Below are 72,089 nucleotides of genomic sequence, written 5' to 3' on the forward strand. Positions count from 1 at the left end.
CTGATCAAAAATATCAATATAAGAGGTTCTAGCAGTGTGGTTATTTAATTAAAATGTGTGTGGAGGGGGGTGTATTTGTTGTGGGTGTTGCTCTATGTTTTTGTGTTTCGTTTTTATGGTGAATATTATTTTGGATATTATTTTGTTAAATGTTATATTCTGCTGTCCTTAATAATAATAATTTAAAAAGAACATTATAACATTATAACATAGATCAGAACATAACTCAGCAGTGTTCTCAAAATTTGTGCAGCACACTAGAACTTATTGATCCCCAGAACATCTAATTTGTCTGAGCCAGATGACGGTAAGTATTTTATCTTTATTAACGCATTAATCCATCTTTCCACTGTCAGGCCTTTAGAGAGTGTAATTAACAACAGTGAGATAATTATACCAGTATTGATTAAAAACCAAAAATGTGCAGTTTCAAAAATGTCTGAGCTCATCCACAAGAGAAATAAAGCAGGTGATGTAATCCAATACTCCACATTGTATTTGCGATGCATAAAAATGTCTGCCAACCAACGGGCACTTGACCTTTGACCCAGACTGATTCACTGGGAATGAATGTCTATCCTCAGGACCGACTTGTATTTTCGGCGAAGAGAAAAGTTATTAAAATGTGAAAATGACAAATGCAGTCTTATTTGCGGTGCCACTCAAGAGTCGTGCAGGGAATCGTGTGAGGGACTGTCTCTGCTCATCGTCAGTCTACAGGTAGGTGACACTGTGTGGTATCAGTTAGAAGTCTATACATGTTTGGAGAAAAGCAGTTTTTACACAATGTATGTTTATTACCTTTACTAAACCTTACCTTATTTGAACTACCATGCATTCACTTTACATCCAATTACTTCTCCAATTACTAACAGATATGTTTTAATTCATTAGTTAATCACTGGATGTATATAGTGCCTTTAAAGATACCCAAAGCTCTTTATACTGCATTATTCATTCTGGTTACATACTATTGTCACCACAGCTGCCCTGGAACAGACTGATGGAAGCGAGGCTGCCAGTCTGCACCATTGGCTTCTCTGACCACCATCTTCACTCATGTACAGATCACTTTCATCCAAGGCAATGTGGGTAAAGTGTCTTGTCTAAGGACACAACTACAGTTTTTTAAAAAACATTTTAAGCCATCTTACAACGCTGTTACCTCTTCCAAAACATACCAGGAGTTGTGTTTTGTTTCATTCACACATGTTTGAGTAATGTTTTATTATTAGTCTGTCTACATCTCCACAGCTCAAAATGCTCTGTTCCACCTTGTGATGTCATGAAGCAGTAGTTTTCAATTTCACAGCTAACTTTTATCTTTAGACATGGGCAATTCCAGGGCTGAAATTATCCAAATGATTCTAGTTACGGTGTATGACATTTAAAAGCACAATGGAGCCACTATTACCACATGACATCACAAGGTGGCATGATTGTTTTCATTTGGAAGAAGAACACAGATTAAATATGCAGGGTTTGTGTGTTAAACACGTGTGAATGAAACAAAACATAACATTTTTGATGCAGATACAACATTAGAACATAGATGGAAAAAATAGTGTAATATGGGCCCTTTAACACAACCTTTTTAACACAACAGACAAGAGTCAAGCCTTTTTTCGCTTGTTAAAATAAGCTTAATGAATTCTCCCACTGTCACCACTCTGTTCTGGGGGCTCCATTTCCCATTCTACTTGAGAGCAGTGGACATCAAATAGTGCGCTGGGCCCCGGTGAAGCATTAGGGGGCTTGTTCTTTCCTAATAGGCCGTTGACCTTCGCCGTTCCCTCCTCCAGCCCTGTGCTCTTCTGATGCAAATTTCACGTCATCAAACATCTCACTGATCAAAGGTCAAGCCTCCTTTGTGTAGGGGCTTGATATCAAAATTTCTATTTCATCTCCAGCTGTCGGGAGCGGTTAGAGCGGAGGAGCGAGCGAGTTAGTGAGGGCGAGATGTGGAGAGGTAATGAGAGGGATGGTCTGATCAAGAGCGGACATGTTGGTATGGTATAAAAAGGTGATTTTGTAGTGATATTTTATATGATTAAAGGACTAAGGTTAAATCTTAGAAAGTGTAGGTCCAGAGATTAAGTACTCATGTAGCAAGGGAAGCACATATATAATAGGAATAACGCAGAATGCAAGGTGCTGAATGCAAAATGAACCTGTTTAAAGGGTTAAGATGTACCACATGGGATCTAAAATGGATGTTGTTGAATGGAATCAATGCAATAAAAATAATTCTTGAACAATTTTCTGATCTATGTTATAAAGTTGTTTCCTCATCACAAACATACCTGCAGTTGTGTTTTGTTTCATACATATTTAACACACAAATCCTCAATTTTTAGGCAAGGAGTGCGTGAAGGTAAAAACACAGTGGAGCACTTCCTGTATTAGGTTACCTCATGAGATCACAAGTGTGTTTTCTGAACTTTCTGAAGAACCTTGCCAGGCTTCAAAGTGGGCAGAACTGTTGAGGTGCATATAATGCCCTCTCCCAGTAGTCAATATTCTCTGTGAATGTGATGCTTACTGTAGATTTTTTTTTTGTCTGAAGCTCCATTACCCAAGATAGATTTTAATCTGATCTTTATTTTAACATAATCTGACAAGAAAAAGATGGAATTTAGGTGGAACTGAAACAGGTGATCAGATTTTTGCCTTTTAAACAAGTCTCTCACACACAAAATACAGTCACAAGCTGATTAGCCTACATTTTTCAGTTAGTCATTCTCAACTTTTTAGTTGAAACACCTAAACAGGACCATGAATGTGTGTTGTTGTTTATTTTGTATTTTTTATTTCAGTTTTCTGATGATATAAAAACCTTTTTAGTAGTTATTGCAATGTGCATTGTGTCATCACCATATAAATACATATAAATACACAAATACAGCCCCAGCATGATGTCACAGTGAAGCATCAGTATGCATTTGTTTCCTTTGTTTTGTCTTGCATCACCTGACCATGTTCTACAAGGCATAAAAGCTGCAGGTCTGGTATCTGGCACTGTCTTCTTGTGTAATCCCTCACACATATCGACAAGGCTCTGGATAAACTCCTCTCTTCACTCAAATGAAATGCCATCGGGCGCCAGGCTCTGGGAGTTTGGCCACAAAGCACAGCGTGCTTATCATTCGACGAGGAGCCAGTGAGGGAGCGGCCCATGCAAATGTGTGCGAGACTGTGGAATACATTTCAATACAGCAGCAGTAAGTGAGGCCATGTGTGGAGCGTATAGAAACTGTCAGTCACAAGAGATCCAGGGTTAGGGGCTGGAATTTACACACCTCTTCTAAGTGAATGTTTGAAAAGAAAGCGGGGAGAATAGGTTTTATATTTTGTATTCATAGTATTTTCAGCTTTAAGTTGGCCTCTTTCTGTTTTACTGTGGAATAAGCACTTTGGCTGGAATTGCAAGTGGCATTATTCCACGTTTGGAGTTTGGAGTATATTTGTTTGCACAAATCAGTAGAGAGAGAGAGAGAGAGAGAGAGAGAGAGAGAGAGAGAGAGAGAGAGAGAGAGAGAGAGAGAGAGAGAGAGAGAGAGAGAGAGAGAGAGAGAGAGAGAGAGAGAGAGAGAGAGAGAGAGAGAGAGAGAGAGAGAGAGAGAGAGAGAGAGATTCTGCTATATTACAAAGACATATTTACAACACTGTAAGGAAATAGAGTGATCAAAATATGAAATTAAGAGCTATCTGGAATTGGCAGCACTTTAAAGGTCCTATATTATGCAGAATTGATGCTTATGAACTTTATGCTATGTTGGAATGCTGTTAACGCCTCAAAAACATACCTAGAGTTGTGTTTTGTTTCATTCACACACGTTTGAGTAACCCGTTATTATTAGTCTGTCTACATCTCCAAAACTCAAAATGTTATGTTCCACACTGTGATGTCATGTTGTGGTAGTTTTCAAGTTAACAGCTGCCTTTAACATTTGTTCAGATTCCAGGGTTGAAATGATAAATGGTTGAAAGGATAAATTATCAAACTATTTCTAGTGATGGTGTATGGAGTTAAAAACACAATGGAGCACTTCCTGTGTTACCACTAAATTATATCAACAGGTGTAACAGTTTTTTGTTTGAGAAAAAAGGGAGCCAAAATATGCAGGATTTGTGTGTTTATGACATATAAATGAAACAAAACTCAACTCTAGGTTTGATAAAGAAACAACATTATTACATAGATCAGAAAATAGCACGATATGGGCCCCTTTAATAAACTAAAGCTTTTTAAAAAATGCTTTCCACTTTTCACTTTTTTACAATGCATTTTAAGAGGCTGTATTATTTGTTAATTTTGATTTATTTCATATCTCAAAATAAAACGCCAACATCACACACAACAATGAGGAGCCCATCTGTCCTCAGCATGCACTCCTGTTTACAGATGCTAGATGGCAATGTTGCTCTTCCATAGAGACAATACTGCGTTAAAGGGCTTTCCAAACAACAGATTCTTGTTTTTCACACATTCTGTTCTGATTGACCAAAATGCCATCCGACCATCAGTCACAGATTCAGCCTTATTGTTTAGACACAGCTTATTCCTGGTTTAGTCCTGGTTTAAGTCCGGCTTTGCAGTGTGAGAACAAAACTTTAAGCGATAACCCATCAAAAATCATCATATGTTTTTAATCCCTGCTCTGTTTATGTGTCTGCTTATCTGAAAACACTCTCTTCCACTTTGTGATGTCATGTGATAATTCAGGATGTGCGCCGCTGTGTTTTTAAATTCGATATACCCTCACAAGAATCATTTCAGCTCTGGAATGATCAATCTCTACTGAAGAAAGGTAGCTGTTAACTTGAAAACTACCACTTCATGACATCACAAGGTGCAACAGAGCATTTTGAACTTTGGCAGTGTAAACAGACTAATAATAAAGGATTACTCAAATGTGTGAATGATACAAAACGCAACTCTGGTGATGTTTTTGATGAGGTAACAGCATTCTAACATGGCTTAACACTCACTCAAGTCAATGGAATGTAATATAGGACCTTTAATTGAATTTCATAACATAAATAAATAGACATTTTTTTCATTTTATGCTATACCTAAAGATAACCATTTTGACAAGTTAGCCTATATTGTTGCTATGACATCTTTGGCCTTCCATTATATTAAATAGCCAATTTTGCTACTTATTTTGAATTTTAGTATGATTTAGATTTTTTGCTCTTTATCATTTTAATGCAATGTGTGATGTTTACACTTGAGTAGTATGATGTCACAATATATTTTGGAGTTAAAATTACTGTGAGAGAAAAATCACCACAATTTACTTAAACCTTAATTTTCTTTCATTTCTGTAGGCTAACTTATAACCAGATTTACCTAAATTGACCCTTGTGAACTTAAAACCATGTTGTTACCTCCTCAAAAACATACCTCGAGTTGTGTTTCCCTTTATTATACATTATCTACATCTCTAGTGCTCAAAATGCTCTGTTCTACCTTCTGATGTCATGTTGTGGTAGTTTTCAAGTGAACACCTTTTACCTTTTGTTTAGCAGAGATTGGCAATTCCAGAGATGAATTATTTAAATGATGTTTTGTGATGGTGTATGGAGTTTAAAAACACGGTAGAGCACTTTCTGTATTACCACATGAGATTGCAAAGTGTTTTCTGTTTGAGAGAAGCACTCAGCCTAAATATGCAGGGTCTGAGTGTTAAACATGTGAATGAAAAAAAAAAAAAAAACACAACTCCAGATATGTTTGTGATGAGGAAACATTATAACATCAGATCAGAACAACAGATCATAAAATAGCGTAATATGGGCACTTTAATGTGACATAAACAGACAGTTAAAAATACACTTTATATTAAGACTATATCATGACCTGGAAATTAAAACTGAAACTGATTATTGAATGACTGAATAATGTTAACATCCCTTCTGTCATGTCCGATTGAGGATATCCAGTATACCCTTGTTTTTTTTTCAAAATAAGACGAATGTCAACTGCCTGTATAGATCAGAGTGCAAAGGTCAGATGGGGTCAAAGGTGACAGTCTCGTAGGCTATCTGTATATGCCCCCACCCCCCTCGTCTCTCTACACGCCTGAGGTCAGCGTGCTTGACTCTCTGTAAGCTCTCTCATTAGTATTCTGGAGAGGTGGATGGCATAGGTCCAGTTTGTGTGTGCTTATGGTGAGGTGTGTTGGAGTAGATTAGAATCTGTTTTGTGTAGAAATAAAGTTCACATAAATAAACCGTGCCCAAATCATGGCTTAGTTGGAACTTAATGCAGATCTCGTAATATTGTCATTTAAAGGCACCCTACCTGATTTTTACCACCTTAAAAGTATGAAAAACAGAACAGTTTGCAGCAGTCTAAAGTTATTCCTCAGTTATTATTTGTGTGCATCCTAATTATTCACTTCCACAGATGAATGCTGTTGTTGTGTCCTTGTGCATACAGCAGCCAGCAGACATCTCTACTTGTAATGGTGTATTTGATTTATATATCACTTTTTTTTTTTTATCACTCAAACACCTCCCTTATTTGACCTCTCCCTGTGACTTCCCTTGCAGTTATGCATGTAGCTAATCAATTTATGATTTTCATTCTGTTAATGTACACACTTTCTCTCCATTGTGTGTGATCAATAACACTTCAAACAAAAGCACTTCAAAAACAGCTCAGTTAGGGTGACAAGGGTTTAGTGAAGGCTGTGAGTGTTGGGTGCTGGGCAGAGTGGCAGAGGGTACAGACTATACACACATCTTGTCCCAGAATTGCTGCTGTTGAATTAAAGAATAATAGAATTCTGCTGAGGTGTCTTTTTAAGCTCCAATCAATGACCAAGAAAGTCTGGTGGTACTAGTGCGGTACGTTCTGCAGACCAAGCTTCATAAAATCCAAAACATGAAGCTGTAATACGAGCAAGCCCATAAGTCGGCATTAAAACGCCTCTGCTTTGGGATGCATAGTATTTCTTCACACTGATCACACTAGAATGACTCTGATTGCCTCGGAGTGAGCCCAGCATTCATGAATCCAAATATTTCAGCTGGTGTCAGCAGGTACCGCTGCATCCAACTGAGTTTCTTTCCACATGAGCTGTGCTGATGTATAAGCGCAGTCGTTGTAAGGCAGCATATTCACTGATCTCCAAATGGAAATGGAGGAGCAGGAGTCCTGCATTGAAGAGCCACACACAAGCAGCAGGCCCCCGTTAGGGATCTGCACTCACATTGTGTGGACTCCTCTCCACACTCAGCGCTGTGTGCTGTGGCTGAGATGATGAAGTGCTAAAGTTGCATTTCTCCTCGGCCCTGAGGCCAGAAGAGCAGCGTGATTGCCTCTGTGTGCTACATTACACTGACATGATGGAGAATACTCTCCTGGGGCCTGGAATAATGTGAGAGCAAAGCGGAGAGGGGAATAGCCCATCCCGGGCCACTCTGCTGGGACCCTGGAATTCTGTGCGTGGAATCGGATTTGGTGATAGATCTCTGTGCGCCACCGACTCAATATTGATGACCGACAGAGCCTGGGCACTGTGCATGGCACCACACTCCAGGAAGTTCTCTAATCCAACTCCTCCCTGCTGTTTGTCCCAGATCAGCCCACCCCCTCCCACTCTGATGGAGAGGGAGCACTGGTCTGTGACCAGACCAAACCATTTACACGAAAAAGAGCCTATACGCTATAATACTGTGGCCACACCACATTGTCAATGCATGATCTCTTTTGAGCTCAAAAGCAAGGCAAGCCTGGGCCAGGTTAGTACTTGAATAGGAGGCCACTGGGAATACCACAGAGGGGGAGCAGTGGCTCAAGTCGTTGTGCCCTTAGGCAAGATACACCCAACTTGTAGTATAAATGAGGTGTGTGAGTGCTGGTGGTGGTCAGAGGGACAGATGGCGCAGATTGGCAGCCTCACTTCTGTCAGTCTACACCAGGGCAGATGATGTACAATCATCCAGTGGCACACTCTGTCCTCTCTTCAAAATTGTGTTATAAATGAAATTCTAGAGTTACTGAGGGGGCAACTAGAACATGTCATATTATGGTAGTTTGATCTGTTTGTAGTCAGCCTCATTTATCTGTACCTAGTTATATATATTTTAGCGTGTGTTTGTGCGTGTTTGTGGTTGTGTGTATGTGTGTACGTGTGGCTGTGTGTATGTTTGTGTGTGCACGTGTATGTGCGTGTGCGTGCATATGTGTGCATGTGGGTTAGACTGTGCATGTGACTGTCTGTGAATTGTATGATTGTGTGAGGTCGGGCAGTTGTGGGGGTAGGGGGATTGGGTGGAAGGGCACTAAGGATTGCTTTTTAATGACTGTAAAGCACTTTGTGTTACATTTTTGTATGAAAAATGCTTTATAAATGATGTTTGATTTGATTTAGGGTGACTTGCTGATTTAGTAATCATACTTTTATCTTAACTTTTGCTACATCTGCTAATGTGTTTTGGTGGTACTCCTTGACTGTGCACCTGTGTATATTCACAGGCACCTCCTATTGTGCTCCTATCTGTCTCCTCCTGAGCAGCAGACGGTGCAGTGCTCATGGCTCCTCACAACATCTGCAGGCATCCCTCTACAGGTCTCCAGATGCACTTAATTGCCTCCATCTTTGTCAAAAACACACATTTAAACTGCAATTACACCCCCTGCCCCGTTTCCTCATGTGTGCCCTAACCAATTTCAAAGTCAGGGGCATTATGTAAAAGGAAGTGAACACAAAGTAAAAAATAAAACAAATATATACATTTAGTTTTTTTTTTAAACTTTTGGTTTCTCACTCCAAAGCCAAACACAATTATGGAGCACAGCATAAAAAAGCATGCAAAGAGACCAAAATATACACCCAGGGTCAGTTTTGAGCCCATTGAGGATAAATATATTCATTAGATCAGATGATATTAGTGACAGGACTAGTGACAGGAAAGATAACATTCCTCAAATAAAAACAAGAAGCTCCTTTCATCACAGAGCAGCAAGGCTCAATTTCACATGGCTTCACTGTGGAGATATTGCAAAATCTCCACAGATCTGACCTCTAACTTGGCCTGATGGCATCACTTGCTTGTCTCCATGGATAAATGCATTTATGGAATATTCCAGGCAAAGCAATAACATCTCCATGGAGACAAGCAGGTGGTTGCTCCCTATAATAAAAGTTATAGGCTAGAGCACCTTTAAGATAGGCGTACTAATTAGAACCATGTGTGATTGAAGCCTGAGATTAGGCTGTAGCAAAGGGCTGTACAATCTATGGCCCAAGAGACAAATACAACCTTTTCCAAATGGTCAGACTGGACAACTATATACAGTCTATACATATATGATATAGATATATCTATGTGGACACCCCAGCTGTAGCCCATAAAACTGTCAACATTTAATTCAAATATAGCTTTGAACGAATGTGGTCTATAGCCTATAAACAGTAGACCTATAGCCTAAACAAAATCTAATCTAAACAGAATCTGGGCTAAGCCAAAAATGAAATATGTTGGGGACGCATTCCCCTTTCTGTTGAATCCAGCAAAACAGATAATCCATCACCTCTCTGAAAGAATGGGGTGTATAAGAAGGGATCTGACTGTTTTGGCCTCATCCCCAACTCATGACAACTGTCCAGAAGTGCTCCAGTAACTAGTCTAGTGCAGAAGGCAGAAAAAAACATCCCTTAGCTGTGATTAGATGTAGGCAGTGACTAACCATAGATCCATACTTGGGACTTCTTAGAGTTGCATTCATTTTAGCCATGTTACCAAGTATTAATTTACTTTCATGTCCATAGCTTTCCTCTGCTCTTCAGATGCACGAATCTGATTGGTTATTATTTGTGAGCGGCTCAGCTGATTGGCTGTTCCTTGTTTCCGGGGGCTCCAGCGCTTTCACTGACGTTTCTCGGTCTGCCCCAAGACAGACTGGAGAGAATGGCTGCCAGTGGAGGTTAGCTAAAATCATTGTTTTCTACGCCGGGTTGACTTAAAATGTGTATTTATATTGTAGTTTTTCGTTGCTATTGTGATGTTGTGTGTGCCACGGGGAAAATCGCGACACGTTTCTTTCTTTTAAGGTCGAATCGAGCTCTAAACGACTTCTAAAATTGTTGGTAATCGTTAGCCATTTGAGCTGCTAGTGTTAGCTCTTTGGCTAACTTTACACCGGTTAGCCGTAGCCTCTAATGCACAGCTGATTGAGTAAACATCTCTGTCATAGACGGTGCGACGATATCATAGGCTTGACATTAGGTTGTAGTCACTTATCTCACTATTTTAGTCTGTGATCTAAGTTGTGTATCTGCGTAATGTGATCTCCAGTGCATAAAAGTATTTTAAAGTCGTATTACATGGTGGATAAGATCTTTTGCTAGCATTAGCTCGCTGCCTAGCTCTTGGCTAAAAGTTGAGCACTAAAGCTGCTCGTTTAAAATCAACACCCGCTCTATTTCTTCGACCGTAAATGCCAGACAATTGATGAGCTCTTGTGCGGACTATTCGTGCTGTCACGACGTCGTGTTTTCTTCAAAATGAGAGGTTCATTTTGACTTGGAAAACCGAGCTGGAACAATCAGTATTAGCAGGCTAGCAGCTACCACCTGGCGAGACAGTATTTTGTTCTTATCACTTGTTGTGTGGAGTCGTGTCAGACCCTGAGCTTTGGGCTCGACTGTGGAGCAATTGTTCATTTATTTATATGAGATGACATGGCACACGTCTTCACAACACATTTTTCAACACAGAGCGTCAGCCTATATTTTGTGCAGGTTTAGTAAATTTCACGTTTATACAAGTAAATACTTAGGGTCTGGCATTTTGCGGCGTTGTCTGGTATGATGTCAGATGACATTATTTTCACCTCATTAAACGTCAATCGATGCCCAATTCTGTTTTGTTTTTTTTTTTCCCAGAGGTAGGGAAGCTGTTACAAGTACAGAATGGGACACCACCAAGCACCAACTACAATGGGGTAGATGCTGTCCATGCCTGTAACATCCTTCAGCAGCTCAAAGCCTTGTATGATGAAGCACAGCTCACAGACATTGTAGTGGAAGTGGACCATGGCAAGACCTTTTCATGTCATCGAAATGTGCTTGCAGCAATCAGTCCATACTTTAGGTACAGTATCGAATGTATGTTGTCTTTTTAATATTTGCAAATGATTGTCACTTATTACCCTTTCAAAAATCTTTTCTTAACAATGGATGGTAAGGTTAATAGGTTAAGATCACTGTGATTATTCAGGTTACAATATAATCGTAATACCATCCACCCATTGCGGGGGCAGCAGCAAAGGTAAACATAAATATAAAGTGCTTACTGTTTATGTCACGTTGACTTTTTGTTTCATTTCATGAAGCTAGTCACACATTGGAGGAATGGTGATTAGAAGTATTACACTGTTTGGTCATGATGTCAATAATTGTGAACAATCGTTAAATCGTTAAATGCTTCTTCTCGCAATAAGTGTAACATTAATATTTTATATGACTTTACCAACTATACTTGCAAAATGTGAATGGAATGTTGATTTTAATAAAGCAATAGAAGTATATTTTAGAATGTGATCATATCATACTCTCAGATGGGGGAAGAGAGTTTTTCCTATTGATGACATTGTACTTTGCCATGAAATATCCTTGAGGGAAATTACAAATATTGAACTTGACCATTTTTACTGGTGACCAGAGCCAGGAACTCACTGTATTACAACAGAAATCTGCATTTTAACAGTATTTGTCTTAGCTTCCCTCGTCTTAATTAAATATTATTGGCCTATAGAATATTGTGGTGTCATCTGAATCCCAGCAATACCTAATATTGGTTCCATTTGACTCTTGCTATATCCCTTGGCATTTTATAATCATTCATCATAAATCAGTAATGCCCTTCAGAAAATTTCAGGTAATTAGGGCCTTTATACAACATAAATATGCATAGACTGTACAAATGACTTCAGTGAAAGTAAAAATGCGACTTTTTCTCCCAAATATAGTCCTGGGATTGGCATAAAGAGCAGTAATGAAGCAAATGACCAGGTCTTGCAAAATCTTGAAGGGCCCACTATTTTTCTGATCTATGTTATGATTTTCCACATCACAAACATAACTGGATTTGTTTTTGTTACATTAACACTCTGCATATTTAGGCTGAGGTCTTCTCTCAAATGGAAAACACCCCACTTCCACCTTGTGATGTCATGTGGTAATACAGGAAGCGCTTCACTGTGCTTTTAAACTTCATACACCTTCAATAGATTCATTTGGATGAGTTCAGTCCTAAAATAGGTCATCTCTTCTGAACTAAAGGTTAAAGGGTAGCTGTCATGAACTACCGTTTCATGACATCACAAGATGGAACTGAGCATTTTGGGCTTTGGAGATGTAAACAGTCTAATAAAAAAGTGTTACTCAAACATGTGTGAATGAAACAAAAAACACAGCTCCAGGTATGTTTTTGAGGAGGTGACAACATTATAACATGACTTAAATCTCACAAGAGTAAATTTTACATAATATAGGACCTTTTAAAGAAGTGCAGTAAAAACCTTTCAGTGTAATACTCACTTTACATGAACTAAAGACCTATTAAGTGTTTTCAAATTGGCATCGAAATGTCTGCGTTGTGCCATTCTCAGGTCCATGTTCACCAGTGGCCTTACAGAAAGCAGCCAGCGTGAAGTCAGAATTGTTGGAGTGGAATCAGAATCCATGCATTTAGTCCTGGACTACGCCTACACGTCCAGGGTCACTCTGTCAGAGTCCAACGTCCAGGCCCTGTTCACTGCAGCCAGCATATTCCAGATCCCAGCGCTGCAGGACCAGTGTGCCCAGTTCATGATCAGCCGACTGGACCCTCAGAACTGTATAGGGGTCTATATGTTCGCTGATGCATATGGACACCAGGAGCTGCGGGAGCGATCCCAGGACTACATCCGCAAGAAGGTCGGCCAAACATATTGTGCTCATTTTCACAGGACGTTTATTCTCGTCATTGATTTAACTTTCATTTCATTGTTCAAACAAATGCATCTATACAGCTGCATCAGTAGCTGCACCATATTTGTCTTCACAACATGTAAATTTACCCAGCACCTCCTCTTATTCACAATAACTGCATTAATAACCAATGAATTAAATTATAGTATACTTAACTTAGGCTGAATGATGTAGCATATGTGTTATAAACTAGTATTACAATTGTAATAATGGTAATAGGCTAGTTGCCAGAAGAGGAGGTATTACTCTGGTAGAGAGTTGACAGAGTGAGAATTGCGTTTGGTTGGTACTATATATTGAAGTAAATAGACATAGACGTTATCCTAAATCTTAAAATGTAGTATGATTTGGAGTGGAAGTAGTGCAGATTCATAAATGACTGGCAAAAATGACAGGCTGGTCAGATTTGACACCTGGGTTACAGTGAGTTTGAAAATGTATCTAATTGTCATATTTGTCTGACAATAACAATGTAACAATGATTTCTTTTTAAGAATATTATGAAATCTGACTTTTTCTCTTTTGTTTTCAGTTCTTGTGTGTATCCCGAGAGCAGGAGTTCCTCCAGATGACCAAGGAGCAGTTGGTGAGCATTCTGAACAATGATGACCTAAACGTGGAGAAGGAGGAGCATGTGTATGAGAGTATCGTGCGCTGGCTGGAGCACGACTTACCTGGCCGCGAAGCCCACCTGGCAGAAGTCTTTTCACAGTGTATCCGTCTACCACTCCTAGACGAAGCCTTCCTCAATCGAATACCCGCCCCGTTCGCCTGCGCCCTGTCTATCTCCAAGGACCCGGCCGAGACTAAAGCACGTCTCACTGGCACCAACGGCTGCCCTCAGCGCCTGGGGATGACCGCGTCTGAGATGGTCATTTGTTTTGACGCCGCTCACAAACACTCAGGGAAGAAGCAGACGGTGCCTTGCCTGGATACTGCCGCAGGAAGAGTGTTCAAGCTCTGCAAACCACCAAACGACCTGCGAGAGGTAGGCATCCTGGTGTCCCCAGAGAACGACATCTACATTGCCGGGGGCTACAGACCTAGCAACAGTGAAGTGTCCATAGACCACCGAGCAGAGAGTGACTTCTGGCAGTACGAGCATGCGGGCAACAGGTGGCTCCCGCGTGCTCCCCTGCTGAGAGCAAGGATTGGCTGTAGGCTGGTTCACTGCTGCGGGAAGCTTTATGCACTGGGAGGACGCGTGTATGAAGGAGACGGGCGCAATGCGTTAAAGTCAGTGGAGTGCTATGACGCCAGAGACAACTGTTGGACAGCAGTCAGTCCTATGCCTGTAGCCATGGAGTTTCACAGCGCTGTGGAGTACAAGGACCGGATATATGTTCTACAAGGTGAGTGTGGTTAGGGACTCTAATCATAAGAATCTAATGTTAATGCATGCAAACTTGATCTTTTGTGTGAGGTTTGATTGCCAGGTGGAATCAGCCATCAAGCTGGAGGTTGTACTGGAGCAAAATGGGACTTTGAATTTGGTCTACAGTGTTTATGTGAACTGTATAGAAGTATAACTCTACAATTTCATTTTTAGTTTTCCTGAAATTGTACTGTAGTCAATGAAAATATGAAAAAGTTATCTTGAGAGGAGAATTTGCTGGTCCATTAAGAGAGATCTGGCTGCAGACCTCCACCTAGAGGGCCAACCCACAGACCTGCACCAAGATGACCTCACATGACTTGCGTCCATTCACAGATCCCTAAACATAAACAAACAGTGGCCATGCCTAAAAGCCGCCAAAGTCCACTGTTTCCTGACCTCTGTTTTCAATGAAACATTACTAAATCCTACACCAGTTTATTTATGCAGTGCTATTAAAAACAACCAAAGTGCTATACAAAGAGATAAAAAAAAAAAAACATGTGTAATGCAGTGAAAAATATATACAACAATTGCTGAACAGTAAAAGACCTCCAAACTAGTTAAAAGTCAAAGAAAACAAATTAAGAAGTGATTTAAAAACAACAAGAGAGTCAGCTTGTTTAATGTGAATAGGCAGCTCATTCCGTAATTTAGAACCAAAAACAGAACATGCTCTGTCTCCTCTAAGATTCCTCCTGGGCTGAGGAACCATGAGCAGACCCTGGTCACTGATCTGAGGAAGCGCATCAGAGAGTATGGCACCAGCAGGTCAGCAAGGTACTGCGGTGCAAGGCCATTTAGGCATTTAAGACAAAAGTATTTTAAAATCCACTCTGAAACGGACAAGGAGCCAGTGAAGAGCAGATAGGATTGGGGACACGTGGTCTAGTTTCTGTGAACCAGTTAGAAGACTGGGTTATGCCAACATACACAGCATTGCAATAATCCAATCTTGTCTTGACGAAAGTGTGGATCAAAATCTCGAAATGGTGTCTTGAAAGTGATGGCTTTATCTTTGCCAGTTACCTCAAATGAAAAAAGCTAGCCCTTACCACAACACTAATTTGTTTGTCAAGTTTAAAGTCTTGATTAGTTTTCACTCCCAGGTTTATGACAGTGGGTTTGACAAAATGTGCCAACAATCCTAGATGACCTGAAACATCACTACCAGCACAATTTGGACCAACTAACAAAACCTCAGTCTTTTGATCATTAAAATAAAAAATAGAATCAGTCTTAACATCATTAATCCAGTCCAAGAGATGAGTGGCACAATATTCATTCTGACGCTTAAGAACAGTCCTAGGGGAAGCAGGTAGAGTGGAATAAAGGAGTGGCCCAAGGATGGATCCTTGGGCCACTCCTTTTTTCATCCACATGACAGCATGTGGATGAAACACAATCACTAACCCGAACATAAAAAAATAATTTTGTAGGCGACACAGGAGGATATCGTGGTCCACTGTGTCAAAGGATGCAGTCGAATACAACAACAGCAGAACAATGGTGTGACCAGTGTCAGTAGATACAAGAATATAATAATTAATAACCCTTATCAATGCTGACTCAGTACAGTATTTTAAATGAGCCTTATCACATTTATAAGACGGTATCAGTTGTAGCCTTTAGTTCATAGTTCAAAGTGTAATTAAGTCATTTATAAAGTAAACTGAAATGGCGAGGCACATGTGGGTGGAAATGCATCTAGTACAAGTCTGTGGGATAGGGTCCTCTGGGTGTAGGTCTGCAGCCAGAGTCCCTTGGTTACATTTGATGATAAAACTAGTATTATTTCTCCTTCTACAGGTGAATACTTTTTCTATTTCGATCCCCGAAAAGACTATTGGAGCCACCTTCCATCCATGTGCGTCCCTCGAAGCCAGGGCCTGGCTGCCTTGTACAAGAACTGCATCTACTACATCGCTGGCATCTGCCGAAACCACCAGCGTACCTTCACCATGGAGGTCTACGACATTGAGAAGAACACTTGGAGCCGTAAGAGGGATCTGCCTTTTGACCAAGCCACAAGCCCATACATCAAGGCCATGCTGCTCCAAGGCAAGTTGCACCTGTTTGTGCGAGCCACGCAGGTCATGGTGGAGAAGCACGTGTTTCGTACCAGCCGCAAGAACTCCCTTTACCAGTACGACGACGAGGCTGACGCATGGACCAAAGTGTACGAGACGCCCGACCGCCTCTGGGATCTGGGCCGCCATTTTGAGTGTGTGGTGGCCAAACTCTACCCACAGTGTTTGCAGAAAGTGCTTTGATGAAGGGGAGAGTTGGTCAAACCCAGTGGATGTGGCGGAGGGAGTAGTCTGATCGTGCCTGCCCTGTGCCTGGTGTTTCCTTGGGTGTCTACCACAAGGACATTTTTTTTGTTAGGTCTTACGTTGTTCAATGTTTGGTTCTAAGTGATCAAATATGGGGTGCTTTTTAAAAATTGCAGTATTTTTTTTTTTCTGTCCAACAGCACCGACACGATGCTAACAAAACCGTACAATGAATCATAAGTGCAATTATACTATATTTTGCTTAATGTTGAGCCATTCTATTTTTGTTTCAGATGCATATAGCTATAGGACATTTACAAATGATAAGCATGCAAGTGAGCGCCATGAGGGCAAATGAAAAGTTCCCTCTGGAGCTGTGGATGTTACATGTCCAGATCTCTCTATATAAATAACTATATAAAGTCTATATTCATACGGGTAAGGTGACAACCGTAGCTTAGTTCTAGGTTTGGCTCAAAAATGTGTGTGTGCGTTTTTCCCTGTTTAGTCTTTCTGCAACTCATTTGACAGAATTTTAATTTGATGTGTGCTGGACATTTACATTACTGTTTTGATCCTTGTGTAATACTTTTATGACCCTCATCTGTCAGTGTGTCAAACAAAACCCCTCTGTGTTGCTCCAAAGCTACTTTTAAGTTGTTAAACATTTTAGTTGCATGGAGCCTCATGTTTTAGGTTGGCATCCATTTTGTGTCGTGTGAACTTACCTTGTGAAATTGAAAGTGAACACTCACTCTCCACATTGGAGAAATAAGGAGTTAAATTGTGGCAACACTTAGTGGAAAGTTGAGACCAACTAACAGGCTTACCTCAGAAGTCTCCGATATTTGACAAAGAGAAAAGGGACATTTAGGCAAATGTGCTATAGTAAGCTCTATTGAGTTGAATTGCATCTTATTGGCCAAAACAAGCATTAGAATACTTGTTCTGGTAGATCTGGACAAATTATTTTGTGGTAGCAATAACTTAAACTAACAGAACTGTGATTAGGCTATATATTCTTACCTTAGTAAAGTGCATTAATTGTGTGTGAGAATCGCCAACATTCTTACGTTTGGCTGTTGCATGGGTACAGACTTGAAGTGATCCGTAATTCAGCGCAGATCATCTGGGATGCCAATGTGCCTGTGGCTTGTAAGGAGGCATCAGAATCAATAACTGTTTCTCCTGATGAAGTAAAGTCTTAAATCAGCTTTGCACTGAATCACTCTCCACTTCAGTGGTCCTTCACTGCAAACCTTCCCAAGCACCCTCCTCACGCCACAGACTATAGCGCAGTGAGTGAGGGTGACCTGGCCTGTGTCCAATGCATCAACAGTCACCAATCCATCTCTTCATGACATCACACGAGGACACTACTGGTGCTGCTTTTTGATTTGTGACAATCTCTTGTATAGAAGTAATCTCACCACTGAGTGGCGTTCCTTGTCAATGTGACATTGTCAGTGGCGTCAATGTCCTCATGCAAGTACCTGTGTCATCTTTGCACTACATCTTTACATCTTTGTTATCTTAAAGAAGTTTACCCCTCGATAACAGGTTCTCCTATAGCAATCATCTAAGGGATTTTTATGGAAATGCTAACATTTAGTAAAGACTTGTTCAAACTTCTCCAAGAGAAGAACCAATGCTATTTTTAAATTGACCTTTGGCTTGGACAGTGCCCTAACAATAGCCCACATCAAGAAGAAGCAAAGGTTTGAGCTCCATCCACATGTCTATGGACGGCCATTGGAGAACTAGAAAGACAAACTCTCAGGATCTACTGATACACAGTACTGTATTTAAATGTTTTGTTATGTGTAATATACTGTACCATAGTTTTGCTGTACTTGCACAGTTTTCTAAACTCTTCAGTTTCTTTTTATAACTTGAAAAATAGATGTGACTTCTTTGTTGTCTTCAGTGGCTGTTTTCTTTTAGTTATGTTAGTGTTTCTTCCCCTATAAGAATTATTCACAAAAGTTATGCATTTTGATTGTTTTTTTCTCTTCTGTAGAATAGTGGCATTTTATTTAACACAATTTTAAAAAGCATTACACATCACACTTCTTCATATTGTCTTCTCCCCACACCAGTCACATTGTACAACAAGCTAACAGACGACTGTATGTGTTCATTTGTTGTGGTCTTAAGTCTCGAAGCATCGCAGTTCATTTTCTTGCCATCCATTTGCATCATTGATCTAATAGGTGCTGTAGCATTGTGCCAGCAATGCACTACATTTCTTTCCTGCTTTTACTTTGCTTGGTTTGGTTTGTCTGGGTTATGGAATTTAATGGTGGTTGAGCTCAACTGTGAAATTCACATTGCACATAATTTGAAAATAAAATAACTGAAAATATTTGCTGTGTCTCTTCATGCACGTGAGAAAAAAAAAAAACATTTGCACGCACATCTCTTAGTAGCTCTTGGGACTAACGGGACACGTGATGCTTCGTCAATAGTACTTTACATAAAGTCTATGTACTCTGTGGCCCTTTGCCAAAACAGCTCCTACTGGCCCTCCGGAGCCCTTCACACCACACCCGCTGTGAAGTGCCCTTTGGAGGTCCCTTTATCACCGCTCCAACTTCTACCTAAGTTTAATGGAGTCTGATACTCTTAACGCTACATTATGTCGCCACCTTCTCTTGTTTTTCTGTTTGTACTGTGTAAATATTTGTCAAACTCAAACATAAAGTCACCTGAATATTCATATATTCCCATTTACACCAGTGTTTTATGCAGTGCACTTCTTTCAGCATGTGTCCAAATCTTCATGAACAGTTCTGCATTTCATGATGGTATGAATCATTAGTTTTCATACCATATCTTGGAGAGATATGTAATGCGTGTTAAATTAGTGCAGCTTATTTCACATCTTACCAGTGAGTAAAAATGTCTTATGTAGGCTATGTATATCTTGTTTCCACTATGTGTCCACTCCAAAATAAATGCATTTCACCTCAGTGGTAATTAATTTCAAGTACAGACGCTTAAATGACCTTACTGATTTCTAAATTACGACGTGCAGCCTAGATTTGGACATATGTAACTAAACTATAGAAGAAGGCTCTGTGGTGTTACGCGTTACCCGTTTAGGGCCACCCGTACCCGCTGCACCCTCACGGAGAAGGGCCTCTCCCATGGGGCTTGATCGTTTGGGACGACACTCCCCCTCGCGGGAAAAGCACAAAACCGAGTGTTAAGGCGAAGAGAAGGGACAAGGGCTCCGTTTGGTATAGGACCCGCCTATCCAAAGTTTGTCCCCTAATCAACTTACAGTAGCTACAGGCAAGATCGGGGACGGGAAAACACACTGGAAGGTAGGATCGATAGAAAAACTAATCTGTATGTAATTCCTGATCAGGACGCTCAGATTTAACGCATGTAACCAAATGCATACTTTATTTCAAGTCATTGTCCACGTGGGCTGTGCGAGTTTGCCTTCTCATGGTAGCATGGTGATGACTGTGTAAATCAGCAGGCTGTCAGGGATTTTTTTTGTAAAGTTCCATATCTAAGCTTTATAATTTGGTGCGGTAGACTTTTCTGAGTTTCAGCGGTATCATATCAGCCTCTTTAGTTTACAAACCCCGTGTCGAAAAATGCACTTTAGACACAGGTCCATATTTTGGTTTAGGCCATGTGACGCCTATTAGATAATGATTTAAACTCTTGTGTTTGGGATGATTCTAAAGAAAACAGACTTGTCTTTCATTTAAGTCCGTGTGTGACCGTCTCTCTCAATTACCATGGTTTCAAACTGCCACGTGACAACAGTTTTCACCATTTTCGCCTGATCTGTTGAACTATTTTTATTGTTGAAAACTCCAGGAACACGGTAGACACACATTTGTGATACTAAATTACTCTGTGGCATTTGAGGATTCAGAAAACGTATAATATTTTTATTTATGTAATTATGTAATGTTTGAAAGCAGAGCCAGTGAGCCATGACGTGCAACAATAATTCTCATAGAGGCGCATCTCTCATAGAACTCAGCCTTTTTATTAAATTTTAACTTTATTTAACCAGAAAGTCCCTTGAAATTCAGAATCTTTTTCAAGAGAGGCCTTCCCCAGGTAGCAGCCAACACAATTAGTACAAAACTATATCTCTTATTCCAGTTTCTCATGGTTTAAAAGCCTGTTTAAACAAAAGGTCAATTTGATTAAATGTTTTTTATTTGAGTAAAATAATCTGGTGTTTTCAATTAGGCAGGTTAAAAAAATATTTACGTACTATTTATCTTGGAACAAATACTGCAAACATAGATTAACACTTCAGTAATCTGTTGCAGGTATCGCAGTGTTTATAGCTTATCACAGAGTTATAGGTATCAGTGTTTACAGCCTAGGCTATAAACTAAGCTATTTTTTATTTTTGTAGGCTACTCACTTTCATATAATTAGAAATGTGGGTGTTGAGTTCGAAGCAATTTGTTGTTGTTCTTCTGACGTGTTCTCTTTTATTTATTTTTTTTTAAGTCACGTTGAGTTTGTGTCACTTTTTATAACTTTTTATTGAAAATGTGCAGCACAGCCGTAGACTGAATCTACCTTACTCTGCCTCACTCACTTGTGTCTCTAAAAGCGCCAGAGCTTCTGGTGGCTCTTCTGGTTAAACAGGGACCCATTCATTTCAGTGGAGAATTTGAGAAACCTTTTGCTGCTTAAATATGACATAAAGTAGATTAATTTGTGTAAAAATGTTCATTGTTTATGTGCACCAGCAAGTGAACACTGCACCGATTCTTCATGTTCTGTGGGGCTACAGCGGCAGCCCCATGTAAAATTATAGAAACTGAATGATGATGGCAGCGGACATGGCAACTTCTGTAATAAGGTGATTGCAGAAGTGGAGAGAGAGTGTGATGTCACCCATAGCATGGATTCAGTCAAATGAAGCTCACAAGGTTAACACTTACAGGGGCGAATTTGGAGTTGAGTTCCATATTATGAATAGAAATTGAGTTACAGACAAAATATAAAAAAACAAACAAACCAAAAAAAACCCACCAGGAATATGTATAGGGGGTTAATGCGAACATTTTAAGACTAAAATGAGAGAGAGAGAGATTTTCTTGATCCCAAGGGAAATTTGCTGCAGCACTATTACATTGCACTTCTCAGTCTAAGATGTCAGTGCAGTTTAACAGGAGGACAGGTCAGGCATCTTGCACACACTTGTCTTCATGGATTCAGGAAAAACAATGTTCATTTCACACTATCCTACAGTCCCTTGTGTTCGTTCCCTCAAAGTATTGTCTCTGAAGGGTCTCAGTGGATTTCCTCTGGAAGGTCTTCTGTTACATTTATTACCACATATGGTGTAAAAAGTCTGTAGCATCTCAAATGTCCTTAGCTAGCCTCTTGCACTATCTCCATGGATACGAAACGGCTCATTTCACGCAGTCCAACAGTCCCTTAATTGTGTCCCCTGAACTGCACACGCTGCACCTCCCAGCCGGCCAAAATCCCATGATACAATGCCAAAAACTGAGCTAAAAAAAAGTTTCAAAAACTGCTTAGTGTTTGAGCCAGGCAGCCACAAACGTAGCCAGACCTCTGTTGCCATGGGAATCATATGAATGAGGAGCCTGACACAGCAGTTATGGAGACGGGCGACGTTTTTTCAGTACAAAGTAAATTGGAGCCAGAGTCGATGGAGACACCCATGCTCATTTCCTACTTGGAACATGGCGGCTAGCAGGTTAGCTGTGTCCTGTATATACAGTGTACGGCTGCCATATCTTCTGATGGACAGTGCACAATGTTAATTCTTTCCCTCATTTAAAGCTTCTCTAATATAATGATGTGCTTTGACCTCCAAACACTGTTACACATGTACATCTTACTGTCCATCCCATTCACAGTACACACATTACAGTCCATGCTTTCCTGTGTGGTAGCAGTTAGCCTTATGTACTTGACAATGTCACTTTTGTCTGTTCCTTTATTTTCCAAGATATTACTGCACCTTGTTTTGTGAGACCAAACCCGTACCCTGTTGAACCACATCTGTCAATTAGTGAAGATGCCCAGTCACCGACTGCTATTAAATTTAGTTCTTCCTCATTTTTCTCAAAGACTAACTCATAGTCATTTTTGCCTGTAAGATATTTTAGGACTGTGCCATCACTAAATCCTCTTTTTGGTTGTGCTAAGGTTTGTGAGAGTTTGCTGACAACCCAGCTAATGTCGAGTCTTGTGCAAGTCATGGCATAAATAAGAAGCCCACAAACTCCTGGGACTCTCTTGGGTGAACAATCTCACATTTGTCATTTCCTTCATTTGTGGTCATGTTTGTTTTCAACTCACAAAGTGTAGACCTGGGTGTACTTTCAGGCAAAGTAGTCAGTTCAAATGTCCAGTTTTCTTTGAGAGAGTTCATTCATCTCTTCTGCCATTGCTTGTTCCCACCTGGAAGCCTCTGGTGATATCAGAGACCCTTTAAAGGTTTGAGGGATCCCACATGTCACCGTGTAACAATACAGAGATTAAAAGCTCATTTTTACAGTTTGATTCAGTTTGTTTCCCTCTTTAGATAGTGTCATTGTTCACTTTGTTCCTCGGTCTGTTTAATGTCTGTGTGGGCAATTATTTTTTCCATGTGGCCACATGAGAAACAGAAAATATCGTGGAGGTCCGGGCCAGAATGCTTAACTCCATTCTGCATAATATGAATTCTTTATTTATTTTAAAAAAGCAGTAAATATCATTGTTTTGAGAAGCTGGTCAGACTGGTAAGAGTGTATGTTATAACTAAGCAATGAAAAAGTGAGGTTGCCTTACAAAAAATGTAATAAAAAATATAAAGCAATAAAAAAAATAATAAAAGCAATGCAGCTTTAGTCCATGTGTTAGGTAAAATTATAAAATATGTTTATTTTGTAATTCCAAATCAGTTTCAATGGGCCGGTGCTCCTGTATCAAGGACATCTAGGCTAAAGGTTATTCCTTAGGTGCTTTTTGGCTTTGATTTTATATTTCTGCGTCAGTAATTATCAGTATGTGTAAATCAACTTGTTCAGCTACACCCATTTTGATAACTTGATTAGTCTATGATCTGATATTTTTCTTGTGTTTGTTTTACAGATTAGATATGGAGGACTATCTTAACTATAATCCACAAATATTCCCTTAACACACCTTACATAGGACCTCAATGCTTTAGGTAACCCCTTTTCCAACAACAGACAGCTTTTCATCTCAAATAGAGTTCTGCATTGTCTTTCAGCCGTGCCTTTCTAATGATGAGAATATTATGCCTCTTTCTCGCAGTAGTGTCTGAAAGGAGCTTCTTGTAAATTCATTGCCATTATGTGATCTAATGCACTTGACACGGCCATAAGGTGCACAGGCTGCTAGAAACTTTTCTATTTCCACTGTGGCTTCATTTGTGTTTGAGGAAATAGACTCTGCCCCCGCAAAAAAATTGTCTGTAAATAATATAACATAAATATGACAACTATGGCTGTTTGGCTTGATAAGGCTGTACACTGTACACACTAGACGTTCTCTTGCTTTTGGTCACATTTTCCGTTTGTGTTATTTGTGAATTTTTCCTCTGTTCATACATTACATTCTAGTTGTGCATTACCTGTGATGTTCATTCCCTTTACATCACTTAACTTATACACACCACTCACATTGCAGTGGCCTAAGATCTTGTTTTTACCTTTTTATAGATTTACACTGTCACAAGAGATTACATCATGAAATAAAGAGTCATTGTTAACCCTTTTCAAGTAGTAGTATGCTGGATTCTTTAATGGTGAAGGCTATCCCATCGTTGATGAGTTTTGTTGTGACCTTTCTTGAAAACCTGGACTCTGTAGGCTGTTGCTGCCTTCACAGAGACGATGCTCTGGGATTAGGATGGGATGAAGAGCCACTTTGGAGCAGCCTTTTGGGGACAGTTCTTGGCGACATGTGGCTGATGTTATGTTTGCCTTCATCACACTATCTGCTTGTGGCTTATTATCAAACCTCTCTGTCTCTTCGTAACTCCCTAGGTAACTCTTAAACTGCATGGATGTTGTCTTCTTTGCTTTGAGCTGTGTGAATTTAGAAAGGGTTGTATGATTGTGAATGTCTCTTTAGAGCCATCGCAATAATGAAACCATCACTTATGACTTCATTTGCATTTCTTAGTGCCATTCCTGGCTTTTCGGCCCATATTATATAGTTTGTCACAGGTTCATCTGGTCTCTTTTTGCAGGGATGTCTGTTCTGTTTACAGCATAATGATTCTCCCATAATATTTTGTCAGCATCAGTGTTGACATTTTAAACTTTAACTATATATATTCAGCCCTATAATATGTAAGTCACCAAATAATTTTACTTCCCAATCCCAGAGTTAAGTTTGTTGTTGTTTTCATCTCCACTGGACACCAACTTTTGTCTTCTGGCCTCTGTTGCGCCTGGGCCCATAAACTGTTGAGCGCAAAGCATTTTTTTTGTTTTTCTCACATTATTTATTTTTTTCATTTTTTAACAAAAGACATGTTTTGACTTTGTGTCACTTTTTTTACTGAAAATAATTTCCGGCACAAACATCTCACTTTACATCAGGAACAGGAAGTGGCAGAACAGGGTGAGCGTGACTTAAAAAAAAATTGCAATTGCATTTGTACACATCAGTAATAATAATGGTATGTAAACCCGTAAGCTTAGGCTAAATGAAGTAAAACACGACTCAGTATTATATAGCATTTGGAACAAATACCACTATGTTCAAAAGTTTGTCTGAAATTGTTCACCACAATTAGAATTTGAGCAGTGAAACCTTCAGCACAACACAAATGATAATATCCTAGACATACTATCGTTTCAAGGTATGATAATGTGATTGTCCAGCCAATTTTTGTAACCGTTATCTGTACGATTGTTCATCTAATCTAGGATAAATATTGATCTCATTTCAACATACGGCGGCATACTAAGTGCAAGATGCAGATATCAGTAGACAGATACAGTAAAGACAACAGGATAAAAACAGAAATTAATGCAGTGCACTCACTTGTACAATCAGTGGTCCACAATGTGAGGGTGGAGCCAGCAGATAGAGCATATTTTTGGGGGTGTTGGTCTGAAAGGGCTGGACAGTGAATGGGTGGAGAAGGCAAAGGGGGTAGCCTCCCCGCTACCGTAGGGGGGAACGGAAAGGACCAGAGACTGGACCAGGTCTGTTTGCTGGTTGAAAAGAGAGATTGAAGTGGGGAAAAAAGGACAGTTTGAAGTGATTACACTTTCAACTGCTGGCTCTGTAGCAGAGGCTCTGCCAGACATTTTTGGTTGGAGGAGCTATAGGGGTGCTAAGGTGGTCAATGTGGGTGCTCATGTTCATTTAGAGCATTTTAACACCGGAATATACAGCGTTTGCTTTACTGGTTGAAACAAGTTTACATGTAGTTAGCCCCTGTAGCGATTTGTAGAACTAATATGGAATTCTTTTTTAATTGTAATCTCATTTTGAACACTTTGTGTTGCCATTTGAACATTTTTAGACTAGCAAAAAACTTTAGCGGAGCTATGGGGGAGACTAGTTCTCCCTCAGAACTTGCATTAAAGGTGTATTATGTATGTAACTTTTTTGATTGTCTCCATGGAGATATTATGTTGCTTTGCCTGTAATGTTTTACACCAGGCCAAATTACAGGTCTGTGGAGCTGCCCACCCAGTGAAATCAAGGCCATTTCTCCATAGAGAGAAAACTAAGCAAACCTCCTCCAGAAAAGTTGCATAAAACACAAGTAGCCTAAATATAATCTTATGGTTGTTGGCCTAATTTCATTCTAGTCCTAGTCTCGGTAGACACATGCCTAACCCCCTTCACCTCTGCTAATGTGTGTATTTTGTCTGATTTAACCAGGATCATGCCTGCAGTCGTGGAAATGGACAAGGGCTTCGTGCCGTTGGATGGTGGCTGGGGGTGGATGGTTGTGCTTGGGGCACACATTTCTATTGGATTTGCATACACCACACCCAAGTCTCTTTCCATCTTCTTTAAAGAGATTCAGCAAGACTTGATGTGCAGCTACAGTGATATTGCATGGATCTCCTCTATAATGCTGGCTGCAATGTATGCTGGAGGTAAGTTAAAAAAGTGACTTTAATTACATTTAACTGTGCCTTGTAGTGGTCAAAGCCTCATTCCACAGAATGTGTTCACGGATAGCACCCTAAGCCATTACAGTGTGTCTCTTACACTCACATGAACCAGGTGCAAACCTTGTGCCAATTCAAAGCAGCCTTTCTAGAATGTTTAAATTGATCAAGTGACTTCACATGACTGCAACCAAATAACCTGTCTGCTCACTTGACTTCAATTACAGTGACTTTTCTCAGAATCTGAGTGTGTTTAAAGTTGTAAACCTCTCAAGGGTTTTACTTCTATAGCTAAACCCTTAATTTAGTATACAGCCAAGGAAAATCCAGCTGTGCTGTTCTAAACTGGACCCTGCCCTGCTGAATAGGCTGGATTTAATACACTGTTTCTCTCATTTACATGACAACGTATGTCAAAACAAAGGCTCCACTGAGAATGTGCATATTTGTTTCAAGGTTGTGGGATAACACAAAAGTGAGGGAGTGAGCTCACCTGCTCCTGACTTACAGGGGCCATATGTAGTGAAATATTCCCCTCCACTGTGGCTCAGGCACAGGGCTTTATCATATTGTCCTTGGCCAGGATTCAGCAATGTCACCCAGTAGAGGAGAGAGGGGGTGTTTCAGAGGAGCTCTCTGCACTGGGCTCTCACTCTGTAGACCCCAAGGGAGTGCCATGACAGCCCTTTCAGAAAACCTCTGACTCAAGAAGTCCCAATGATAAAGTTCTAATGGAAGTGGAAATGGTGGCAGCGTTAGCGATGCCCTACAGTGGCTGAACTATAGACAGAAGTAGAAGGATGATTTGTAACACGGACAGGTTAAAAGTTAAAAGGGAGGCTGTGTGTAGTTTTATTTACTCTGAGCTTTGCCTTGCCTTTTTATGCAGTGACACAGCATGCTCAAAAACAATGAGCAGACTTGACCAGTGACCACTGAGCTTCCAGTCCTTATTTTATAGTTACCCAAGACATAAAACACCAACTTTGTTTTGTCATGCCTTAATAAAATAAATATATGAATATAATGTCATCATGCATTATTTTATCCTGCTGGTCTTAACTCTTAACTTCTGTTTCTCTTCTTACAGGACCTGTAAGCAGTGTATTGGTCAGGCGCTATGGAAGCCGGCCTATAGTGATGGTTGGTGGACTGATGTGTGGGATTTCCTATGGTCACTGCCTCTTTTGGGAGCTCCATCATTTACCTGTACCTGTGCATTGGCGTTATAGGGGGTATGTTACACTGTCAGTATACTGCACATGCATGTTTGCAGCTCCCCTTTAATAAAGGAGTTATTTGGTTTGATGATATAGATTTCAGGCTTGTTTACATCTTGGCTCAGCATTCCCACTGGACTTTGTCTTTCTCCTCTGGGATTGGAATGTTAGCAGTGTGGGCTTTTGCACTTCTCAGTAGGATCTGTTTGTTGCCAGATCTGATTCCCTTCATTGAGCGGCTCCTCCAGACCCAGGGCATCTGCCCTAGCCCCTGCGGTGCACTTTGAGCACCAGGGGAACCATAAGCAGGACAGTAATTAAGACAAAAGTGTCTCCTATCCCAGAGTGCATGGTCTTCAGTGGCCCTCTGTTCTCTCCCGTAGGCCTCCATCATGCTCGTCACATGGGGCTCATTGCCACCCTGCTAGGCTCATTACCCTGTCAAGGACTGCTGCAAGGATTAATAGTTCCAGTGAGTGCCTGGGCCATGTGTGCTGCCCGGGGCACCAGTGTGCCCTGCTCTGGTCCCCTGTGCCCTACCCATCTGACATGCAGCCATAGCCCGCTCCTATCTGCAATCACCACCAAAACATATACAGTATGCTAACTATTTGAGACAGACCAAGTCACCTCAAAAAACATTACAATAACATTTCAATGTTATTTAAATGTGCTTTGCTATTTTAAAGTTTATAGATTAGTATTAGTTTTGATGTTTATGTTCTGCTGTATACAGTTTGTCTCATTGCTTCTGTTTCTGTCTCCCTGCAGGCTGTGGGCTTGCCCTAAACCTAAATGCATCACTCACCATCATCAGCCAGTATTTCCTTGTCAGACGTCCTTTGGCCAATGGACTGGCCATGGCAGGGAGCCCAGTGTTCCTGGTCATCCTGGCTCCTCTCAACCAGTTTCTGCTGGAAGGATTTGGCTGGAGAGGCAGTCTGCTCATTCTTGGGGCGATCATGCTCAACTGCTGTGTAGCTGGAGCCTTAATGAGACCTGTAACCCAGTTTACACCAACTCAGAAGAAAGTAGAGGAGCAGCCCATCAGAAACACCAGCTTCAAAGATGGCTGTGTTCAAAATGTGAAACAATTCATAGATTTGAGCTTCTTTAAGGACAAAGGCTTTGTCTTCTACCTCATAGGAAGCATCATGTACATCTTCGGAGCCTACCCACCCATTGTTTTTCTGTCATCCTATGCAGTTAGCCAGGGTGTGGATCAGTATTCTGCAGCCTATCTGCTCTCCATTATGGGCTTTGTGGACATGTTTGTTCGCCCAGGCACAGGTCTAATTGCCAACTGTAGGTTAGTCCGGCCTAAAGTGCAGTACTTCTTTAGCTTTGCCATAGTGTTCAATGGCACATGTCACTTGTTGTGTCCACTGTTGACAAGCTACCCTGGGCTTGTGGTTTATGCTGTCCTTTTTGGAGTGGGATTTGGCATGGTGTTTGCACTTATATTTGAGTGTCTTATGGACCTTATGGGAAACAAGCGCTTCCCCAGTGCTGTTGGACTGGTCACAATCATCGAATGCTTTCCAATGTTACTGGGCCCACCTACAGCAGGTAAGTCAAAACACATTTGTCACTTGGTAAATAACAGAAAAACAGAAAATGACCCAGGCAGTAAAAACACATTGCACCAAACTAGGTTCTAAAATAAATTAATACAGTTTAGGAATACTTAATTGACAAAACCAATAAAACAGAAAAGTTGTATTTATTGTAAAGTCATTCATTGAAATTATTGTATTACATTTTAAATGTTAGGAATATACACTACCAGTCAAAAGTTTGGACTCACCCTCACGTCACATTTTTATCTGTGTTTATTTACCCAACATTTTATATACATACTTCATATTTTTGATGTAAGATGTATGGCATTATGTAGCAAAGGGGAAAAAAGTTAAATAAAACATTGTAACTATAACTATATTATATTACATTATATTTTATAACCAAATTCTGAACTGTGTTAAAAAAAATAATAACTCTAATATTATTAATCTTTTTTTTCCCCAAACTTTTGACTTTTGTGCTGTTTAAACATACACAACCAGTCAAGTTTGGACTCACCCTGTCATTCAGGGTTTGATTTCTTTTGTATTACTACTTCCTTTATTTTAGATACATACTGAAGATGTGAAATATATGAAGCAAGATATATGGAAATATTTAGTAAAGAAAAAAGTTAAATAACTATTTTTTGACAAAGCAAATGTAGGTACTTTGAGAATTTGGTAATAAAATATATTTTTATATTTAGCAGAGTTATATAACTTTTTTTTTTGCTACCTACTTCCATGAATGTTACTTCATATATTTGATGTCTTCTATATGTATGTTATGTTGACAGTAGTAAACGTATAGAAAAAAACAACAACAAAATATTAGGAATTAAATGAGTCCAAACCTTTGACTTGTAGTGTACAATGGTTTCATAAGGGAAAGCGTTTGAGTCTATGTATTCCTGTGTACTTCCATAAAATTGCAAACATCTATGTGCCTCTATGTTTAGGCAAGGGAAGTGTATTTGTATAGCACAGTTCACACACAAAGTAATTCAAAGTGCTTTACAGAATATTAAAACCACAATACCAACAAATGAAAACATAAATAATCATCATAAAATGAACATTAAAAGAGAAGAGTGCAGAATAAAATTTTAATAAAAATTTCAGTCATACGCAGGTTTAGAGCAGTGTTGTTTAGATTGTGCTGTATACACTGGTGCTGATACTGTGCATTGCTTTATTAGATGTTCTTATCAGCACATTGTGACCAGTTAGGCTGCACACTTTCCCAGGCATGGTCATGTTTAGAGGCACTATTTAAAAGGGTAAAAATCTGCACATCTACCATTCTCCTCCAGAGGGCACAATCATTAGAACTCCCAAAGTAGTGCGCTTGTTACTGCTCCCCAAACCTTCAGGTCAATCCAATTAGGAGGAAGTGAGGTAAGCCAGCGCAATTAGCCTTTAGCTTTGGGTGTGTAATGACGCTTAGTTCAAACCTGCATCATTAAAGGCCTGTACCTGGGCCGTAATTAAGCTGTGAATGCATTAAAATAGTAGCAACTTTGCCAGATGGACATAATTATTAGCTAGCCAATCAACGACCTCTTAATGGGGGTGGTGGTCATTGACGTACAATCACCAGATGAGTCCTATCAATCACAGTGTGGACACCATTGCAAAGGCCATCCCTTAAAGGGCCCATATTACACCATTTTCTGATCTATGTTATAGTGTTATTTCCTCATCAAAATAGTGAAGTTGTGTTTTGTTTCATTCACACATGTTTAACACATAAACCCTGCATATTTAGGCTCACTTTACCTGGTAATACAGGTTAGTGCTCCTTTTTTAACTCCACACACCTTCAGTAGAATCATTTGGATCATTTCAGACCTGGAACAAAAGGCGAAAGGAAACTGTTTTACCTTGAAAACTACCCCTTCATGACACCACAAGTTGGAACAGAGCATTTAGAGATGTAGATGGATTAATAATAAAGAGTTACTCAAATGTGTGAATGAAACAAAACACAACTCCAAGTATGTTTTTGAGGGGGTAACAGCATTCTAACATTGCTTAATGCTTATATTCTGTGTAGTATTAGACCTTTTAAGCAAAGTGACTCTCAGAAAGAAGTACACTGTATGTTTATAGATATATCCGTAGAAAATATAAAATATAAAATGGAAAAATCCTACACGATTTTTTCCCCTTGTATTTCAGCAAAATAGAAATCAGGTATACCATATGTAAATAATAATAATGAAGTGCTGTTGCTTTTTTGTCTTATTTAAACAGTTTAATAAATGATGTATTGCTCCATCTGATAGGGCAGTACAAGCCTTGGGTGGGGGAAGGATGTGATCTGAGGCACATTTGTCACTTTCTGCTGCCTTGGCTCTGAAATTTATGACTGTAAGAATGGGCCTCCCCGCAGATTCGTTTTGGTAGGAGCTATCCAAATTGCCTTCACTGAGAACCAGGCAAAGCCAAGAGGGGTGTAAATGTGCCTCCATCATTTCCGACATGGCTCATCTGAAACTGGCCACTGCTCACTCTGTCTCTCAGCACACACACACTGAACCTCAGCCATTTCCTAGCAGTTTTTATGTTTATATTTATAAGATGGTCAAAATAAACCCCTCTCCTTTTTCAGACGGGCTCACAAATGTCGTGAAGTAAAAGTAAAAAATATCCAATGTAAAAATTACTTAAGTACGGATACCTGACACTTTTTTAGAATATTTTGACAGGACTGGACTTGACTGACATTTGATGTTTGTGTACTTAGTGTTTTTTGTGTAGTTTTGTGTGTTTGTTGAGTGTGGAGAAAGGGGTGGGATGTATTAGGGATTTTGTTTTGTTAATTTCAGTTTGACAAAAATAAAATAAAAAATAAGTACAGATGCCTAAAGTTAATACTTAAAGGTGCACTGTGTAACCCTCCATCGTTAAATGCTATTTTCTATGAAGATATTTTGCTTTGGAATATTTCAGAAGGTGATGGACCCCCAACCAAAAAGTTACACAGCGCACCTTTAAGTACAGTACTTTACTACTACCTGGTACTTTTACTTGCAAATTAGCAACACTGAACAGCAAACTAGCTCATAAGCAAACTAGTTTAGAATTTAACAGAGGTTGAGACTTGCAAGTCGTGACTTGAACTCGAGTCAGACTTTTTTTAGGACTTGACTTGATAAAATGGCCTAAGACTTGGGACTTGGATTTGAAGGTCAATGATTTGAGGCCTGTGACTTGAGAAATCTTGATGCTTCTCCTAAAAAAATGTTTTTAGAAAATGCTTTTCTCTTTGTGGTGCTTAATTTTATAGGAACAAACTGGAACATGTCCCTCCCACTTCTGTTACTTTTATGTAGCTGAAGTACTATGAGATGGTATCCTCAAATGTACTACCATAATATACAGTACAATACAGTAAAACAGAGGGAATTACATAGAACAAGATCCCTTCCTTTTCAGTGCAGACTACATGACAAAATAACTGTTATAAAGCACTTTTATATCTGAATTGTTTCTATTCTAACCATAATGATTCACACTTAAATCTTGTCAAGACATTTAAAAGGGAACAAATTGCATTTCTACAACTCTTACATAAATACTCGCAGTGTTGGGAAGGTGACTTTTAAAATGTATCCCCCTACAGATTACAGATTACATACCCCAAAATGTAGTTTGTAACGTAATCCATTAAATTACTTAAAGTAAGTAAAGTAATCTGAATACTTTGGATTACTTGACATTGTCATGCTTTTTAAAACGACATGAAAGTAACAACCACATCTTGAAAATTCTTGTTTGTTCTCTTCAAATTGTCTGTTGAGCCCAGGTCTTCATGAATAAGAAACTGTTTGCTGTAGAGGAGCAAAGACTAGGAAATCTTAACATGAGATATTTTGTTTTGTCTGCTAAAAGAAAATCAAAAGCCCAGTCTTTACTTAAGCATATAAAAAATATTATTGATAGAGAAATTATTTCTGTATGAAATCACTGCTGCCTTAAATTAGGTCCACCCTACTCTTAGCTGTCATATTGTTTAGTCCTTGTTTAGTCCTGGTTTTAGATCTGGTTCAGTCCTGGTTTCAGTCCTGGTTCAGTCCTGGTTTAGTCCTGGTTTAGTCCTGGTTTAGTCCTGGTTTAGTCCTGGTTTAGTCCTGGTTTAGCCCAAAATGTGTAAACAGGAAAATACCGCTGTGCAATCCATTTATTTCAACAAAGTAACCTGTAATCCAATTACCACTCAATGAAACAGTAAGTGTAACTGAGTACAGTTACTCATAAATTGTACTCTGATTACATAATCCCGGTACTTGTAATCTGTTACTCCCCAACACTGAATACTCGTATACTATTTAAGTACAGTTTAGCTTAAAAGCCATAGAAATGGCAAAACTCTAAGCTGTATTTGGTACTTTTTTGGTTTAAAGACTTGGAATGACTTGAAGGTCAAAGCAGGTGACTTGGGACTTGACTCGGTCTTACTGGCCAATGACTCGAGATTCGACTTGAACTTGCCATTTTTTGACTTGGGACTTGACTCGAACTTGAGGTCAAAAACTTGAGACTTGAAACAACGATTTGGTCCCACCTTTGGAATTTAAAGAGTATGCTGCAGTCAAACAGCTCTCAAACAACTAAATGTAACGCAAACAAAGGGAAGTCTTTACTATCCACACTGCAAAAGTTATATGTAAGCAAAAATCAAAAATGAATTGAATTAAGAAGATTTTACTTTACTAACTTGACTTATTCCATTGGTAGATAATTTTAATTTTATTTTTTCTTGATTCAAGCAACATAAGGTTTTGGTTCTTATTTTAATTGCGATGATATGCTGTTTTTCTTATTTTTTCCCCAAGTACAAAAGGTCTTGTTCTATTGGTAGATCATTTTGCTTACCAATTATCAAGCTCAAACTTTCTTAATTCAAGTAGTTTTGATGTTTTTCAGTGCACTCACATGCCTCTCTCCTGTAATGAAAGTCATGCTTACTCGCTCACAATGCGTCTCCTCTCTGTGTTCCCGTAGGTTTACTCGTGGACATCTTTGGAGATTACAAGTATCTGTTTTTGATGTCTGGAGGAGTCATTGTAGCTGGCGGTGTATTTCTCTTCATTACGAATATATACCGCTACCGTATGCTGGCGAAAGAGAAAACCAATGCGGAAAGTGAGGAAGAAAAACAGAACAGCGCTGTGGATAAAGAGCAAGAAAATAACCCAGAGGTGGAGATGGAAACTGTCCTCAAGACGACAGACCCAACTGAGAAGGATGATGACGCCAAGCTCTAAATGTCTGAATTCTACTTTAGCTGTCCACTTCATGTAGTAATCAGGGGGAGACGTTTTATTCAGCGTAATTTTTAACATTGCTGATTTTAAGAGAGCTATTCCTTGCAAGAAAGAGTTAACGTTTGTTTGTTGTTGCCGTGTTTATACAGACTACAGTTTACATTGTGAAGCCTACAGGCAAAAAAGCTGAGTTTGTCGTAAATGTTTTTTATACACGCACACTTTGAAATTCTGTGAGAGCACAGAAATTAGATGAAATGTGTGAAACTACTGCGTAATAGTGTATAACTGACTATCCACGGGTTTTGGAATGATAAAAGGTTAAAGGTGCACTATGTAACTTTTTGGTTGGGGGTCCATCACCTGCTTGCTTTTATGGATATGTCATTGCTCTGCCTGGAATGGTCCACAGTATGACATTAAACAGCTCTAATATATATTTATTCAATTACAGGTAGCTTTATAGCTCAAAAAAACAAAACAAAAAACTGGCACTCTGACTGAGCAGGGTTGCTCTCCACAGATCTGACTTGTACTGCCCTACAAAAGCAGAACGCAGTAACATTGCAAAGTGCAAAGGCAAAAGGCAGTAACAGTGTATGTTTTGTTCATGATTTAGTTCATCTCACCTCATTCTTTTTGTTGCGGTCTTAACACATTAAATCAATATACCTTTGCATTCCATTATACTTCAATTATCTTTAATGTGAAAGTATTTGGTGTATTTATTTATATTGTACATACTATACTGCTAAGTCACTTGTCAAACTGTTTAATTGTGTAAGTGTTGCCTCATGATCCTGATCAGCACTATCTTCTATATCATTTCAAACAAACCCCATGATGACTAGTCCTTGGTGAGGTGTTCTTATAATGGATGTAATCTGGTGAAAATCAAGCAAAAAATGATCATGTCAGTTACTGCCTTTTGCCTTTGTATCATGAGCCAAAAATAAGGAGTTGTGCAAAGGCCGAGTACAGCCACTGCCAAATAAGAGTTAAAGGTAAATTTTAAGCTCAATATTTTTCACATACAAGATATTTTTTTCATTATAGCAACTAGTTGTCAAATTTTGTGAGCCCTACCTGTTATATTTCTGTCTGGACAAAACGGAAACTTAGACGTCATTTTTCTCAGTCTCACACTCTAGCGAGTTAAGGTCTTTTGCCTTTGTAGGACAGTATAAGTTGGGCTGGTTTGGTCTCCATTAAGATGGAAAGGCTTAATACTGTACTGCGAAATATTCCAGACAAAGCAATAACATCTCCATGAAGAAAAACATCTGACAAACACTCCACCAGAAAAGTTAAAAAAGCTCAAAATGGCGCCGTATAACAGAGAACTGAAACCCATGAATAGACACATTTATGTTTGTTTGTTTTCTATGTTCTACTGTTCAATGAAGGTTTACGCACACATACTTGGATTAATTAACTTATAAAACTCAGGGGCCAATCAGTTACTGTATAAATTTCATTTCTGTAATCCAGTGAGTCTTGCACTGTACAACAATGTCAATGTCCTACCTTTTTTATTAAAAGTGGTTGATTACAATTTACATCTTTAGTTGAGTTTGAGTCGAGATATCTGTTTTTTTCAATGTATTTGAACAAAATTAAGTCTCAGTACAGATATATCGTACAAGCAGCTCTTGAAGTAATCAGAAATCAGCCGTGTACTGGTTGCATCTAATTAGAAAGCATTATGGTCAGAGAATCAGGAGAGATAGTAATTTTTAGCAGTGAATGAGAGTATGTGTATGATACATTTACTGCTGCAAAATCAACTAGTTTGGTTTTTCACATTTTTAAAACAGTAAAAATTAGGTACGGCACCTTTAAAGAGACCGTATTACAATAATGTTTGCTCATCACAAACACACCTGGAGTTGTGTTTTATTGCGTTCATCCTTGTTTAACACACAAACCCTGCATATTTAGGATGAGTTCTTCTCTCAAACTGAAAACACTCTGTTCCCCCTTGTGATGTCATGTAGTAATACAAAAAGTGCTCCACTGGGTTTTGAAACTCCATACACTTTCACTAGAATCATTTGGATAATTTCAGCCTTGGAATTGTCAATCTCTACTGAACAAAAGGTAAAAGATAGTTGTTAACTTAAAAACTAGCACTACATGACATCACAAGGTGGAACAGAGCATTTTGAACCTTTAGAGATGTAGACAGACTAATAATTAAGGCTTACTCAAACGTGTGTGAATGAAACAAATACAACTCCAGGTATGTTTCTGAAGGATGAACAGGGTTCATGAGAGTAAATTTGCATAATATAGGCCCTTTAACTCACTGCAAACTGCAAAAACTCAAATTCCATTACGCAGAACTGCTTTCCTGACTTTTCTATTTCCCCCCAATCTGCTAAAACCTACAATTAGGGCAGGGACTCTGGAAAAAAAAAAAAAAAGATTATTAGAATTAGAAGAGAGGGGAGGGAGTTTGAAAATGTCAGCCGCTGAGGGCATGGGCACCTAATGAAGCTGAGCCGTGCTGTTCCAGGCTAGTGCCCCGAGCAGCACGTCGCCTCACACACGAGCACATCTGTGGGTCTGGAGATATTAGACACACATCCTAACATCCTACATACACAACAACATGATCCGAATCTGTCCTCGCACTAATGCATGGACTTTACAAGGTGGACACTTCCCCCAGAGAGTGAAGGTTACCATAGCGATGACCACCAAACTGTTCATCATGCTAATATTTTCTCTTACCTGGGCTACAGCTTTCCTCCTCCTCCTCTTCCTCCTCCTCTCGATGTCCTCTGCGTTCAATGGTAGAACAACTTTGGGGTCTCGGGGGGGTCATCAGATTGAACGGGTGACTAAACCCAGAGTCAAAAGGTATGGGCAAATGAAAACAATGATGAAATGGTTAGCTGCACACAGTTTTTCACATTTTAGAGTAACTTTACAAATTGGAGTTGTGTTTTGCTTCATGCTGTTTGAGTAATCTTGAATAGGACAGTCACACTAATAAATCATGTTCATTTGCAGGTATTTTTAGACACACTTTTACCACAGTTGTCACGTGTTCTCTAGTGGTTCTCAAACATATTTCACCAACCACCACATAAGATGGCAGTAACACCACCAAAGCTAAAATCAGATCTAAAGCAGGACTAAACTAAAGTCGGCTAGGGCTAAAACATGTAAATAGATCTTAACAAGAACTAAAATAGCTTAAGTAAATACATACACATATAGTATCTTTAAACAATCTTTAAACAAAATGAGTACTAGAATCGTAGAGGCCCTCACATACCTCCAGAAGCAGCCTGGACACCAGAGTTTGAGAACCACTGCTCTAGCCTAGCCAGGCTGGCGCCACCTAGTGCCTCTGCTCAATTTCAATTCTCTCCAGTGACTAGATCAGGAATTGAAATACACTAGATAGTGTGCAAGAACCCCGGAAGTACGAGTTTGGGCACCAACCAATCAGCGAAGAGCCATACATTCTGTGTTGGCAATGATTCCGGAGATCGAGGATTTAAAGCCAGAACAAAGAGAATGTTTGGTGAATTTTATTAAGGGGAAAGACGTTATTGCTCTTCTTCCTATGGGATTTGGGAAAAGCTTAATATACCAGTTAGCCCCATTAGCGGCGCATTACATAAGTCATGACCAAATAGCAGCGATTGGTTAAATGAAAATTACCCACCTACCCTCTAGCGAACAAATTCTATTGCTGCGAGGTCAGACAATTTCCACGAAGTGAAACCGGCTGATGAATCAGGTTAGCTCTAGCCTCCATTAAGAAAAGGAAAGTTACAGCGAGTATTAGGGCTATTGCACACAAATGCAACAAAAGGTAGCAACCACGCTGGAAAAAGTACGAAAACTTGTAGATGACATAAAGCACATGGCCATGCCATGGTAGAATGAGATATCCATATTGTTTTTCAAGCAAATTTCGTAAACCATGCAAATTAACTGAATTTAAACATACCAATCTGCTAAAAAAAAAAAAAAAAAAAAAAAAAAAAGCAAATTTGTGAAAGAAGAGCATTCAAATTAATGAGATTTTAAGCATGCAAATTTACTTGAAAAAGAAGGAAAGAATATTTGCAAGAACAAACAACAGAAAAACACACACACACAAACTTACAAGAAATAAAAATGCACACAAATTTACAAGATTTTAATGTAGCAAATTTGTCATAATTTTTTTTTACAATTTTTTCTGGCAAATTTGCTCGTATAAAATCCTGAAATGTGTGTGTTGCTCTCTCTTGAATTTGCATTCTTAAACTCCAAAATGTACTCTACAATTTTGCCCTCTTCATCTATAAGTGGCCCTAATACTCCGCTGTAGGAAGACCAACACGAGCTTCATTATGAATAAAAAAAAAAAGACTTTTGAAGTGGGTGTGAAAATTGTTGAGCTTCACAGTCAAATTAGTCTAACAAGTTTTCAAATGAATAACTCCACGCAGGAAATAAACATACAGTGATGGACTACACGCTCACTGCTCTCTCCCGTGTTAGACCGCAATGAGGATGGATTGCTTTTATGAGAGCACTAATTGACAGTTCTCAGTCAGTTAACAGACAGCTCTTGTTCAGCATGAATCCAGTGTGTGGGCGTGTCGCAGTCATTTATCATTCTTCATGAACAAGATTGTCAGATAAGAGATGCTGCTGATTAGTTGGTGATGGTGCCTACGGGAGTGGTTCAAAGTTATTACACAAGCAAAGTGGACAACAGTTTAAAGAGCCCATGTTCCACCATTTTCTGATCTATGATAACGTTGTATCCTCATCACAAACATACCTGGAGTTGTGTTTTGTTTCATTCACACGTTTAACACACAAACCCTGCGTATTTAGGCTAAGTTCTTCTCTCTAATGGAAAACACTCTGTTCCACCTTTTGATTTCATGTGGTAATACAGGAAGTGCTCCACTGTGTTTTAAACTCCATACACCTCCACTATACTCAGCTGTATCATCTCATCCCTGGAATTTCCAATCCCTACTGAGCAAAAGGTAAAAAGGTTGCTGGTAACTTGAAAACCACAGCTTCATGACATCACAAGGTTGAACAGAGCATTTTGAGCTTTGGGGATGTAGACAGACTAATAAAGCAGGGTTACGTAAACATGTGTGAATGAAACAAAACACTTGCCTAGAAATCCAGAAGGATATCTCTATTTGTTATACAGATCCATATCCATATACATCAGCTGCTGGCTTGGAGTCCAGTCAAACAAAACACAACTCCAGGTAACATGACTTAAAGCTCACAAGCGTCAATTTTGCATAATATAGAGCTTTAAATCTGAAAGAATTATGGAGCAAAGACCACCACAATAGCCTATCACCTGAAAAAATGAACAGTATGCTTTAGGGGAGTTCAGATTAGATAAGAAGAATCTACACAACACTGTCACTTCTGTAATGTTGATAAGAGGGTCGCATGACAGAAATGATGTAAGGCACCCTTTGGAACACTTTTACACAGACTTTTTTTTTCAGTGCCTGTTAATATTCCTTAAGTGAGCAGATTTCATTAGATGTTTTAGGGAGGAACTCAGTCAAGAGTAAAGAGGAGATATTTGTAATGGGATCTCCAGCGCTAACCACATGAAGATATATATATATATATATATATATATATATATATATATATATATATATATATATATAGAGCCTATAGCGACTGATATTTCACATTTCACTTTTTACTTTCAAAGCAATGCAGAAATTCATAGATACAATACTCGTCAAAATTGCAATTTTCATGTGCAAAATGCGTCACATCAAAGAGTTCAGTTTTGCCTATGGTACAGAGGCTGTAAACTGTGCAGCCAGTTTTCACATCTGGTTAGTTACGGCAGATCAGAGGTGTCGTTTAAAAAGAGTTTAAGGAAGTGTTTGATATTTCATGATAATGTTTAATAATCATTCAGTTGTGGATGTTTCATTGTGTTTTAATCCATGTTTGAATCAGATGAATTTAATGGTGTTTCAATGTAATTTTAATTAATTTTTTTAATGCACAGCGATAATGTTAAATTTTTTATGTATTCATAAGGTATTCATAAGCTTTAATGTTAGCCCTTCTGGGTTTTTTGCCTCTTCCGGTACCAACTTTTTTTTAATCTAGTGTTTTTTTATTACCTCCGCCAAGGAGGTTATGTTTTTGCCGGCGTTTGTCTGTTTGTTTGTTTGTCTGTTAGCAACATAACTCAAAAAGTTATGGACCGATTTTGATGAAATTTTCAGGATTTGTTGGAAATGTGAAAAGGAAGAACTGATTTCATTTTGGGGGTGATCCGGAAGAAATCCTGGATTCTGGATCACTTTGAAATTTTAGTTAACATTGTGGTAAATGGGGCCAAAAATTGTGTTTCTCAATATCTCGGTTAATTATTGACCAAACCCCATGAAATGTGACTCAGGGATGGACAATGGGATCCTCTTTCATATTCCAAAGGCTGATCCGGATCTGATCCAGAAGACTGATTTTATTGCAATTTATATAAAAAATGGGGGTAGTCCTTGGCGTTGGTCTGCGCTCTCTGAGTGCTTTTCTAGTTATTATTATGTTACGTGCAAAAAAAATTTAACTCAATTTGACCCTAAAATTGTGTTCAAACAAACCTGTTTTCTCTCACGGCCCTAATCTCAGCTATTTTCTCACAACCATGCCATGTTGTTATTAAGTCTGTGTATTTTGACTGTAACTTGTGGGTTTCAAGTACCCTCCATGTACCACACATACATAGATAATTATTTCATATTTCACCGTACAGCACAGTCTTGATCTAAAACGAGTTAGCTACAGTATGTAATGTTTTAGTAAAAAGTACAAATAAAAGTGGGTGCTTTCTTAAAACATGATTTTACTGCACTGAAAAAAAAAAAAAAAAAAAGTTATTGTGAGCAAGCTTGCAGCTCCACAAACCCGAGTCTGAGTTTCCATAGAAATGTTGTTCCTTTGGCAGCAATCTTCCACAGTAGGGCATAATCTGTGAAAGACTATAAACAGCTCCTATAACATGCTGTACAAAACTGCAGAGCTGATTTCCCACAGTCTGACCCCAGTAAACCAAATCAAACTGCTGTGAGACAAAAGTATAGAAACTATACACCACCAAGAGGCCTTCTGTGTTCTATAAAAAGTACAAAGTTAACAATGTCAAAAAAGAACTCCAAAGTGCAAAACCTAAAGTGAGGAGACTATTGTAACTCGGGGTATTAAAGCAAAACCTTTTCCATCCATCATTCCTGTCTTTGCCCCATCGACGGAGTGCGAAAAGTAATGAAAGTAATTTAATGTACATCTATAATTAATATGCCCGGCTATGTGCGCGGTGCTGGGGTCGAGCTGGTGATGGAGTGTGTTTATTATGTGTGTGTGAAGGTCTGCCATAATGGGGCAATGGGCCATACCACTAATGCACCCACTACGTACCCAGCAGCACCCGCCGCACATGTGGAGCTATATCGGGCGCTAATGGTTACTGCGCTCCCATAGGTGCCATTGTCGTCGTACTGAACAGAGTTTTTGTTCCTTCTTGACTCCTTCACTCACTGTCCCTCCTAAGAAAAATGGTATTAAATATGGGAGTGCACAGCAGCGCCCGCGGCCAATGTTATCCCCGTACGTGTCCTGGTTCTGTAGTCTATAATCCACGGAAAAGTCTACCTCTCCTTCTGCTTCTATTTAGTACAATATTCTCCTCTTCTCGAAGAAAAGCACTTGAGGAATTCCTTTCTTTGGTGTTTTTTTCTGAGGGCGGGCAGCTGGGGCACAAACAGAGTTCAAACCCGGTGCCCTCAGTGCTGTCTCCCTTTGAAAGCGTCTGCTCTTTGAATAGGGTGCGTTTGAAGACAGTGCCCTCTGCATTTCTTCTTCACAGTCACTCACATGATTATCATTGACACACACAGGGGCCGGCGCATACCTTCAGCGCCCAGCGTGTCTGAGTGATGTTATTAGTGAAAAGGGCACAGCTTCTTTTTTATGTTCATAGGCTACGTTTTGGCCTTTCTATAAAATATCTTTATCATGTGAAAAGATGGCAGATGATGGTGACTACAGCTACATCGATGAGAGCTCAAAAACAAGCCTGTCCATGCCATACTACTATATCAATAAAACTATTCCATTTTGTCTGCATTTGACCAATCGTTCAGAGTCGATGGCCCGAGTAGTTGGTGCACACCCATCTTGAGATCTTGAGTTAAGCTAGATCAGGGGTCAGGAATGGTTTAGCCGATTTAACTTATGGGCTCATGAGCTTATGGGGGACCATCTAAACCAAGGGTCTCCAACCTTTTTCCTCCGGTGAGCTACCTTTACAAAACAAAAAATGCCAAAGAGCTAATAATAAATATAAAAGCCACAGCATTAGATTGGGGACAGTGAGATGCTTATAAAATATAAACCATTATTAATTTATTAGTGCACAAAAATGGACATTAAAATGATAGACTTACAATGGTAATTAATCAAATTGTACTTATTCAGCACAATGGTATAATTAAGAAATCCCTTGGCGAGCTACTTGGAAGGGAGTGGACAGTTACTGGTAGCTCCTGAGCTACAGGTTGGAGACCCCTGATCTAAACACATGGGAGAAAAATGCATCCACATAGAAAGACCCAGGTGGTCTGAGAGTTGAACCTGGAATCTTTTTGCTTTTGGATGAGCGTCAGCACACTGTGAACTTATCAGATCTTGAAAGCTAAACAGGGCTGGACCTGGTTAGTTCTTGGATTTGAGACCACTGGGTACCAGTTGCCACAGCTGTCATTCAAATTATCATTCTGTAATTAAGCAAGACACTCTTCTTTGTTTTGCATATGATTGGTGGTGGCTGGAGTAACTGATGGTGCATATTAGCAGCTTCACTTCTGTCAGTCTCCCCCAGGGCTGAGGCTAGAGAAGTGGCTTAGCACCATAAAGTGAATGAATAATGTGCTTTGTTCATCTTGATATAATAACTATATATGTATATGTTTTTTCTTCCCAAATTCTCTTTTATGTCTGCACTGGAAAACAATATTAAACTATACACAGACACTTCACAAACCAAAACAGAGATAATTGGAAAAAGATGAAGATGGAAGAGTTGATAAATACAGCAGAACATATTCCACAGAAACACATTTTCTCTGTGAAAACTGCAACTGTCTATATTCATGCAGAAGTCTCAAACAGCCTCTTGCTTCAGTAATCAAAGCAGTTTGTTTTTTCCCTTTCCTATCCAGCTGCCAGCCTTGCCCACACACCTTCGCCTGGAGTCAGCAGCTGTGGCGGGGGTCGGCAGGTGCCAGTCTGGGGGCCACATGTCTGATTCTAATGGGCAGCATATGGAGGTGCTGACTGATGAGAGGGAAGGGGCCACTGACAGGTGCTGAGTTGTCTGTTCATTTGACCTCTGCACCTCCACTGGGCTGAAGCAGAGGACACCTTTAATTCAAATCTGCTGCCTCAAACGCACAAGACTGCATTAATGATGTAGGGACAATAAAATGAGGAAAAGAATGTAAAAATGATCAGGCAATACTGGTCTGTGAGCAGTTCAAAGTAGAATTAAGCTTTCCAAGGCATTCAGAAGAGTCAGCTGCACCACGTTTGAGACATTTGGTGATGTATGCCATGGCCAAGTCTAGAATTCAAGTCAAAGTCAAAGCACTCTGAGACTGTTTTTGCTATTTTGGGGTTTTACAAATAGAAATAATTGAAAAAGAGATTACACTTCTATGGAGTATTAATTGTTTACACATAACATATTTACCTTTTATTTTTTTAACAATGCCAAAAACATGTTTGATTAGTTTCAGTAGACTTGTGGGCTAAGCCTTGTACAAGAAGCAGGGCTCATCCTCCTGACCGTAAGGAGGTTTCCAAGGATTGGGGATTACAAGGATACTCAAATTCTCAATTCATGCATGAATGAATGACTAAAACCACTTCAATCATGTTTCTGATGAGGGAATGCCAAAGCATGTTAGAAAGCTCCAAAAAGTAGATTTAGTTTAATACTAAATACTAATACTTTTTTTTTTTTTAAGAAATATATAAGACCATACACTACAACTTCACAAACCTGACGTGATGTTTAGTTTCATTAGAGAAATGCAAGCTGATTGTGTGACGGCACTGAGAAGGTAGGGAGCAAGGAGAGGAAAGAGTGGCTAAAAAAACTAACTAAACAAAACTTTGCTAAGAATTTAAATACATCGTTTTAAGTATTTCAGTTTCAGTGAATATAGCATTCAAAAGAATAAAAGGTAACATACCACTCTAAAGAGCCAACAATTAATGCCCTATAGAAGTGTAATATCCACTCTTTAATACAAGTCAAACTTCTGTCTTTATATGATGAGTTATCAGACTCTAAGTTTTGAGTGTGTTGGGGAAGGAGGATGACTCAGGGCATCAGGAGTTATATGAAAAGTGGCACTTGCAATAAGGTCACAATGGAGGTGTTTAATTAGTGGGCCGCTGCAATCCCCGGGGACTTTTTATTACCTCAATATGTCATGCAGGGTTTCACCAGCTTACCTCAAAGTGTGAGACCAAGCAGCACACAGAATCTGAAAACTCAAGAGGAGATAATGGTAAAGAATTTCAGAACTCAGAGGGAGATCCAGACAGTTGAGAGCCATCTGAGTTCATGTGTTGTATTTGCTAAATCTGGGTTATCTGTGCACAAACAGTCTATTGTCTTCACATGAATCAGCCTCTTGTTTTAATACTCACACTTTGGGGGGATGGTTCCAGTGGTCCAAAAAGCTCCATAAACTCCTGCTGAAAAAAAATCTGTGGGTTCTTGACTCCACAAAAATGAAATATTAACACTAAATAAATATAGTCTATTGTGTCACTTTTTCCATTTAAATACATTTAATTAAGTAAAGAGATAATTTTAAAAGTGCACTGTATAGCTTTTCTGGTGGAAAAGTTGGTCTACATGGAGATGTTGTTGCTATGTCTGCAATGTTCCACAATATGGCATAGACTTTTCAATGTGTTATTGCTCAGAGATACCTTGAAAAAAACTGCATTCTTATGGTGTCATCTGCTTGCTTATAGTTTCAATCATGCCATACTGTGGAACATTCCAGGCAAAGCAATAACATCTCCATGGAGCTGAGGGCAGACTCTTTGCCAGAGAAGTTATATGGTGCACTTTTAAAATTATGTATTTATTTAACTCTACTTATGTAAACATATTTAGATGTGAAAAATGTGACACGATAGATTACATTTATTCATTTTGTGTGTGGTCAAGAACCCACTGGGGACAAGCAATAGGCTCTATTCACATTTACGTCACAAACCAGGAAGACGTTTGGAAACAAGCGATAACAACTTTTGGTTTAGTTCTCGACACTGGGCTCACCGACAGACTGTGATAAAACCCGTTGAAGTAAATGTCAACAGCGGGAAAATGAAGACTGCGTATGTGCTTTTTGGAATCATCTTGAATTTGACGCCTCATCTCTTCTAATCGCATGGACCCAGTGTGCTCGGAATTGTGTGTCAGTGGAGAAATGATAAAAACTGAGGTATGGTTGTAACTGTTGATTAGTCGAACATAACGGAATGCTACAATGACATGGAGATGAAGAAAACTAGGCCTTTTTCTAATTTTTCTAAGATTTTGTCACTTACCCTGCATTCAATTATCTTCCAACTTCCACTTGGACCTCGAATTTGACGTCATGTCCGAGCTTGATGCGTTTGATTATGTTTCACGTTGTTGTATGTTTTAGACTCAAAGAATAGTGTGTAGCCTCACCACAACACTGACTATCAGACCCATAGGCAGTGATACAGATGCTGTAAGGTATTACAGTAATACGAGTGACTGACATTGTCATTTAAACCACCAAAGTGTCCAAATACAATGACAACACTTCATATTTACTTGTCACAGTGTGCGCAGCCATCTTGGATTCTGACTCGGAATCCTTGCTCGGTCTACTTTTTCTGCCACCGAAGTCCGAGTTGCACCGTCCCAGGAAAAGGGGCGTGTCATGCGGGTCGCTAGACAACTTCCTTGGAAAACTGATTCGGAAGGATAATAGAACGCAGGGTTACTACAAAGAACAGAGCCGGAAGTTGTCGTCGCATGTTTCCAAACGTCTTCCTGGTTTCTGATGTAAGCGCGACCTTCCAGCAGAAAAGCTACAGTGCATCTTTAGGAACACAAATATTTGCTTTGGGTCAAATTAAAATTATTAAATGGTCAACAATTTATTTTATTTTTGCAGTGGACAGGTCAGAATTTCTACAGAACCAAAAAAAAAAAAAAAAACTAGAAAAGCACTCAGAGAGCGCAGACCTCCGCCAAGGACTACCCCCATTTTTTATATAAATTGCGATAAAATCAGTCTTCTGGATCAGATCCAGATCAGCCTTTGGAATATGAAAGAGGATCCCATTGTCCATCCCTGAGTCAAATTTCATGGGGTTTGGTTAATAATTAACCGAGATATTGAGAAACACAATTTTTGGCCCCATTTACCACAATGTTAACTAAAATTTCAAAGTGATCCAGAATCCAGGATTTCTTCCGGATCACCCCCAAAATGAAATCAGTTCTTCCTTTTCACATTTCCAACAAATCCTGAAAATTTCATCAAAATCGGTCCATAACTTTTTGAGTTATGTTGCTAACAGACAAACAAACAAACAAACAAACAAACAAACAGACAAACGCCGGCAAAAACATAACCTCCTTGGCGGAGGTAATTATGACAACTTTAATCAGTGGAGCCATAGTCAATGTTTATGAAAGTCACACTTTGGCTCTATGGCTTGTCTCTACACTACACGGCCTCTTCTTATTACTTCCTCCATAATATTTCCACTCACCATCGCTGGGTCACTTTGGCCAAGAGAAACACGTGGCATCTGTGACTTGCTGACGGAGTCTCTCTCAGCCAGTTGGATGTAGCGCGTTAGCAAAGCTTGTGTGCGCGGGGTGCCAGGTCCATTAGCACATGCCAACCCTGTGAACAGTTACGCGGCTAAACCACAACATGCTAGTGCATCATTAGCAGGAGGAGAAAATAAACAGACAGAAGACAACAAGTACAGGAACTAACACAGGAGGAGAGCGCGAGTTTTTTATCTTTTAGCATGTGGCTAATGGGTGGCAGGGGTATGTGTGAGGCGAACTAAACTGCCCATTAGCAAGGAAGAGAAGGACACAAAATAAAACCCACTGGCAAAAAGGGAACCACAGAATCCATCCCTTAAAAAGTGTGTGTACTGTACAGTATATCGCTATTATTTGCCAGTTAGCTGTGGGTACAAATAGGTTTTAGTTTTGCACAAAGGTTAAAGGTCACATCATCTGGTCATGATGTCCCCAGCTCTTTTAATGTCATTGAAACACAGAAAATAGGCTAAGAAATAAGTCCATTTGTCAAAGTAATTTTAATCTATAATCTCTCACAGCAGCGGGCGTAATGTAGCCTGTACTTCTTTTGGATAAACATTCTGTTATAGACTATACACTGCAAGAATGAATAAAAATGTATAATAATGCAGTTAATTTTAGTCAAAACTATTCATATCTAGTTCAATATTCTGAATTCAAGTCATTTTAAACGTCCTATGTTGCGCAAAAATGACTCTTGTGAGCTTTAAGCTGTGTTATGTTGTTAACTCATCAAAAATATACTTGGAGTTGTGTTTTGTTTCAGTCACACATGTTTGAGTAATCCTGTGTTTTAATGTCTATATTTTCAAAGCTCAAAATGCTCTGTCCCACCTTGTGATGTCATGATGCGGTACTTTTCAAGTTAACAGCTACTTTTTACCTTTTGTTCAGTAGAGATTGGCAATTCCTGGACTGAATCTAAACAAATGATTCCAGTGAAGATGTATTTAGCTTAAAAACACAGTGGAGCACTTCTTGTATTACCACATGACATCACAAGGTGGAATGTTTTCAGTGTGAGAGAATAACTGAGCCAAAACATGCAGAATTTGTGTGTTAAACGTGTGAATGAAACAAATTGCAACTCTAGGAATGTTTTTGAGAAGCATACAGCATTTTAACAGTTCAGAAAATATCATAATATAGGCCCTTTAAGCACTGTTTGGTCCTATTATTTATTTATTTTGCAATGTAGGACTAGAGCTGTATGTGGTATCTCACCATTTTGACAGTGAGGTAATGTACTTATTTAAATTTGACCTAAATACTGCATGAGTGCATTTGAGGTGTTTTAAAATCCTCCCTTTGTTTAACTTTGAGGTTGCCTATTGTGTAAACTGAACACTTTATGAACATGGATCTATATATACTTCCATGGTTATGAAGAGTTAGCCTATATATTTCCTCGTGGTTTCTGTCCCTTTGTGTGTCTGAGTCGGTGGGGTGCTAAACTGTGTTCCTGGTGGCCCAGATTGAAGAAAGTGATTGATTAGTTTACACTTATGGCTCTTTGGAACCCGGGTCGGTAATTGGAGCACTGCTTTGTGTTTTTTCTATTCATTTATATAGCCTGTTCTTGATGTATGTTCCCTTTAGCTTCCATTGCAGATGATTTAAGGAAGCAATTTTCAAGCCAGAAGAAGGTACTGCGTTTTAGAACATGTTTTATAATAGCCACCAGCAGAGGTCAGTGTTGCTCCATTTATGAACACCTTCTTTGCCACTTTTTTTTTTTTTTTTTTTTTTTTAACTATCCACCTGTTTTTCTCTACTTTTCATCCGGTCCATTGTCACAGTCGCACTCTGAATATTACAAGTTAATCTGTGTGCAGTCCGTACATTTTATATCTTACATTACGCCATTACTTTCCTACTTAGAGCCATCACGCGCTAATTGCATTTGACTCCACTTAATCTAATGACTTTACGAACAATAGAACATAAAGGACTTGTTCTGAGCGGAGGAAATCCAATGAAGGGAAATGAATAGGCCTAGTGTTGTGTGTGCGAATTGCTAACAGGATACTGACACAGATTAAGAACTACACGGATGGGAGGGGAAGAGATTAAAATTCCTCCATCAAAGCGTCCCTCCCATCCCATATCGATCGGCCGATGTGTTGTTGTCAACGTTTAGATTTGATTACCGCTGACACGTACGCGAGGGGCCCGAGCGCGCGGAACACAAGGCTGGTAATGGCGGGCGATGCTGTGTGCATATCAAATATAGCGTGAATCCTACCGGAGTAATTAATATCGCAGTGTGGTTATGAGTTTCCTGGCATAAACGGCCAATCGGATTTGCATGGCTTGTGCGACGGTAATTAAGATGAAGCATCAGGGAGAGCGTTACACGGGTGTTGTGGATAATTTGGACCCCCGTGTGTTGAATGTCTCAGAGGACTTCTCCCTTTAGACACAGCTATCTTAATATTTGCTAATATAAACAGTGCACTGCAAAAAGGGATAGTTACTTTAGTTGAAATGACTTCGGCATGTTAAGCAATTATACTTCACCCACCGTGTCTAGAATGTGATGGGTGGAGATTGGGGGTCGTGAGGCCGAGGGCACGGATTGACCGCCTCGCTTTCATCAGTGTTCTCCAGGGCAGCTGTGGCTATAGCCTATTCAGGGTTCCCACGGTCATGGAAATCCTGGAAAAGTCATGGAAATTGAAAATGTCATTTTGCAGGCCTGGAAAAGTCATGGAATTTTTTAAGTTCAATGAAAATTTTGGAAAAGTCATGGAATTTTAGTATTTCTTTCACGCAACTACAGCGTTTTGTTAAGTTATCATTGAGCTACTATGATTATTTCCAAAAGTATGTGCCTTTTGTTTAAAGAAAACAACAATAAATGCATTTACAATATTTTGAATGTTAAAAACCAAACCATAAAGTGAGTGGAAAGGATTAACATTTCATATTTAGCCCTAAAAGTATGATCAGTTCTACACATACGGTGCCATAAAGTCATGGAAAATTCACTTTAGGTCATGAAAAAGTCATGGAAAAGTTTTGAAATTTTGTCAGTGAAAAAGAGTGGGAACTCTGCCTGTTGTAGTGAGTTAAAAAATAACAACATTTATTATTTGTATATATGTAAATTTTTGGAGGTGATATTTGCCTGCTTGATTCCATGGAAATAGAAAGTAAAAAATCATACTTCCGAACATGTTTTATGACATATTGTGAAAGATTACTGACCCACTTTTGGTGATGATATTTCCGGTTAAGCGAGAATCCCATTCATTTCAATGGAGAATTTGGGAAAAGTTTTGCACCTAAAATAAGAATAAAGTGGGTTTTGTGTAATGTTCATGTGCACCAGAAAGTAACACTGCACTGATTCTTTGGGAGATTTTAAAACGGCTTTGTGGTATCACAGCCCCATGCAAAATAATACAACACCAAAGAGGATGTTGGTGCCCACAGCAACTTTCGGAGCAAGGTGACTAGCCAAGCGAACAGTATTTGCATGGAAACAATTAGGAGTAAGTCCTCTTCCAGGCCAAATAAGAGTCACATTTGTGGAGATGCACCAAATCAACCAAAATGAAAAAGATAAAATAGCATACTTGTATACTGGGGAATAATTGTGTTATACTAATATAAGCCTACCTATACTGATACTAAATGCATGAGGCTATTATTGTAATGTAATGTATTTTTTTGACATTTTATTTTTCAATACCCCAATGCCATAATCTACACATGTTAAATACATCTAAACTATAAAAAAATGTATTCAATCACTTGATTTAATCTCAATGTTGCTATATGTTGTTGACATCTGCATTCTATATGGCACATGTATTCTCTGTTCTATTTTAGCTGTAAAATGCTTTTCACAGCTCTTGATTCTCACATGTTTCTCAGCCTTCAGACATCTTGAAGCGTGTCCCCCACCAGAGGGATTTTTTGAAACCTTCTTTCTGCTCTGTCCCATTTGACACTGGATTGTATTTCCTGTGTGCTATTGGCCTCAATCCTCAGGGGGGTTCACGGCGGTTTTTCAAAAATCATCCATCAGAAAGCTGTCAGTGTAGTTTGGGATCAACGCCTGTCGTCAGGTGCGGCCACATCCTGACCTTGTGGAAGGTAAGGCACACCGCACGGCTGTTCAAACATGCCACACACACATGCACACACAAGGGAGGATTTAATGCAATTCTTATCTAATGGAGGTAGATCTAATGCCATTTTAAGATAACCAAACCGTGATATTATCCAGGATAAATTAGTATCCTAGGTGGATTTTCTCCCAAACTGATTTGCTGTAATGGAAAATGAAATACAGCATAGTGATGCATTTTAGTTTATTGAATGTGCACATGAGTACATAAAAGAGACATACTGTACATACAAAAAAATATGTTCAGAGTTTGCTAACGGAATAAACACTGGGATCATGTAGAAGGGATTCATATGAACATTTTAAAACCAAAATGACAAGACTCACCGCAACAGCTACAGAGAGAGGGGTGACAGTTTTTCAACAGAAAGTGAATTGGAGCTAGAGTTGTTGGAGCAGGAAGTATGCCCATGCTACTTCACCATTTGGATACACAGTCTATGCTCCGTGAGTAAATGAAACTGCGCTGTTACATTTAATCACACCACCTCAATCGTAGTTCCTGGGTTTACATGCATTTTGATAAATCGTTTTAAATCGGACTAGGCCATTTATCCGTGCACATAGTGACTGTTCTCAATCCTCTGGCTGTATGAATAAGCACAGAGCTGTATTTACTCACCGAAAAAGATCAAATGCCCTCAGTGTCTTAAAACCATAATCGCCCACATCATCCACAGCTAATCCCTCTGTGCGGCCATATTTAAAACTGCAGATAAAATATGAGTCCGCATTGTGAGTGTGAAAGGTGTGCCTGGCCCGCGGTGATGCTGACGCCCCCTCTGTCCTCCTGCATATGAAAATGAGTGATGGTGGGCTTATGGGGGCTCTTCCCTCACTCCATGTCAGTTCCAGGCCATAGGGTCTCGGGAGGGTTCCAGGTACAGTCCCCACCCGCTCCCCCCCACACACACACACACACGCACACACACACACACACACGGACACACACAACCCCCCAGGCTCACGGCAAACACATAACGCATAGGCTCTGTCACCAGCTTATTTTAGAGCGGCCATCATAGCTTTGGCTACGGTTGAGGGACTAAAAAGTTCAGTTTTATGTACAGTAAATGGTAATAAAAGAACCGATATATGGATTTTGGAGGCCGATACGATATTTGATATTTGTCCTGCAGATGAAGATATTAAAGTTGCGGTATCTGATTTCATTTTAAACAGTTTACAGTGGTCCAAAGTCACTTACCCTATGCATTACGAGCAGCCTAATTATTCACCCTGATGAGTTTAGAAGCGCTTTTCACAACTTTCAGAGGCCAGTACTGTAAGCCACAACTTCCAAATTATTGGGTAAATTTCACCAAAATGCAGTTTAATCGTCATATAATGCAAGAGACATGAAGGGGTTTGATTTTTTTTAGCATTCTTGGGTATGCCATGTCATAGTGGATAGAATAAGCTACTGTAATTAACAAAAAATTTCCACTTATTCTCGTGAGACATTTATCTGTCGTGACCTTGACGCTCCATAGGGTTTGTGGTTCAACCCTTACTTCCAAAACCAGAACTAATGAAGTTATGTCAGTGGGCAAGACACTTATTTGTTTTGTGGGGGTTAGAGTGGACATCCGTGAAGAATGTCTGGCTCATTTGCCCATACTTCAAAACATCTCTGGGACTTTAATCATACAGTCTGTTGTGTTTGTGAAGAGAAAGATATGATATGTATGAAACATTGCTTGGCCAAAAACAATGCTTGGCGCAGTGTTATTTAAACCATGGTATTTCCGTTCCTTCAGCACCGAAGTACAGTAATTGGCTTTTGTTTTGAGTGCAAAGTGAGAAGATAACACACTTTCTATTTGTCCAATTTAGCCCCCGCTGCTGCCGTCTAATGGGGCTTTCTCCTGAGCTAATCTCCTCTGTTTCCTGCAGCACCTGGCTCCCTGTCACTGAGATGGAGAGTGTGAGAGGGGCGCCGCACTGAGGCAACGCTATGGCCTATGTGCTTCTGTGTGGCTCTCTTCTCTTTTTTCTCTTTTTTGGTAGTTCAGAAACTGCACAATAACATTTAATTATAGTTGTATTTATTCTAATAATTTGTAATAAGTCAAATTTCTTGTTCCCTCCAAATAATACCTCGTTCTTTCAACATAATTATACTGTTATATTATTTTTCTCAGTAAAATATTTTTGTTTTGTTATATTTGTTTTATGATTAATTATAAGTAACGTATGATGTATTAAATGGCCTATACTAAGCAATTTTCTGATCTATGTTATAATGTATCAAAAAATAATGTTCTTGGAGTGGTGTTTTGTTTCATTCACACATGTTTAACACACAAATCCTGCATATTTAGGCCAGGTTCTTGTCTCAAATGGAAAACACAACACAACACAGAGCCAATTTTATTAACAGTTATAGCTGCAAAATATTAGTACTGAAGCTAAATTACTAGACACGCCTGAACGTCTCTTAGCCCCCTGTTTGGTTTTATGACCTGCCTGTAGATGAGATAAGCGTCTTGACAAGTTTTGGGGCAATTTGAATGTGGTTGTTTACACATTTACATGCACTTGAAGTTCCCTGTGCATGTAAACGCAGTGAGCGAAGGAGGTGTGCACAATATTCTTACTTAGCAATCTCTCATTTCCACCAAGACATTCAAATTCTGGAATAAACCCTCTCTCCATCTGCATGATAAAACTGCCAGAAAACAGCAATAAAATCAATTTGAGCTTGTCACCGTTTTGTTTTGGTTACAGCTTTGGCAACGTGAGCGCCTGTAAACGCTCAATGGATAATCCCATCTGCTCGCATGGTGCAGATCAGATTGTGTTTATCTGAGAGGCAGCCATGAACTCGCATTTTACTACATCTTGGATTACACATTCGAGCATGTTTGAGCTGTAGTTTTGTCAGTGTAATTTGGACGTGCTGTCATGGCGCACCTTATTTCCCCTGCCTTAGCGAAAACAAAGAGAAATCCGTAGCTTGGCACGTGCCCCAACCTCGCAGCCCATGTGTTGATTATGAATACACACATATGTTCCCTGTCTGTCCGGATCAACACAACACAAGCTGCTTGCATGCTAGTAAGTACTAATCATTCCAACGCAAGCACCACATCTCCGGGGGGATGCGAGCCAAAGTCTACATTTCAAAACACACTTGTGGACATAATGCTATCAGCAGCCTCAAAAGGAAATGAGGTGAGCATATGGGGTCTGCTGCCTGCCATACGTCTCAAGATTCAGAGGAAAAGTACCAACAAAAAGATGTGTTTATTTGTACTGTAAACTAATACTGTGTAGCATATGTGTTTAGAAGATTGAAAACATTTTCAAAGCTCTTCATTAGATACTTTGCAAGAAATTTGAAGTTTTCTATGGCAGGAGGAGGAGCAAAAACAAACCAATTTTGAGTGCTATAGCAGCAAGTAACAGTTGCAACTGAGTTGAGTTATTGCTGGATTTTTAATGATATCAGCATTTCTTATGTCAATACTATGTAATACATATGGGGATAACAAAATGAATGTAGGTAAAATGCAGATTTCTGTTGTAATACAGTGAGTTCTTGAGTCTAAACAATGATAGAAATGATCAGGTTTAACATTTATGCATTTGCCTTTTGGATATTTCATGGCGAAGTATAATATAATTAATAGGAAAAACTGTCTTTTACCTCCATCTGGGAGTATAACATCATCATATTTTAGGATCTGAAAACCACCAATACTGTATATAGAAAACGGCAAAGTATGCAGTTATATAAAGGTTCATAATGTAACTTTTCTGGTGGAGGGCTCAGTTACCTTGCCTGATTCATCAGATGGTTTCACTTCATGGAAACCTTCTGACCCCGGTGCATTAGGATTCATTTGCTCGATGGTAGGCAGGTTTTTATTCAACCAATCGCTGCTATTTGGTCGTTCTCTTTATTCCAGCTTTAAATCCTCGATCTCGGGAATCATTGTCAAGACAGAATGTATGACTTCGTCTACATCCATCTCGACCGCTTTGTTTACTATTTTGTAAAGGGACCCAGAGAGGCACTTGAGTTTGACGTCATGGCTTTGCAGATCTTTGCTACAACTTCCGGGGTTCTGTAATTGAGCGGAGGCACTAGGTGGTTCCAGCCTGGTTATTAGTCACCTGCATGTCAATGAAGATGTTGCCTGGACTTCCACACCATGGCATTAGCATATCTATCTCCATGGAGACAAGCATGACAAGCATGTGTTGCCTCCATGTAATACTACAGGTGAGATCTGTGTAGAAATGCATGTTTTTTCAAGATAATTTTAACCAAGGAAAACACCCGTAATTGAAAAAAATGCAAGATAGACAAGCTAAATGACATACTGTGAAACATAACATGCATTCAGAGTGTCCTAATTATTCACTGCAATGAGTTATAAATGCTTTTCACAACTGCCAGAGACCAGAGTTTTGTCCTTACAGTAAGTCCAACAACAACCAGCATGCTAACGTGCACTTCCTGATCATCAAACAATAAAACACTTTATAATTAGATGGAGACAGCACACAATGGACATATTTTAACTTGAAGAGCTGCTTATGCAATATGTCTGATCATAATGAAATAAAAGTAGTAAAGTATGCATTTTAGGTATTTGTACTTTACTACATTTGAGAGCACGTACCTGTACTTTCTACTCTGCTACAATTTTTAACTCGACTGAAAAGTCAAAGTATTTTTTATTACTGTTTGAGACCTGCTGAAAAGGCTGAGGGATTTATTTTTTAGCATGTTTGTAGGTCTAGCAAACAAAAATATATAAACAGCTAGAAAAATCATTTCAATTTTTTCTGTTGAACTAAATTCTGCACAAATCTTGATCAAAATCACCACATTTTATGTTTTATAAGACCTGTAAGTAAATTTTTAACAGATACTTTAATACTTTACTTAGTTTACTAATACAACACGATTTATTTTGCTCCAGTAGCTCCAGTATTTCCTTAACTAACACAATCAAGTACTTCTTCCACCAGTGGACAAGACAAAGTTTACTCAAATATATGGGAAAATAAAATCTAGTACAGGGCCTATAGCAAAGATCCATAAATATCAATGACTATCCCACCAGTAACTGATTTCTGCATAGACTTTCTTTTCTTTTTTGCTTCATGTTTGCACTGCAGCAAAACTGTAATAAGTTGTGACCCTCCCTGCAGAAGCATAAGAGCCGCATATTCAATCATCTTCATCCTGTCGGCACAAAGACAAAGGGCTGCCTTGGAGCGAGTGGTGACGGTCGGAGGTGAGTTTCACACATAGAAAAATAGTGTCCATAATCTCTTTCACACACACATAGTGCACACATACACATGCACACACACGCAGACACACACTGGGAGAGCCACCAGAGACTGCCCGGGCACAGGAATGGTCAGGAGAAGTGCCCTTGGTGTGATCTTCAGGCCTGGTCTCATTGTGGACACACAGAACACAAGCTACCACCACCTTTGTTCTCCCAGTGGCTCCACCCTGCCCCCCGCTGCCCTGTTACCCCCTGTGTGGAGAGTAGCTCCTGGTCCTATGGCACTGCGGAGGTGTAGCCAGTGTTTGGTGGTAGTTATGTTTTTTACAGTCCAGATCTGCTCAGTAGTGCTACCCATAGACACCCATGTGTATATACTGAAAATCATTGTTTCCCAAATACTGCGTCGTGACCCTCACGTGTGTTGCAAGAGATTTTTTTGGGTCGCCTTGTCACGATCTGCATGAAGGTCTGCAATATACAGTTGTATACATGGATCTGTGACCTTATTGTCATTCTGAATAAGCATTTGTTCAGAATATCCTGTCCTCAGTAGGGACAGTATTTCTATGCTTATTCCTTTCACTACTACATATATGTGTGAAATTGGATTTTCTGTGCTCACAAAAATGAAGACAAAGCACAGAAACAGACTGAATGCTGCACCTGATCTGCTGCTGCGCTCTCCTGCACCCCAGACTGGAACATGCTACGAAACCACAAATAGGCCCACCTATCTCATTAGAAATGTTGAAATGTTAAGACATGTTTAATATAATTTCTAATCTTTTTGTAATTATTTTATTGACTATTTTGTTCCAATATTGCTGGTTCAACAGAATGTTCAAAAGAAAAAGAAATGGGCTACATTTAATGTCCAAATAGCTGACTTATGGATACCTTTTATTGCTGGTTCAGTTACTTTTTTCATTGTTTAAAACTTGAGTAATACTAATTGTTTAGAGAGACACAATCAGTCAACAATAAAATAAAATATCCTCATTAATGTTCAGTAATGGTCAAATCCACCTTCATTTTGTGTTTATTGACTTGGGCCATGAAGATTTGTGACTTTTAATATATGGGTCCCCAGAAAACAAAACAAAAAAACAAAACACTGCTGTAAATGAACATGGACATAACTCCAATAAGAAGTGTTCATGGGGGCACTTTTGGCTCCATCGACTCTGTTTCCATTTAACTTTACATTGAAAAATCGTCACCCTTCATTCTGATCTTAAAATGTTTGTGGATGTTAACCTGCTCTGCATGATCCTGGTGCTTTTATTTCACTATTTTGTCCATAAATAAAAAATACCTTGAAAAACATGCATTGTTACTGTGAGCTGGACAGATCATTTGAATGCTATGCTGTGGAACATTCCAGACAAAATAATGACATTTCTGTAGAGACGAGCAGATGGTGGAGACTCATATTGCATAGATTTTAGTCTGGAAAAGGCTATGAACTCATAAACAAATGTTCTACGGTCTAATTCCGGTATTTGTCAACATGCAAAAACATATTACAGGTGGTCTTAATGTATTCTTCTAAGATTAGTTTTACATTTTCTTCATGCGTATCTTTATTATTAAACATTGTTCTCTCTGTGTGTGGCCAGCTCGCACAGTTTCATCCTGACCAGACTGGAGCCTGTTCTGAGACTTGGGACATGCCCTCGGACCACCCTCTTTCTCCGGATTTGATTTCCAATATGTCTCCCCTCACCGCAGACCGATGTAGAAACATGCCCTCTCCATGGTGCTAGTGAGGCCCCTGGGTACTGGCGACAGATATAGAAGGTAACGTAATGGAATATTTGACTGGACTCTGATGGGCAAGGTATAAGGATAAAGGATCATGATTATGGTTTAAGACTTTACCAATTTTGTTGTTTCCTGTCTTTCTTAAAGGTGTATTGTGCAACTGTTGGTTTTTGAGCTATAAATCCACCTGTAATTTAATAAATGTAAGGTAAAACTGTTTAATGTCATACTGTGGAACATTCCAGGCTTTAAATGTGATTGTTTTGCTTCTAATCCATAACATATACATTCAGAAACTGTTTAACCATTATATAAAAAACTCAGCTTTTGCATGTTTTTCACACATTATAGGGTTGATGGAGGTCAAAGACAATTTGACATTATCCCCATCCACTGGTTGATGAAGAATTTGCACTGTTACCCTAGCAATTAACAATTCAGAATCAAATATTCAGTGTTTTCAAATGGTGAAATGTTAAAAAAAAAGTTTCCCAGACTTTACTAGGACATCTGTTATCTGGACAGAGTATTTAGAGTTAAGATGTTTGGACTGTCACCCGGAAGTTATTTTCAATCTGGAGGTACTGGACTGAGAAGCTGGTATTTACGTCCCTGACAGCTGTTTACCCACTTCTTGAGTCTTGAGTCATTTTATTCTATAGTTCTGCTCCCCTCACAGCTGTCAAGTACCTGATTTGATCTCTTCCACAGTTTGAAGAGACTGTTGTAAAGAGAAGGTATATTAAGCCTAAATCCACCATTTATGTTCAAAGAATGATTTTATTTTTATTTTTTTTTAAAGGAAGGCTATTAGAGGACAATATGGTAGAAAAAAACAAAAACAAAACTGAGCAAACAAAGTAAATGCATTATCAGTATTGGGGAAGACGAACAGCTCAGGGCAGTATAAACATTCTCAGTACAGTACCTTCAGTACCTAGTCTGATTCATTAGCCGGTTTCACTTCATGGCAGAATTAGGATTCATTCACTTGACAGTAGGCGGGTACTTTTTTAATTTAACCAATCGCTGCTATTTGGTCGTGATGTATGTAATGCGCCAAATCCGGTACGAAGAAGGGTAATAACGACTTTCCCCTTGATAAAATTCACCAAACATTCTCTTTGTTCGGGCTTTAAATCCTCGATTTAGGGAATCGTTACCAACACAGAATGTACAACTTCGTCTACTTCCATCTCGACCGCTTTGTTTACTGTTGTGCTGTACCACAAAGGGACCCAGACAGGTGCTTGAGTTTGATATCATGGCTTCAGAGCTCTTCACTGATTGGCCGGTCTACAACTTCAGGGGTTCTTGCAAACCATCTAGTGTATTCCGATCCCTGACTTAGTTACTGGAGAGAAATTAAACTGAGTGGAGGCACATTATCCAGATGAGTATCTTCGAGACTTTTCTACAATGGCCCACCTCTAGACAAATGAGGGATTACAAAGACTCATTACTGGAAAACATGGCAACATTTGAACATATGCGACTCCACTTGAGCAACCGAACAAATCAAGCCCACCATAGTTTTGTTCTCGGTTGGGGGAGACTGTGAAAACTCTGTGCCAGATGGTCCACTGTTACAGAAAAGTGCAGACATGAGGAGAGGGCCCACGCCACATCATGTCCCCTGTGAAGCTCCAGGTCTAACAGAATGGGACCCTGAGTTAAAGCTTGTGTTGGTGACAGTTGGGGGCTTGGCTCAGTCTTTACCACTGCTGAGACTGGCATCGTGCGTGACCCCGCTGTGAGGAACGCCACAGAGAAGCGCATTGTAAATTCACACCTGTATAGTGCAGCCAGTGGGGCATGAGGTGGGAGTGGGCTCAGTGGGGGAGAGATAGACTCCACCTGAGAGTGCATTCATTAAAAGAGCTGACGCACAACATTCCAAAGAGATCTCCAACTGTACACAAGATTACAACTAAAATGCACAGACTGTTAGAGGCAGCGTACACCACCTTCTTGTGCCTTTAGGTTAAAGCTTTGTCTAGAATGTTTCACAGTGGCATTAAACACATCTATCTCAACATAGACACAAGCAGGTAACGACACAAGGCCAAGTCACAGGTCAGATCTATGGGGGAAGCATCCCTTCTCATATTAAGAATGCAAAAATATATAAAAATTACATAAAAGAATAAATACTGAGGAAGATTCCAGGCAAACAATAACAGAGGTGAATTCCTTTTGTAACAAATATTACCGGTGTATGTTTTGGTAGATTTCGTAATTACATGAAGGAGATTCTAACAAAAACGAAAAATGCTTTTTGGCTTTTTTTGTTTGTTTGTTTTCCAATTTAATTTCTTTTTATATACAGAAAAAATGAAGATTAAATAAAATATGTTCTTGATTATTGTTATTGTTGTTGATATGTTATTCAATCAAAGTTGTCTTCTCTGAGCACTCAAAAATGCTTTCCAAATGTTTGTAGTTTTTCTGAATTGTTACATCATAAGTAAAGAAATCTGAGTTTTTGAGTTCTTAAACTGTCACTGGACTCATGCAAATTGTGTTCACAATGAAAGCATGGCTCTATTAGCACAGCATTCACTTGCCCAATGGCTTCATTTGTTTATTTTGTAATTGTTCGCTCCTGTTGCCAACAGCAGAGGGAGCTCCAATGCCCAAATGTGTTCACTGGAAACAGAAGTGTAGTTTTCAGATGTAGACATCATTTCAAGTTTAAAATGTGAAATACTTATCTCGAGATGACCAAAAGAGTGTTTAATCTGGAATTCAAGTCACAACAATGCTCATGTTTTTTAAGTCTTATCTGTGCAGTTGATGTCCTTTCTGTATTATCTCAGTTCTATCATAGACTTGTGGACTCCTGATGGCAGAGGGCCCGACTCAGATGAGAACTGTCACATAGGCCGGACTTGGGACATTAAAAACAGAAGTGCTCCTCTCCTCTCCTCATCCATCATCTACCTGCTACACAAAGCCAACTGTGCGCCAACCTTAACCAGAACAGCCCAGACTAGGACGAGTACTGACACGGAGAAAAATTAGATCAAACCTTCTTGGCACATGCAGTCGTAACACATCCCAATGTCATGTCATTCTCTCATGAAATACACGCCATAATGTGTCCCTTCTATTTTTGTATCACTTCCCTCAAGATCTTTAGACTTGGCAATCCTTTTGTAGAGGTTTGGTGCATGTAGGTTACGTTAAGTGCACATGACAGGTTAGACTCCTCATTTCACCAAGAGAGAGTCAAAATAATGCTCCTGCCTATTTTGTTTAAAGTTTTATTTATTCTTTTTAATTTAGTGAAGTTCATAGTTTTATTTCCAGGTAATTTCATAACTGCAAGGGCAAAAACCTTGAATTACACAGCAATTATGACTCGACTAATAATCTAGGTGGCAATACCTTTATTTTGTTAAATTTAAGATTTAAACTGCCAGAAAAAGGCCTTCCTTGCACTTAACTGCCACTTGATTAACACACAACAAAAATAAATATTTACCACAGGTCCTATCTTACCAAACTAAGCAATAATTAGAAAAACACAAAAACCTGTCATGTACTTAAGTTGTGTTTTATTTCATTCACACATGTTTAACACACAAGTCCTGCATATTTAGGCTGAGTTTTTCTCTCAAACAAATAACACTTTGTTCCACCTTGAGATGTCATAACACAATACAGGAAGTGCTCCACTGTGTTTTTAAACTCCATACACTTTCATTAGAATCATTTAGATAATTTCAGCCCTGGAATTGCCAGTTTCTGCTAAGAAATGGTTAAAAGCTAGCGGTCAATTTGAAAACTACCGCTTCGTGACATCCCAAGGTGGAACTGAGCAATCTGAATCTGAATCTGGAGGAAGTAGAAAACAGAAAGACTAGGAATGTAACGATATCCAAAATCTCATGGTTACGATATTTTCATGATATACATCTCATAGTACGATATTTATTGCGATACTTTGAAGAGCCTAATATAATTGAAGTTGGGACACTTTTTTGCTTTTAAAATACCTTAACAAGATTTTGGTGTGAATTATTTCCATCATAATGCCAAGAATTTAAGTAAAAAAAAATATATCTTCATGTTGTCTGCACTGAAATGAATCATGGGATATGTAGTTCCCAATGTTCATAAGCTGTTGCTACAATAAAAGATGCATTTAAGCAAAGGAACTTGTAATTCGATATATTGTGACAGTCCACGATGTTATTGTGAGACTTCTGACGATACGATATCTCGATATTTCGGTTATTGTCACATCCCTAAAAAAGACTAATGCAAGATTACTCAAACGTGTGAATGAAACAAAACACAACTCCAGGTATGTTTTTGAGGAGGTGACAACATTGAAACATGGCTTAAAGCTCACAAGAGTCAATTTTACGTAATACAGGATATTTAAGGTAGAGATTTCTCACAATGAAAATGATGGATTCTGCTTTTTGTCTGTGATGGCGTGTGCATCCATTGAGACTGTAGCTGCTTCAGGGATTAAGTGGCTCCCCCTCCCCTCCCTCTCTGGAGGATTCTGCACCAGGAGCTACCCCACTGCACCCCCTCCCAAACAGGACACGCATCCTCATGTGACTGCAGGCCAGGCCCACCCCATAGCTCAGCACATGAAGCAAAATAGTATTTATGATGTGGAAATGGACAGATATTATACAGTGAATACAGATTTTATATTCTGTCTATAATGGAGATTGGAAAGTCTTCTGTCCGGGAACCTTTCTCTAGATCTATTTCAATATTTAAATTCTGCCTATAGAAAAAAAAAAAATCTTACCAAATGTGATGGAATAAATTGGCAAAGACATATTTAGTAGAAAAAGAAGCAATGGGAATTATTTGTGAAATCTTAATTGGATCTTAAATTTTAATCTGACTTTTATTTCTGTATGGCTTAACATGCAAAATATTCTGTTGATTTGGGGCACTACATAAAGCACCAAGAATCATGTCACCTGGATATTTGTAAATTTTTCATATATAGGGTATTTATTTAATTAAATTTTATTTTATTTTATTTTATTAGTTTACTCAAATGCTCATCAACATTTTTCACAATATATAGGTCTACCAATGCTGCCACTTTTGTAGATTACAGAGGTGGGACATATATGGAAAATGTAATAATATGTTTTATTTATTTATTTTTAAGTGTAAAGAGTGAAATCACCCTAGTTAGTCCAATGAGGTTCACTTCTGACTGTGAGCAGGGTTGCCTCTCCACAGATCTGGCCTGTAACTTGTCCTGATTTGGTCTCCATGACGCTAGAAAGGTTTAATGCCATATTGTGAGACATTCTGGCAAACATCTCCATGGAGAAAAGAGTGTGACAGGCTCTCCACCAGAGAAGTTGCACAATGCACATACAGTATAATAACAGTATATGAGGAATGCACTAAAGTATGCCTGTAAATATTTTGGTTGAGATTAAAGTCTAGCACCAAACGTGAATGGACCAAAAATGTACTTTCCTGTAGAGCCCTGGGAGGGACCCGTGGGACCCGACGCAAAGCAGTGCGGTGTGGGACACATTTGAAAACTCATTGCGGGTGTGGTCAGGAGCAGGACTACACATCGACACATACGCCGCGCAGACCATCTCCGTCCCGTATGTTGCGCAGATTTCCCCCCGTACCTCACGCACTAAACAAGGAACTAAACCAAAACTAAACCAGGTCTAAACACAGGTCTAAAACAGGACTAAAACAAGGAGTAAAACAGGACTAAAAAGGATTTAGCCAGGACTTACATGCCACCAGACCACCCACAGCGCTTCCCTATATGCAGCCACCCCCCCAACTCTCTCCGTTTCGCGAAATATTGTCTGACATAAACCCGTCCGTGGCGCAAAAAAAGTTGGGGAGCACTGTTTTAGACAATTCCTTCCCGCTTCTCCGTGTTTGATAGAGTTTAAGAAAGTGAATGTCCCCATCTTGTGGGACTTGTGGGTGGGAGCGGGACAAAATATCGCAGATGCGGGCGGGAGTAGGATTGAAAATTACAATTATTTGCGGGAGCGGGACTGCACAATGTGGGTGCGGGCGGGAGCAGGACTGCAAATTCTGTCCCGCGCAGACCTCTACTTGCCTGTCCATGATTTTCTAATCCACCAGTCAATCACAGCCATTTAAATTTAGAGAGATTTACCAGTGACCAGACTCACATGTCACATCACGACTGCTCACTAGCGGTCTTCCTCAGAGTGGTCATGTGATGTTGCTTTGACGTGTCTGGTCCTCCACCGGTAGGAAGCCTGTTTAATGTCATACAGTGGAACATTCTAGGCATAGCAAAGACATATCCATAGAAACAAGCAGGTGATGGACCCCCAACCAAAAAGTTACACAATGCTCCTTTAAGATAATAGTGATTAAAAAAAAGTAATAAATATTTGTATTAGTATTTCTATAAATTATATGAAATAGAAATGAATAAACAAATAAAATAAACAATCCCTGCATCGTGTGTTGTAAACTTTGACTTAAGTTTCACATATTTGACCTGGTGTGTTGACTCTACACCACATAAGGTCACCACGACGACGACTTTCCTGGAAACCAAGACTCTCATATGTACACTTTAATGTTGATACTACATGTTTGGAGCATGTCACAGCTAAAAATAACTGAAAACCGATGACAACAACAAACAGCAACATCAGGCAAAACCCACAGGATGCACAGTAACGCATCAATACACTCCATATACCACATCATGGGATCTGCGAGCGCTTCGGAGAGCTGTTTGTGGGCCAGCTGACGCACATGTTGGGTTTCTGTGCATCTAGGGGACATAGGTGTGTGTATGTGTGTATGTGTGTGTGTGTGTGTGTGTGTGTGACAGTGGATCAATAGGCATGTGTTGTGGCGGTGCTCCCTCAGGACAGCAGCACTATATGAAAAGCCAGTGCTGATATCTGCTTATGGCCTTTCAGAACATTCCCACTGAGTTTAGCCCCAGAGCCAAGGTTAAAGGCAGAAGAGACGCCATGGATCCTGCAGAGCCTCTGGGACTGAGCGCTCAGACTGGAGACTGTCTGTGTCAGCTGGGAATGCTCCACAGACAAGGGCTGGGTATAGACCAGGAAGGACAAAAACATACGACTACTGCAGCAACTACACTTTTAGACATGTTTTTTTTTTTTTGGTTTGTTTGTTTTTTTGGAGGGCTTTTACTTACCAAATAATGTTTCTTTAACTTGCAGTGCTTGCCTTCAGTGCAGTATACTGTTGTTGTGGATGGATAAGGCTCCTGTTTGTTTGTTGTTTTACTCTTGTTCTTGAACTTTGCGTTGCAACATTGTAATTACAAATTAAAGGGCCTATATGACGCTATTTTCTGATCTATGTTATAATGTTGTTTCCTAATCAAAAACATACCTGGAGTTGTGTTTTGTTTCATTCATTTCTATCGTTTAATATAGAAATCCTGCATATTTAGGCTGAGCTCTTCTCTCAAACACTCTCTTCCACCTCGTGATGTCATTTGGTGATGCAGGAAGTGCTCCACCGTGTTTATAAACTCCATACACCTTCACTAAAATTGTTTGGATGACGTCAGCCCTAAAATTGGCTGAATCTATACTGAACAAAAAGTAAAAAATGATAATAATGATAAAATGGAAAACTAGGTAGAACAGAGGATTTCGATGTAGACAGGCTGATAATAAATGTGTGAATGAAATAAAACACAACTCCAGCTCTGTTTTGATGAGGTAACAGCATGGCCTAAAGCTCACAAGAGTCAATTTTGCATAAACCTTTAAGGATTAGTTCTCTTCTTTTAAAATAGGAAAAGCCAATTCATTATTTTTCCAATAAATCCCAAATTTACAAAGTTTTGCGATGGGTCTTCTAAATTTAATGCCCATGAGTAGCCCACTGTTTATGTACTAGTACACAAGAAAGTAATTTGAAGTGGCGGTGCTATATTATATAATAATTTGTCTGTAATCACATTTACACTTCCATATCTCTTTGTTATTGCAATTTGTAACATTAATCATTGACCACTGTGAGCCAAATGAAATAAAGAGATATTACTTTAAATGACTTTTGCATATTTAATACACGTACAATAATCCTGCTGTAAATATGTGAGAGGTTTCATTTAGGAGACTGTCATGTGGAGCCGAGCCCGTGTTAACCCTACTGATTTATCCCCTCTTCATTTCCATGTGAACACCTCTTTATTGCTTTTACTAGCATTAACAGCTCCTCCGAGGCACAGGCAATATCCAAGGGCCGTAACACTGTTAAATCATGCATTAAAGAGGCAGAGACGCTATGAATGTTATCCCACCAGTAGGGTAAAGATGTTTGCAAAAAACACTTAAGGCAGTGCAGTGTAGCTTAACATGAAATACAAGATGTGTCAATGAAAAGATAAAGCTTCACTATGTAACTTTTCTGGTGTAGGGTCAACCACATTTTGGTCTCCATGGAGATGTTATTGCTTGGGTGTTTTTATTGCTCAAAATTACTGAGAAAAGAAGGTCCACAAATCTGACTGATAGCCCTGGTGCAGACTCCTGAACCGGGTCGGGTACCCACCTGAAACAGGCAGCTTTTAACGTTCTGGAATTTTACGAGTGGGTATGCAGGCAGGTAATGATTACATATGGGCGGGTCAGGCGAATCAAATGAATGACAAAAGGGAGAAAAATATTTGACGGGCATCCATCTAGGATGTCCGTTGCCCTGGAAACAAATGCCATTTCCTGGTCTTTTCCCGGAACGAATGCTGACCCGAATGAGAGAGTGACTTTAGTTTATTTATTACATAAAATCCATCAGTGGAGGTGAATGGCTCGACGGCTACACTCCTGGTTTAGACCTGGTTTAGTCCTGGTCCAGTCCTGGTGTAGTCCTGGTTTAGACCTGGTTTAGTCCTGGTCCAGTCCTGGTGTAGTCCTGGCGATCGGCTCGGTGGTTGCGGCGAGTATATATTTATGCTAATGACACTGGTTTAGTCCTGGTTTAGTCCTGGTTTAGTCCTGGTTTAGACCTGGTTTAGTCCTGGTTCAGTCCTGGTTTAGACCTGGTTTAGTCCTGGTTCAGTCCTGGTTTAGACCTGGTTTAGTCCTGGTTCAGTCCTGGTTTAGACCTGGTTTAGTCCTGATTCAGTCCTGGTATAGTCCTGGTTTAGACCTGTTTTAGACCTGGTTTAGTCCTGGTTTAGTCCTGGTTTAGACCTGGTTTAGACCTGGTCCAGTACTGGTGTAGTCCTGACAATCGACTACGGTTGCGTTATGTGTATATTTATAACCCAATAATGACACAGCGTAGGTTCAGTCCTGGTTTAGTCCTGATGTAGTCCTGGACTTTTGGGCTGTCGAATTAATAAGCTGTTGGACCAATGAGCTGACTCCGATTTATCACGGGCACGAGCGGGAAACCGGTGGAATATTAACAGATCTGGGTGGGTGCAGATTTAACTTTGACATGATCATGGGTTAACGGGCGGGTGTGGTGCTGTACTGCTCGGGTGCTGGCGGGTGCGGGTCTCCAAAAAATGGACCAGTGCAAGACTCTGCCCTGGTGGGGTCACCTGCTTGTCTCTATGGAGATGGATAATGCCAAAATGTAATGCCATAATGTGGAACATTCAGACTAATTACATCTCCATGAAGAAATGAGGGAAGCAAGACAATTATGTTTTACTTGAATTTTTTTTATTTATTAATTTTTTTTATTGTACTCCAGCTACTGACTTAATTACACTACAACCACTGACTGCTGCTCCTACTGACTACTCACATTTTTTCTTTTTATTCAAAATGTGTAGATTTTTGAAAAGCTTTTGAAAAATACCAGTAGATATATGTTTTTTCCATAGGTTTTTATTATTGTTTCACATTTCAAAATACAATAGATGTAGTTGCATATTAATTCTGCCGACATTTTTTGATACACGCGGGCCACACCTTCTTGCATTCCTCCACAGTAGCCCCTTACCCCACACACACTCAGTGCCTGTACCTCACCTCGACAGGCTATCATCGCAGGACCACTGATGGCATACTAATTAGCACCGCGCTGGTTGAATTATTCATGCATCTTAATTAGGGCGAGATTTCCCTTTAGGCTTCAGATGTGACGGAGGAGTTTGGCTTCTGGTTTACCGTGCGCCTGTGAGTGTGAGCGTGTTTGTGTACCCTAACAGTGTGGAAGGATGGATGCCAAGAATGAATAGTGTCAATATTAGTCCTTAGTCTGCTCAGTAAATCAAAAGTGTCATCTTGGTAATTGATGACTCGGTTTCAACATCTATTTAAATCTCAAACGGTGAAATTTATCGTGATTTTATTTCCTTTTGGAGTAAGTGTTTCACATCACGGAACCATTCACCTATTTCAGTGAAAGAATAACACTAAAACAGCTGGACTTACTTATTTTAGAAGCCAATGTGTTGGTGGCTGTGACTCCTGTTTTACTGACGTCACCAAAAATGAGAGGACATATACTTTGTACAGCTTTCAAGTGCGAGAGAGCTGGAAGTGCAAATCTGGTTTTCACAAGGTGGTATATAAGTAGAAAAGAACAAATGTCGTACGGTAAAATTAGCCACTTCAAACAACTGTGGTGCTGATCTTTTTTTTTTCTTCTGTTCTACATTTTTTGTCATTGGAACCAGTAAAAGGACTAAACTTTAAAATTTAATTTGGTGTGCAGGTAAGCAATAGAAACACATGTAATGAATAAATGCTAAAATTATATGTTTAATGTCATTCTAGGCAAAGCAATAACATCTCCATGGAGACAAGTAGTTCACAGACACTCCACCAGAAAAGTTGAACAGTGCACTTTTAACCCCTTAACATCTGAATTTATTTATTGCTCATACTATTATTTTATTGGCATCAATTTAAAGAGAACAACAACAACAACAAATCTGAAAATTCACATATATAGATTCATATTAAAAATGTTTTGTGTGTGTGTTTTTGCCTTTAAGTAGATGGGAAAGTTGATATTATGAATTTGTCTATAGCAAAACAAATAAATAAATAAATAGAAATTTGTATATGTTGCAAATTTGAGACAACTAGAAACTTGCCAAAGGTTCCTAGGAAGGTCCTGCATATGCGCTAACCGGCACTGGGGGAATGCAGCCACTATGATCCAAATGATTTGTTGCATATTTGTGACATTCGGCATTAAAGGGTTCACTTTGGGCCAATGTCCTTCTTTGTTTCTTGGTCAAGATACTGGCTCAAAAACGTGGTCCTACTAGAACAGCACTGATGGTGAGTCAAATGCAACACTATTCTCTGTAAATGATAAATAGTCAGATTTATATAGAGCTTTTCTACCTTTACATCAAGGAACCGCTCACCCATTCACAAACACATTCAAACACCTTTGTACGTTGACACTGGAGGCAAGGGGGAGTGTCTTGTCCAAGGTGATAGAATTCATCTGTGGTAGTTGGTACATTGGTAGTGCGATTCCAGCTCCCACAGATAGACGCTGTTGTTGTGTTCTTGGCCAAGACAGTTAACCCATCTCTACCCTAGTGCCTGCGTACACTGGTGTGTGAATGTGTGTGTGAATGTGTGTGTGAATGGGTGGGTGGTTCCTTGATGTAAAGCGCTTTGAGTGCCTTGAAGGAGGAAAAGCGCTATATAGAAATGTGACGATTCTGATCAGAGGATGAGCACTCTACCAACTGAGCGACTGCCACCCTATCTAAAAAGAAAGTAAAGAGAATGTTTGGTGAATTTTATCAAGGGGAAAGATGTTATTGCCCTTCTTCGTACGGGAGTTGGAAAAAGCTTAATATACCAGTTAGTCCCGGTTAGAGGCGCATTACATACGTCATGACCAAATAGCAACGATTTGTTAAATGAAAAAAAGTACCCGCCTACCGTCGAGTGAATGAGTCCTAATGCTGCGAGGTCAGACAGTTTCTATGAAGTGAAACCAGGTAATAAATCAGGCCAGGTCATCAGGTCATCTTTGCAATGTTTCTCCTCACAACCTTTTGTTTATAGCTGAGATACTTTAACTTGTACATACACATTTAATTAATTAATTATGCCACTCACTTGCTATCTTTGCTATACTTATTTAGAATTTATTTCCCTTTTATTTATTTTATTTTCCCTTTGTTGTTTTAATGTGACACGTGAGCTACTGTGTCCAATTAATTTCCCCTGTGGCTCAATAAAGTTTGTCTAAGTCTAAGAAGTAGTGTGTAAAGTAAAGTTGTTGTCTGCTGGTGGGCCAAACAGTCCCTCTGCAGCAAACACCCCTGTAATACCTCGGCATTATCCCACTTTGTCATAGCCGCGCGTTATACTGCTCCCACTTAAGAATGCATGAATACTAACTACCAGCTGCTCCTCCACCGAGCTGTGGGGAACACACAGGTCGAACTGGCCTTTTGGCGAGGTTCAACGCTCAGCTAATGTGCTAAAGCTAAGACAGTGGTCACCCGCGCTTCACGGTCACACTTTGGAGCGCGTACGTGCCTTCTCCTCCTCACAACAACTCTGCAAGCTCAGCCATTCCATCTGCTGTAGTTTAGTGGGGAAATTAGGCACTCAATGTAGCATATTTGTTTAAGTAATTGGAAAGTAATTAATAACCTGGAAATATAATAACGCGCACAGCCATTTTTCTTCTATAAACTGTTCAGAGGGAATGCAAGCAAGGCTCCTTTTCCCATGGATTTCAGTAATATACAGTATATAAACGATAAGTCTGCTGGATGCTGTCTGCGTCTATTACAAAACGTTTTCATGTCTGATCATTATGAAGTACGTGTTTGCATGCTAGTTGTTTTTAGCTTTACCTTTGAGAAATAACTTTAGACCACGGCAAACCTTTTAAAATTAACTAGCTCTGTTTTTTCACATTTTTAAACGGTCTGCTTGATGCAATTTTTTTTAATTTTTATTTTATTATTATTTTTTAAATCTATAATGGTTTCTTCACCAAAAAATACCTGGAGTTGTGTTTTGTTTCATTCACACACTGTTAACACACAAATCCCTCATATTTTGGCTGACTTTTCTCTCAAACACAAAACACTCTGTTGCACCTTGTGATGCCATGTGATACAAGAAGTGTGTTTACGCCATACACCTTCAGTAAAATCATTTGAAGACTGGGCCACAACGTGGAACAGAGCATTTTGAGCTCAGGAAATGTAGAAAACAAAAAATAAAT

The 72,089-nt window shown here is 39.4% G+C and overlaps 1 protein-coding gene and 1 pseudogene across 2 annotated transcripts; both read left to right on the top strand.

Annotated features, from left to right (window-relative positions):
• The first annotated feature begins 9,899 nt into the window (after positions 1 to 9,899).
• On the top strand, positions 9,900 to 19,008 carry kbtbd8 (kelch repeat and BTB (POZ) domain containing 8). Of its 2 annotated transcripts, XM_020930997.2 has the most exons (5): positions 9,900 to 9,943; positions 10,905 to 11,112; positions 12,632 to 12,938; positions 13,525 to 14,344; positions 16,177 to 19,008. In XM_020930997.2, the coding sequence occupies exons 1-5, from the start codon at positions 9,928 to 9,930 to the stop codon at positions 16,638 to 16,640; spliced, it is 1,815 nt and encodes a 604-aa protein (XP_020786656.1). In that variant the 5' UTR covers positions 9,900 to 9,927; the 3' UTR covers positions 16,641 to 19,008. The 2 variants fall into 2 exon arrangements, with proteins under 2 accessions (XP_020786656.1, XP_055016658.1); XM_055160683.1 differs by lacking the exon at positions 9,900 to 9,943 and having other exon boundaries at positions 10,987 to 11,126.
• Positions 19,009 to 19,831: 823 nt separating this feature from the next.
• LOC110165807 (monocarboxylate transporter 2-like) lies at positions 19,832 to 36,381 on the top strand (annotated as a pseudogene).
• Positions 36,382 to 72,089: the final 35,708 nt, after the last annotated feature.

The sequence above is a fragment of the Boleophthalmus pectinirostris genome, unplaced genomic scaffold (genome assembly GCF_026225935.1).
Source record: "Boleophthalmus pectinirostris isolate CB_2022bp ecotype Guang Dong unplaced genomic scaffold, ASM2622593v1 HiC_scaffold_3, whole genome shotgun sequence".
Taxonomy (NCBI): Eukaryota; Metazoa; Chordata; class Actinopteri; order Gobiiformes; family Gobiidae; genus Boleophthalmus; species Boleophthalmus pectinirostris.

Coding starts and splice junctions, on each gene's coding strand:
- kbtbd8 (XM_020930997.2), top strand. Junction 11,113..12,631: donor GCAATCAGTCCATACTTTAG/GTACAGTATCGA, acceptor TGCCATTCTCAG/GTCCATGTTCACCAGTGGCC. Junction 12,939..13,524: donor AGGACTACATCCGCAAGAAG/GTCGGCCAAACA, acceptor TTTTGTTTTCAG/TTCTTGTGTGTATCCCGAGA.